Raw genomic sequence first — 72,089 nt, 5'->3', positions numbered from 1 at the left:
ACCGCTAGCCAGATCTAAGGCTGTGAAATATTTAGCTCTGCCGATTTTGTCGAGTACGTCATTGATGTTGGGCATAGGATATCTGTCTTTTATTGTCTTTTCGTTAAACTTCTCTTCGATTTCAAATTTTTCAGAGGAACGATTTGGACTAATACGGAAAGGTATTTCCCCAATTGGCGTCGTGAATGTTAGTTGGGAGATATCAATTATTGCCGAGAGTTCAGTAAGTATATGCACCCGAATCTACCATGAATTTTAAATTATGTTTGTATTGAAAGGAGAGTTCAATGAATGATAGTTGAAATTTACTCAAGAAGCCTGTTTGTGCTTTGAGGCTTTTGACTGAAAATTTCCTTCCTCGTCAACGTTATGTACCGCCTCGGTTTCGTCCGTCTTTGTTTCTATATTAAACATTCTTTGTCCGTTAGTCTGGAACCTATTATTATTCGGGTTCATTTTCGCTGCGGCATTCGATGTACTAGGTATGTCATCGCTTTCCATGATAGCTGGGAATCTTTAATTACGGTAATTACTATGGTGATTCGGTCGGTTATAAGTAGTCCTGTTATTTCGAGTGTTAAGATTATAGTCCGTGTTCTGGTGCTGGTCCCTATTTTGGTATTGGTTTGATCGAAAGCGATCGCTCTGCCTATTCGACTGTTTGTTTTGCACCCAATTTGTTGCATTTTCCTCATAGTATAAATTCCTCTATTTTATTGCCATGTCATAAGCTTCCTCTAATCCTGTAGGCCAAAAGCTCGAACTATGCAGCTCAAATTTCAAAAGTCCACCAAGGAAAGTTGTCAAGCAAATTGGCGATTGCCTAACTCTAATTGCAAGGGGCTCGTGTTCCTCTGTTTCGATTAGCCTGAACAAAGCTAATTTGATCTTAGTAATTTGGTCGTAAAATTTTTGTAAAGGTAACTGTTTTTGCTTTAAATTATACAGTCCCTACAGTCCCTAATTAGCGCGTCTCTAATGTCATCCCAAATAAGGTTTGCTACCGTCGCGATGACTGCCTCATTAGCTTTCGCTTCTATTTTCTGCCTAATAGCCGGAGTCTGATCCGTACCCCTGATCATCAGAATTATTTCCTCTACGTTGTTGATAAACTCGTTAAGTGTAAATGGGTCCCCTGAGAATGGAGGCAAAAAGGGAATTACGTCTGGGATCCTCATTGAATTAAATAATTCGACAGGGTTGACAATTTAATTTTTTTTTTAATTTTGAATTTCCTTGAAGCTGAACACCCTTTACAAAACGCGCCATGGTATCGCAAGGATTGTTTCGTCTTTATTGGACACAAAATTGCTTCATTTCCTGGAATACTTTCTTCACTCTTTATTATTATTTTTTTGACAAAAAAAAACTGCACATATATTGTTCTTGTTTTATTTGTTCTTTTACTGTTTTTAACTTTTTTATGCTTGCTTTCCATTTTGCGTTTGTCACGGCTGTATATTTTACTCAATTTAAAAAAAAACTTGGCATCTTTGTTATGTATATCTCACAAGAATACTTCACCTTAGTTTTGTGTGTGTACTTTTCTTACAACATAGTTATGAAGATACGATCCATCCTGGTTCGTTATGCGGCTGCGCCAGTTATAGTATCGAGTCCTGCGGATGCGGTCCAAAGGAGATTCCAGTTAGTCCTTGATTGTCCTCAGTGCTTGATACCTTGATTTTTCAAAGGTTTAGTTTTGTTGGGAGTTAGTGTGGTTGAAATGAAAAACAAAGCGTCTTATAGGTTCGAAGTAAATTTCTAGACTGACTTCATATATTGTTCAGCGGTGGCCGAGAAGCCGGTCTTATACACTAATACATGATAAAACAAAGAAATGTTTATGCAGCAATCCGTTCGAAGTGTTCGCTTGTGTCATATTTCCTGTGGCGAGGGGTCGGGACATCCTGTTGCGATGTCATCAAAATGCTAGCGGGTCTAAACAATGTATCGGATTACAACATACTTGCATGGGTTCAAATGTTTGCCCCGTCAGAGTACTCATTCTAGGGTAGCTCTGGGAGGTTTGGCTGGGGGTTCGTTGCCTACTAACTGGTCGGTAACTCACCCAGTTTCTCTGATCCCTTTGCCAGACAATCCAATCAAGTTTGGTGTTTTAAAGATTCTACCAGATGACTTAATTCCTTGCATACTAATCAAATCAAAAACAAGAGAGAACGCTATAGTCGAGTGACGCGACTATACGATACCCGTTAATCAGCTCACAATCACAATAATCAGCTCTCGAATTAGCTTCCGATTACAGTGTTAAAATCGGTATCCAGGGAAAACCACGTGGACACCACTTTGCAACGTTTTGCAACGTTTGCAACCTACGAGTAGTCTTAAGTTTTCAAACATGAAACTGGAGCACCATGTTCCCCAAAAAAAATTTTCCATTGCATATGGAAGACATATTTATTTATTGATGATATTGATTTAATTTTTAACAATTTTTTTTGAAAAAGCGTAATCAATATGAGTATTGCAATTTGTTGTTGACAAATTCAAATCTAATAAAGAATGAAAACCTTTTATTTGAACAGGAAAATCATAAATTCTTCTATAGCAGCCAAAGATGGAGTGAAGGCATAAATAAAAATCTCCTAAAACAAAACAATTGCTATTTAAAAAAGAATGCCGCTGAAATAAATCCTTAATCCTTATACAACACCTATGGCTCCGTTTACAAGGCCACCGGATGTGTCTACATTGACCGTCATCTATATTTTGCAGTGGTATTTAAAATTGGAGAGGTACACAAACCTTGTGATTCAGATGTTTTTAAAACCTTGGCTTGTTCCAGGCTGTCTGTCTGATCCAAGCTAATTTTTCCGGATTTAAGTGAATTTACAGCTTCCGAGTTAAAGCGTTATGTGGGAATCGAGTTCAGCTTCTCTCTATTGTATCGATCTGTGTCCTGAATATTAGAAAAAAGATGAAGGGCGTCATTTGGAACTTGACTTTTATCAAAATCACGGGATCTAAGTAAACTATATCTTCAGATAAGATCCAAAGATAAGATCCAAATATAGCACAGTGTGGATCATGCAACGAGGACTGGAAAATCGAACGATCGCATAATGGCCGCAATTGTTTACGACAACCGAATTACCACCAAATGGAGTTTCTATATTAGAAATAATTTGCTTTTGACGAGAATCCAAATGAGAAAGCATTGTTGCGCGGATCATAGAAATTTCGTCTATTATAAGTACTTTAATATCAATAAATCTTGAACGCAGGGTGTTTAACAAATCTGGACTTAAGCTCCTAACTGCGGACCCAGCCTGATTTACAGGGGGAGAGAACATGGAATGAAGAGTGTAACCTTCGATTTCGAAAGAAGCTTTGCCTGTGGGAGCACACAATAAAATCTTAACCGAAGTCGGGTCGCATCCTTCTCTACTATTATACTCTTTAGAAAGAGATTGAAATAAAGTCGATATAAGTCTACTCTTGCCGACACCTGCTCCGCCTCCTACAAAGTCGTAAGATATAGATTATTTTTGCATTATGCAAAACATGTGTTAAGTAAGTTTTTTGTCTAAAATTAAGGGAAATAATTGGCGAGAGCTTTATAACTCGGCTGTCCAGTTCTATATCTGAAATATTGTTGCTTAAGTTTAAGGCATTAATTTGAGAAGATATTTCTGGAAACGCTAGGGCCCTAAACTTCTCTTCAATTGCGGCCTCCTCATATACATTTCCTCATTTCCTCTCTATTAGTCTGCCTCTATGACCCATCTAAGCGCGTCTTCTAAACTGTCTATCGCATTATACTTTTCAAAATTGGCTTAACTAGCCTCTTCATTAAAATTATAAAACTGCTAGCTATTTATTTCCATTAGTTCTACCTGCTTATTTTTCCAAGGAGCATAGAGCATAACAAATGCTCTGAAATAGTTTGACGTATCTGTCTTGATGTTAAAAGGAATATACCTAATATACTTTTCTTAATACTTTCCCTAATAAAGCCACTACCATCGCGCAGTGCAAAATATTCTTCTCCTAAAATTTTATTTTCCTCTTCATTGTTACTGGTTTTCCTTTGACGAGTTTTCCTCGGCTTTTACAAAACTCATAATTTGAAGCAAAATCGGCTAATCGAACCATCGTGAACATCTGGTCTTTGTTCGAACCTATCCAGCAATTCTTTCAAAAATATATAATTTTGAATTCTGAGGCATATTTTAAAGATCGCTTGTAGGCTTTAACATACGATCTCGTTGTTCTGGAGGGAAGGTGTTAATGCAAACGCATTTATGGCTAGTTTCCATTCCCAAACAGCAATATACGGCTTCCTGAGCTGATATCTCAGTGCCTGACATAAACTTATGACCAAGATACTGTAGCTTTTGACGAATGCCCAAATTGGCTCCTTTAATTTCATTGGCTGCTTCCCGCATTATCTTCAAAATACTTTTTTGGGATTTTTTAATATTTTATAATTAATAATATAGCGACAAAAGGGGTCAAAAATTAACTTGCCCTTTGCATACAAAGAATGTGCATGTGCATTTCTGGCTAAGGAACCTTCCCTCCACCTACGCTAAGATTCTGTATTTGCTATCCTCTCCATCTTTGCATACTTCTAATTTTCCCTATTTACCCTATTTCTTAATAACCATTGAGACGCAGTGGGTCTACGCAAATGAGTAATTTTCTTACCCATTACTCCAAGATCAGAAGGGTATATTAGATTCATTGAAAAGTATGTAACGGGTAGAAGGAAGGGTTTCCGACCCTATAAAGTATATATATTCCTGATCAGTATCAATAGCGAAGACGATTGAGCCATTTCGGTCTGTCTGTCCGTCTTACCGCATGTTCGTCTGTCCGTCTGACCGTATGAACGCAGAGATCTCAGGAAATATAACAGATACAAAGTTGAGATTAAGCATGAAGATTCTTGAGTTCCATACGCAGCGCAAGTTTATTAGTTCTGCATCCTGCATCGCCCACTCTAACGCCCACAATTCACGAAAAACTTAAATCGCGTAAATCTCAAGAACTATTAGAGCTAGAAAAATGAAATTCAGTACGTATAATATTGGGATGCCAGCGCATATTATGGTGGTACTATTATCTGGCCACACCCACTTTTACGCCCACCATGTTCAAAAGACGGTTTTCGCATTTTCTGGAAAACTTGATATCTCGGTAACTATAAGTGATAGTAAGTTCGGATTAATCATGCAGGTTTTTATGATGCCCTTTGACCTTGTATAACTTTTTTCTTTCAAGATCTATCGATTTACCAAAGATTTTTCAAAGAGGAACATTATTTCACTATTTATTAAAAAATTTAGGTTATACAGCCTCACATGGTTAGTGACGTCACTATCAGTTACTCAACATGCTTCCTCCGACAATAGGTGGCGCTTTGGAAATTTGCACTAGCAAAATTAATATTTTAAAATTGTGTGAAACAGTAAGGGGGATCTTATAGTCGCGGCACTTCATTATAGGGTTTTCTCTTGTTTTAAAATAATATAGTAGTAACGCATAATATTTCAAATAAAAAGTGTTTGTTTTGAAACAAAATATGCTTGCCTTTTAGAAATATTGAATTGCGATTAAAATAAAAAATCATAAAAATCTACATGCTTAATCCGAACTTTCTATCACTTATAGTTACCGAGATATCAGCTTTTCTAGAAAATTCGAAAACCGTCTTTTGAGCCTTGTGGGCGTATGGGTGGGTGTAACAGGATGCTGTAATAAACCTGCGCTGCGTAGGGACCTCAAGAATATTAATGGTTAATCTCAACTTTGTATCTCTTATAGCTTCATGGTTCTTAGCGTTCATACGGACAGACGGACAGACACACGGACATGGCTCGTTCGTCTTCGCTATTCATCCTGATCAACAATATATATAATACGAGTATATAGGGTCGGAAACGATTCCTTCTTCCTGTTACATACTTTTCAACGAATCTAGTATACCCTTTTATTCTAGGAGTAGCGGGTATAAAAAAAATTACATATTTCTTTGAGAAAACAAATCGTGCACTGAAAATGCGCTAATAGTTTAAATGATTAGACAAATAAGTTAACTAACTCCCAGCTTAGGCTGAGCAGGCCAATTCTTATTCCCTTTATTAATATTAATCATTTATTAATATTAATCATTTTGTATTCATCATTTTTATTATTATTATTATTACACTTTATATACCTCTCATGTATGGTCCACCTTAAATTTGTTCCACCCTAATGGGCCCTAGAGCTGAGCCAGCTTATTGTACCGTTCTGAGCCGTGGCTTTGTCTCATTGGCCGACAGCGATCGTATGACTTCTGCAAAATGTGCATGGTTAGAGGTCGGCCAAGGGCATACGGCCATGTATGAGCTTCTGTTAGTTCTTAAGTTTAGTTCTATTTGGATGTTCAATAAATAAAGAGTACTAGCTCCTATTCATGAAACTCCAGCACTTAGCCGTTAAATCTCTTATTAATTATTATACTAAGTGAGTCACTAGGCCAGCGGTATCGAAGGCCAGTTATCCTTCCGCCGTAATCTTCCTATCTCAACAATACGACAACCCTTTGGGATCTACAGCGACAAGGGCCACCAGCGGCAGCAACTTTTCGCCGACTCCCCGCCACGGATATCCAACCAGCCGGCTCTACCCCTACCACGGAGGCACAGCCAGCCGGCCTGCCGTCTAAATAATTGACGCCCAACGGATTAATATTATTATTAATATTTAAACTCCACCCTGAAGTTATACAATATGTAAGTAGCTAAGCGCCAATAATAGCCAAGGTCTACACATACATAAACACACAAATACCAGTGCACACAATTTCCTATGCCCAGCAATAGGAATTTTTCACGAACAAATAAGATTTTTTTGAGTGAGTGACAAAAAAATAAAAACCAAATAACTCAAATAACGTACACTGGTGCCAAGGCAATCAATATTTATATGAATTAATTATGCAAAGAAATATTTTATTTCTTTATTAAAGTTGGTCTCTATACACATGCAGAGGTTGCCAGTCGTTTTTCTCCTTGTATTTTGCTATAATGTTGACCCCCTGTGCTTATATTCAATTTTGTACTAAAGTTATCCAGTGTGTCTGTGCTAATGATACACCCAGTCGAATTGACCAATACCGGTCGGCTCGCTCTCTTACCATGATGTATTTTAATTTCGTTTTTGGGACAAGTTAATCCAAAATTTTTGCGTTTTAGGTGACGATCCATTATTTTTCGCTAATTTTTTTCGGCTTTAATATCGCAAGAAAGTGGCCCATCGAAACCTTTTGTTTTGTGTCCCAATCGTTAAATACCTCGTATCTGCCCAGTATAACCACCGCTAACCAACCCAGCTCCCCTTAGCTGCCAATGAGTTGGGAGTATAGGGAAGTAAAACAGGAAATTAATAGCGACGATAGCGATGAAATAGGATTCTGCCCCGAAGTTAGGAACGTAGATCAACCAGAAATGAACGCGGATATGATCCAGGCTCTTGTCGCAAGTGCGGTCAGCACCGCTCTCGCCGCTCAGGAAGAACGTTTGAGAAGCGCCTTCCCCTTAGAATTAGAAGCGGTTAGAACACGGGTTAGCGCGCTGACAGTGCAAACGCCGCAGGTGGAGGTCTATAACAGAGTAGTACCGAACCCTGAAATAAAATGCGATGTCAGGTTAGACATAGTGAAATCTCTGCCGACTTTTAATGGAAGTCACGATGAGCACGTTTCGTGGAGGCAGGTTGCATCAGATGCATATGAAGTATACAAAAAATACGACGGCAGCGAAGCCCACTACGAGGCCGTTGTCTTCATTAAAAATAAAATTTGCGGTCCCGCTCGGTCAGATTGCACATATACGGACAATCGGCCCTAAGGGTGCTACAGCAAAATTTGGAAATGGTTCGGCAAGGAGATGCCGACCTTATGGCATGCTATGACGAGGTCGTGAGGAGACTCACGCTCGTCACCAACAAAATAGTCATGTCACATAACACGAACACAGCAACCATCCTAAATAAGGAGGTTAGAGATGACGCCCTTCATGCATTCATTGCAGGGCTTAACACTATGGGAGGCCCCATAGTAATAAAAATTACAAAAGGCTGATCTCGTCCCAACGTCAATCGGGCCAAAAACGGCAACGCGTCAATAATATAGCCCAACCCCAATAGGAGGAAACAGATTATGCGGCCACAGCCGAGGCTGAAGTTGCCACCATTGAGGAAGATAGTGGCACCGCCGAGCTTAACGACCTCATCCATTTCTTAGGGAGCGCTCCCGACCTAGGCAACAGCGTAATAAAATACGCAAACGTCACTGAAAAGCTCAAAGTTTTTGACTGTCAGAACGTCAATTTCACAAAAATCGACGACATAGTGGTGCCAAGTTCGGCTAAAGCCTAATTAAAAAAAAAAAATTCTGAAAAGAATTAAGGTGATTTCGCTGCTGGAAAATGGCATAATTATGCCGTCCAGATCCCCGCACAACAGCCCTGCCTGGGTGGTTGACAAAGAAGGGACTGACGATAATGGCATCAAGAATAAGCGATTAGTAGTTGATTTCAGAAAGCTGAACGAGCGAACAGTCGCCGATCGCTACCCCATGCCAAGTATACCCATGATTCTAGCGAGCTTGGGGAAAGCTAAATTCTTTACCACCCTAGACTTAAGGTTAGGATACCATCAAATATACGTGGCTGAAAAGACCTCGATCTCAGTTAATGGTGGGAAATATGAATTTCGCCGTTTACCCTTCGGCCTAAAGAACGCAGGGAGTATTTTCCAAAGAGCCATCGACGACGTGCTGCGAGAAGAAATCGGCAAAATATGCTACGTCTACTTTGACGACGTTATCATCTTTTCCGAAATTGAAACGGAACATGTCAAGCACATTGACACAGTGCTTAAGGGCTTACTCGATGCCAACATGAGGGTGGCACGGGAAAAGACAAAGTTCTTTAAAGAGAGCGTTGAAAATTGCCTCTATCGGTCAGCAAGAATATGTCGAAATAGTAGCTGTCAGTTTAATGAAACCCAGCGAAAGGGATTCGATCAACTTCGTTACATTTTTTATTTATGAGAACAACGGGAAAGTGTTTTACACACCCGGAAAACAAAACCTGGTAGCTGATGCGCTATCTAGGCAACCCCTGAATAACTTAGACGCTGTGAGGTTTCGCTCTCATACACCATAGAAACCACAGACAGACTTCTGAACTGATTCAGAAACCAGATCATTTTGGAAGAAGCAGGCCAACAGCTTCGGGGGATATGTTGCACATCGACATTTTCTCGACCGACAAAAGAATTCTTAACCTGCATTGACAAATTGTCCAAATTCGCTATCGTACAGCCCTTGGTTTCTAAGGCAATAATAGATGTACGAGCACCTATGCTCCAATTGGTAAATTTCTACCCTAATACCAAAACCATATACTGTGAGGCCTTCTTTAACTCCGAAACAATCACATCATTGCTGAAAAACCAATACAGCATCGATGTTGTCAATGCGCCACCGCTACACAGTAGCTCCAATAGCCAAGTGGAGAGATTCCACAGTACCCTGGCGGAACGCCAGCAGCGATGAGATGAAGCTGGCAATTAAAGCCAAAATTGACAAGGCACAACAGTCTAACCTAGACAGGGTTAATCCTTTAAGGCACAAAAGTCAGTGAAGTGTCACGAAGAAGTCACGAAGTCAGTGAAAGAGTACACCTACACAACAATAAAAGATTAAGGAACAAATTAACACCGCTTTATTCAGAAGAGCGTGAGAAGCAGATCTGGAAGCATCCGTCCTCATTAGGGGGAGGTTGGTCCATAAGGACAACATCAGATAGGCATTTAGTCCGCCACATTTGCCCTTATACTAAAACTTAGTATCTGATATAATTCCCTCAGGCTTGCCGTAATATCCATCATACTGCTGTCCACCGCAAGCGCGCGAAACACCGACTTCCCGCATGCAAAAAACACCCCAGTATTAGACGGGAATGTTTTAGTATGGGAACAGCATGGCCTGTTGATATCGAACATGCCCAGAACATTTTGGATGAGCTTAAGATACACCATAGAGTGGCCAGGAGCCTTGATCTTTTGGGCTCAGTCCTTAAGGTCGTAGCGGGTACACCCGACGCGGATGATCTTAGTAGAATTAACACCAATCATTAATACAGAAACACATTAATTTGCTCACAGACACAGTGAACAAGACCCTCAAGGAGAGAAGGGACAGGTCATTTGTTCGAAACACTCCTCGCCAGAAAAAGAATGCTAGTATCCGAAATCCAAAATCGTATGCTCACTATTGCACTCGGCACAATACTATAAACCCTACTATTTTCAACATTATGACCTAGGGGCTATTTTTGACGAACAGCTCACGGGGGTCCCCATAGTTAGCCTTATTGATGTATATGTCCATGTTTTTATCCATGTCTTAGTTCAGTATCCTAGAGTTAAGCTTATTTGTAAAAAGGTACTGCTCTTCCCTGTCGCACACTACCATACTATGCTACAAATAGAAGACAACATCGCGGCGGAATGTGATGACGGAAGCCTAGCAGTATCCGATTGCGCTCTACCAACTTGGACACATTTTGCAAAAAGGCGTCTCACGACACTTGCGCCAGGAAATTACATGCAGGCGGGGCGGCTACATGCCGGACGCGGCCCAGCCATCTGGAACCCCTTACAATTGTGGTCGACGGAGTAATAACCGTTGGACGGCGTCCAATTTAAGGGGGGAGTAGTTAACAACTAACTTCCAGCTTAGGCTGAGCAGGCCAATTCGTATTCCCTTTATTAATATTAATCATTTATTAATATTAATCATTTTTTATTTACCATTTTTATTATTATTATTATTACACTTTATATACCTCTCATGTATGGTCCACCTTAAATTTGTTCCACCCTAATGGGCCCTAGAGCTGAGCCAGCTTATTGTACCGTTCTGAGCCGTAGCTTTGTCTCATTGGCCGACAGCGGTCGTATAACTTCTGCAAAATGTGCATGGTTAGAGGTCGGCCAAGGGCATACGGCCATGTATGAGCTTTTGTTAGTTCTTAAGTTTAGTTCTATTTGGATGTTCAATAAATCAAGAGCACCAGCTCCTATTCATGAAACTCCAGCACTTAGCCGTTAAATCTCTTATTAATTATTATACTGAGTGAGTCACTAGGCCAGCGGTATCGAAGGACATTTATCCTTCCGCCGTAATTTTCCTATCTCAACATAGGAGCAATACGACCACCGTTTGGGATCTACAGCGACGAGGGCCACCAGCGGCAGCAACTTTCCGCCGACCCCTCGCCACGGTTATCCAACCAGCCGGCTCTACCCCTGCCACGGAGGCACAGCCAGACGGCCTGCCGCCTAAATAATTTATACATACATATATCTGTAAAAAGGTCACTGCTGTTAACAAGAACTCTTACACGCTGTTAAGACTTAGGAAGAGTTACGTACACAGTTCACTCCTTGAAGCTATAGCTATAATAGTTCCTTAGATTTGAACGAGTTCAGTAGGGACCTCTAGAATCTGCTGGCTTAATCTCAACTTTGTATCTTCTACGCGTTTTTCCGTGTATAACGGAGTTAGATTATTGCTTAGTATTTTATTGTTCTCTTTTTCCTACCTTAAATATTCTATTTGGTCTTGATGGGTTACATCTTTCAAGATTATCCTTTTGTGCTTTTACAATATAAGTTTTTATTGCTTGTTTAACCTCGTCGGAGGCGGAGTGAATAACGTCAATCCGTTTTTGGTTAATGACCGAATGCAATGTTTTATTTTATTCAACGGTCGGCCGCATAACTAGTTCCACTGTATCATTAATATGCTTATCCAATTTGATGCTCCTCGCTATTTCTTTGAGGGTGCTGTGTAGGCGTTCGATTTGCTCGTTTTTACTACTGGTGATCGTTTCAGAGCTGAAAGACGCTTCGTTATCACAGTATATTGTCCTTACATTTGGGAATAAGTTTATTAGTTGGAGGGTAGGGATTTTCACGTCTTCTATTGCCCTAGACACTATTGGTTGTACTATCGCAAATTTGGAGAACTTGTCGATGCAGGTTAAAAATAATATTTTATCAGTGGAAAAAATGACAATATGCAGCATTTATTGGGGTGTCTGTCATACTTCGCTGTAGTGCATATGTAGTAATTTGTTACTACCTCGGTCAATATTTTCGACATTTTCGGAAAATAATAGTCACGAAGGATTTGTTTGATATTTTCTAGAGCAGCTCTGTGTGCACGGTTGTATTGGCTTGGTTTAATTTTTTCAGGATGCAGTCTGTGTGCTTGACATGCTCTTTTTCATTTTCAGAAAAGATAATGACATCGTCCACATAGACGTAACATGATTTCTCTATTTGCTCTCTCAAGACGTCATCTATTGCCCTTTGAAAAATGCTACCAGCATTTTGTAATCCAAAATGAAAACGCCAGAATTCAAACTTTCCTCCGTTGACTAACTATGAGGTTTTTTCGCGATCTTGCTCCGCGAGAAAAATCTTGTGATAGCCGGATTTTAGGTCTAGGGTTGTAAATTATTTGGCTTTGCCAAGGTTTGCCAGTATTAACTCGATACTTCCTTATCAGGAATGGTTTTTTCGTTCAGTTTCCTGAAGTCCATTACCAAACGCTATTTCCTATCACCTGCCTCATCTTTTTCACCTTTTTTATCGACCAGAAAAGTCTGATTATTATATATTATATTCAATAATAATTGAGCCGTCGTCGTATGCAGACGTGTATTTTATTGTGCTCTGGGAAAAAAGTATTCAATACTATCCAAAAAAGTGCAGTGACTGGTTTCGTAGACCAACAACAACGCGAAAAGACGCTTTCAGCGATGAAATCGCTAATGTTTATATTGATTTATTAGATATATATATATATTTTAATTAATTAATATAAGAAATAACACTTAAGATTCTACCAAACTCAACCTCGATTGCAGTAAGCTTAAACGATGTTTGCACACAACGTCGACGTGATCAAGATGAGAGACGCCTCTCAGTACAAAGAAACAACGCTTACTTCTCTTTCAAAGCAACCGAAAGTAATGCAAGCTCTTCCCAAACACGGTCAATTACCCCAAACTTGACTGAATTCTTAAACGTAGTGTTCCCCCTCGCTACCATCGATTTCTCTGCAGCCAAAGAGCGCATCAACTAGCACCGCAATTTCTTTGACAACGTCAACCGTAACAACAACAACAACCGCAACTTTAACGACAGCACGTTTAACGACGTCATCAGCTAGCAGGGCAAACAATAATACTTCTGCCGCTGCGCTGCCTGAAAAAGAGAACAAAAACAAAGAAAATATATATGGCCGGCTGTGCAGACTGGTATGGATCGCTACATCCAAATCAAAAGGAAGCTAAGCCCCCTAAACTATCAACGCAAAATAATCCGGGGCAAGGCTAACATAGCTGCAATAGAAACGCCCACTAACTCAAACCGTTAATTTACATACGGGAAAAAAGTTCGAACGTTCTTGTCAACAAAATTATAGAGCTTATTGGCAAGGACAATTTTCACATAATACCACAAAAGTTCAAACGAAGTCTGAAGATAATTACAGAGTTTTATCGACATATCTCATCGACAAAAAAAAATAACTTTTGCACGTATCAGCTAAAGAGCAGCAAAGGCCTGCAAGTCGTACTGAAGGGCATAGAGTCCGAAGTATCGCTTGCAGAGATAAACGCGCTGTCGTTACAGTTGCGGTTGTTGTTGTTGTTACGGTTGACGTTGTCAAAGAAATTGCGGTGCTAGTTGCTGCGCTCTTTGGCTGCAGAGACATCGATGGTAGCGAGGGGGAGCACTACGTTTAAGAATTCAGTCAAGTTTGGGGTAATTGACCGTGTTTGGGAAGAGCTTGCATTACTTTCGGTTGCTTTGAAAGAGAAGTAAGCGTTGTTTCTTTGTTTCATCGCGGAAAGCGTCTTTTCGCGTTGTTGTTGGTTAACGAAACCAGTCACTGCACTTTTTTGGATATTATTGAATAATTTTTTTCCCGGAGCACAATAAAATACACGTCTGCATACGGCGACGGTCCGAGTGAGTGTGAATAGTGAATAGTGAATAAAACCTACAGAGTTTTTCTATTAATTTATAATTTGGGTTCGGCTTTCGTTCGGTTTTACACTGGTCAACATGAAAGCTGGATCGGATGCTCTTACTTCGGAGCAGTTGGTTAACTTGCAGGCAAATTGATTTCAGTCCGTGAAATCCCTGTTGCAAAATTTTAAGAAAGATTCGCAATCGAGGAAAACGAGGATTTACCTGAAGAAACAGCTGGAACAAGTTGAGGTGAGATCGTGAACCTGGAAGTATTTTCTGTGTCGGCCTATGCCACGAAGGATTTCCAGTCAGAGTTCGAGGAGCGGTACATGGATGCCTATTGCGCTTTCCCGGAGGATTTGGACAAACTTAGACCAGAGGCTTGTGCGCTTCCGCCGCCAGTGTCTGGGGGCGCCGATGCGGAAGTGTGGCTGAACATGCCCCAGATGTCGGTCGTGTGTCGATTGGCCAAGCTATTATGATTCCTCCCGAGCCTAATCCACAACAACGCCAATCTGAGTAGTATGCTTCTGCATACTATGCAAGCTTGCAATTTCTCAAGAAGTCGCTGCCGAGGGACCGCAATAAGGACATCCGTCAGATGCAGCTCACGGATGGGAACTATTCGGTGGCTTGCGGAATGATGATTAAGAGGTACAACAATCCTCGCCTCGTTTTCGCCCACCACATGAATGCCATCTACGCGTTGCCTAGGCTACAGAAGGACCACACAGAGTTAATACGGTCGATGTTAAGCATGGTAAATTTTTGTCTGGCTGCATTCCGCCGCGTTCAAGCCTTGGACGGAGAATCGCAGCACTGGCTGGCACACTACGTAGCATCGAGGCTACCCAAGGAGACCCACAGCGCTTGGGAGCACCATCAGGAAGGTTGTTCCACAGTTCCATCCTACACAGAGTTGGAGTCATTTTTAAACGATCGGCTGGTTATAATGGATGCGATTGGGAACCGAGGCTCGTCGTTCAACTCCGCTGCTGGCCCAGGACCTACAGACCCTACCAAACGAGTGCGAGGGCATAGTGCACAGGAGCACGCTAGGCGCAATAGCGGCGCCTGTTACCACTGCGGCGGCGATCATATCCTGCGTCGTTGCTCAACGTTTTTGGCCCTAGACTGCTACCAGAGGAAGGACATAGTAAGCAGGGCTAAATTATACATCAATTGTCTAAGTAAGGCACATGCCCTTTTGCGCTGCACGAGTAATAAAGGCTGTCAAGTTTGTGGGCAGCGTCATCACACATTGTTGCATTTGCCTGATTTGGCTCATAGCCAGTCGCCGAGCGGGGTGCCGCCGCATCATGTGGCGCCGACTCCTAGTGCACCTGCAGACAGGGATAGCGTATCTCAACAGCGCAGGCAGCCAACGACAGACCAGAACCCCGGCGCATCTTACGGATGCTATTCAGCAAAGTCATCGGATCCGTCTTAGAGAAATGTCCTTCTCGCCACTGCTCGTATCACCGTGGCTCGGAGCACGTGGTACATTCCTTGCATCTGAGGCGATCTGGCACCCGAACATCTATTTTTGAGATGGGTCTTGGGGCAGTCGTCTGTGCAAGTATGAAATCCGTAGTAATGTTAACCCAGACTTTTCAGTAGACGTTAATTTCGCGTATGTCCTCAATTCGGTTACTTCCTGTCTTCCTTGTCGGAGCTTCATGCCTCGGCGTTGGGACCATATACGAGGGCCCCCGCTGGCGGATCCGAACTTCTCACGATCGAAGCCAGTCGACCTCATTTGGGTGTGGACCTGTTGGCGCAAATCATGTTGCCGGACACCAGGATCGGGCTGCCCGGCGAGTCTATAGCTCAGAACGCTCACCTTGGGTGGATCATTTCTGGTTTGGCGGACGGAGTGCGGGAAGCGAACCAGGTACGGTGTCATCTGGTGCTCTTGGACACCGAGGTATTGCTCCAGCGTATCTGCGAGGTGGAGGCCGTTCCGGACCGTTCTTTAACATCGGAGGGTGACCTCTGGTGCGAGGCCTTTTTTCAGAAGACACATATTCGATCGGATGGCCGTTACGTGGTATGGTTGCCCTTCAAAACATACATTGATCCAACTTTGGTTCTGGGAAGATCGCATCAGATGGCGCTGAATAGGTTCTTGCAGTTGGAACGGCGTCTGTCGAGCAGTCAGGAGCGGTGGAGCAAATACGTCGAGATCGAGGTGTACTTTGCCCTCAAGCAAATAGCGCCGGCGGTGGGCAGTTCAAGCAGTTCGCTGATGCTTACTTCTACTGATAGGCTTTCTGCGTGCTGCCGCATCATGCGGTCTTTAAGAAGGAGCCGCAGTCGCTTAAACAAAGAATCGTTTTCGACGCCTCCGCAAGGACTAGCAACAGAAGATCTCTAAACGACATGTTGTGGACTGGGCCTGCCCTTCAGAACGACATGTCGCACGTCATACTGAAACGGCAGAAATATCGTTTCGTTTTTGCAGCGGATATCCAGAAGATGTATCGTTGTATAGATGTTCATCCGGAAGACACCCAATACCAGCGGATTTTATGGCGGACGTTTTCAGCGTTTTCGCCTTGTCAACGTTAACCTTTGGTACGGCGTCTGCACCATTTACGGCCATCAGAGCCATCCAGCAGTTGGCGAAGGACGAGCGCCGTTCGTTTCCCACGGCGGAAGAGGTGTTGATGAGCGAAATATATGTGGATGAAATCCTTTCCGGAGGTCACACGTTGGAGGAGGCAAGGGATAAGCGGACACAAGTCTCGGGGGCGATAAAATCCGCGTACATGGAGTTGCGGAAATTGTCTACCAACGAGTCCAGTCTCTTGCTCTCGATTCCTGCGGAGCATCAGTGCAGCCGGACTCCTTTAAACTGGGTCACTACGGATCCTATCAAGGCGTTAGGGATGTATTGGCTCCCGAATAAGGACTGTTTTAAATTTCAGGTCAATTTTGAGATTCCAGCTAGGTTCACCAAACGGATGATTTTATCGAGCATAGCTGGGCTGTTCAATCCACTGGGTCACCAGTAATCATCGTGGGTAAGCTGATCTTAAAGGAGGTAACCATTGCAAAGAAAGTGCATGCGGATGGATGGATGCGCCCTCGTAGAACGGTGGCGAACGTTTCGGGACGGGTTGCTGAGGATCGACGATATAAGTATAGACCGATGGATTCATTATTCCCCTGGATGTATAGTGTCAGCTCAGCTTCACGCGTTCTGCGACGGTTCATCGACAGGCCACGGTCTACCTAAGGCTCGAGTGCGTGGACGGAGCATGCTATAGCTCACTGTTGGCCTCGAAGACAACGGTGACTCCCACAAAGCCCTTAACTATACCTGAAGCTGAGTGGCGCAGTTTTGGCCGTCAAGTTGGTGAAATCGATTACTTCTGCTAAGTTGCTAAGCGACCTACCTATCGAATCGTTCTACTGGACGGATGCCACAATCCTTTTACACTAGCTGTACGGAGACGTTACTAGGTGGAAGACGTTCGTGGCCAACAGAGTCGCGTTCATTCTAGATCATTCTTCGCCCTCGCAATGTCACCGCTGAGAATTCAGCGGACTGGGCGACAAGGGGACTGTCTCCGGGTGAATTGAAGGGCTTTGGCTTATGGTGGCGAGGCCCTGAGTCGCTGACACGCAGTCGGAGTGACTGGTCTTCTATGGAGTTCGAGCAGGTCGACACCAACGATGCCGCACTAGAGGTAATGGCTGCCAAAGTACGAGTTCAGTCCCGCTTCCGTCGTTCCTTGGCAGATTTTCTTCTTTCAGCAGGGCTGTACAAGTCACGGCCTATTTGTTGCGGTTTAGGCACAATGCTGTCGGCAAGGGGGAGAGGCGCATCGGCCCCCTAACCATTAAAGAGCTTGACTTTGATTTAGGGGCTATAGTGCGCATCGTGCAGCTGGAATCGTTCCCAATGGATTTCGCTGCAGTAAGAGATAATAACCGGCTACCTGCGCGAAGTAAGCTGTTGAGCTTGTCGCCGATCTTGTCGGAAGGCATCCTGCGAGTGAGGGGGCGACTACGGCATTCTAACTTGCCATATGAGCGCCGGCATCCGATAATACTCACAAGTTCCCATAATTTCACTGAGCTGGTAATTCGGCACTCGCACGGAGGTGCGCAGCTGACTTAAGCGCATACACGCCAGCGGTTCTGGATAGTAACAGGAAGGCAGGGAGTTCGAAAATTTGTCCGGAAATGTGCCCAGTGTTTCCGGGCACAGCTGGCTCAGCTCATGGGAGACTTGCTCCTTAATCGAGTGAACCCCCTAGCCGTTTATTCATTGCAACGGGTGTTGCACGGGGGGGTTATCAATTGCCTTGCAACAAAGGCAGTGCATTTGGAAGCTGTGACAGGCCTCACCACGGAACATTTTTTGCTGGCGCTGGACAGATTCACCGGGAGGATAGGTATGGTTCAGCACCTCTACAGTGACAACGGAACCAACTTTGTGGGGCCGGACAATCTAATGAAGAAGTTCTACTGTAAGCTTCAAGAAGATTACGATTGGCTTATAGCCCCCAGCTCGCGTCATAACGGACAACGTGGCACTTCAATCCTCCTCAGTCGCCCAATTTCGGCGGGCTGTGGGAGGCTAACCTGAAGTCGGTGAAACATCACCTGAAGAGGGTCATTGCGGATCGACAGCTCACCTATGAGGAGTTGGCTACGGTGCTCATAAGCATAGAAGCATGTCTTAACTCGCGGCCGCTTTGTCCTCTTACAGCGGACGCAGACGACCTAGAGGTGGTCACGTCGGCTACTTTCTAGATTGGTGATTAGCTGCATGCCTCTCCTGAGCTTCGCCTACAATCTAAGTCTTTCGCAGAGCAATTCCTGATTTCTGGAAGGCTTGGAGTCGGGACTGGCTAGCACATCTACAGCAGAGGCCCAAGTGGTGGCACGAGGCTGAAGGACTCCAGCTTGACGACCTCATCATCATCAAGGACGACCGTTTTCCGCCGTCGCAATGGCTACTGGGGCGCGTCGTCGAGCTACACTTGGGGACGGATACGTTATTTCGGGTTGTCACGCTTAAAACCAAGCAAGGCCGGTTAAAGCGTTCGGTGTCGAAGCTCAGTCCACTGCCGATCCGATCATAAGCGCCCTCACATACACACCTCAATTATAATTAACTTGTTTCTTGCGCACACTTCTTGTTTACTTTCCCATACTAGATTCTACTCCACAACCAGGATGGACCGGACAAGCGAAGGTTTCTCATGCTACGTCTAGCATTGGTGGGTGGCATGTTAAGTTTGCTGCTTGTTCCAGTGTGCTGGAAGCTGGGAGAGCAATCAGCTGAACGCTCTCGCACTTTGGGAAGGTGCGTGGGAGCGAGAACGAAAGCGGGAAGAGGGCAAAGGTAGTCGTCTTCGGCAAGCAAGAGAACACGCACATCGCATCTAACGCGGGAGCTATTTGCATATGTCATATATTAATAAACGTGAATTTTGTGAATTTGTCTTTTAATGTTTTGCATTGCCTGTGAACCCCTCTTACAATGACCCTTTTCTAGTCAAATACAAGGGGACACAACTATACACATAATATTTAAGTAAATGTAATACATTTTTTTTAAATATTATATTACAAATTAAATGTTATTCGTTTTTAAAGGTATCTAGTTTCTAGCTTGCCCAGTGCGGAGCAAACGCAACTCCATCGACGACGTCCTCTCCGGAGACAGTGCTCTCCACCCTGCCGAGGCGCCATCGCAAGGGAGGTAAATTGTCCTCCTTTATGAGGACCATGCTGCCTAGCTGTATGCGTGGCCATGTCTGATTCTTCCACTTGAAAGCTGGCTAGAAGATTGGGCTCTCGACGACGGTGACGATAAAAATGACGACGACGATGATGACGATGAGGAGATGTTGGCGCCGCCGCCTATTCCAGTACTTCCGCTTTCACCTGGCACCGCCAGCACTGCCGACGAGGAGGAGAAAGAGGATGTACAGCCAGTTCCAGCAGAAATTAGGAAGTCCATGGATTTTGCAAGATGCGTTATGCTGTAATACAAATCGAGGAAATTTTAAACAAGTAGCTGTTGTGATCTGTGACTGTGTGCTCCAACCAAGACGAGTGCAAAGATTGAGGTAGGGATTCATCCCAGTCAAGCTTATCCTTGGTGATAGTTGGGGCTCATAATCTAAGTGGATCATAAAATGTAGCGATTGTTGGAAAGATCCTGCACTTGGTAGCGGTCTGGTCTGTCCACGGGCTTGAGAAGCTAAAAGGTAAACTATCCGATAGGGTATCCCAAGCTAATTTAGCCTCGAGTGCCTTAAAATGAATGTGGGAAGATTGCGGTTGAAATGGCTGCTCGCCTAGAGCATCCTCCTTCGAAATGGTTGTAGAATCTAAGGCACTTCTCTTTAATGTGTCAGAAATTGACTCAGACTCAGACTGAGTGCTGGGTTCTGGAATGTAGGAAACTGAAGTTGAGCGCGTAGAGGCTCCTACCTTTAGACACCCTGAGGCGATCCAGTCGAGTCTGGTTTTCTGCAGGGTGGGTAAATGGTTTCCAAATCGTGTGTGTCCAATGCAAAGCAACTCGAAGAATAAACTTGCTCCAATAAGCATGTCAATGCGCTGACTTTTGTAGAAGTGAGGGTCGGCGAGCCCGAGATTTTCTGGTATCTCCCACTCAGATGGGTTACAGAAACTAAAGATGAGGTACTCGGCGGCATTTCAGGACCAGCATGAGGAAGGGTTGCTATGTGATTCGATTTCATATGTAGAAGAGTATGATGCTCCTTGTGGCAGTTTCTACAGCTGCCAAATCTGCATTGCCGTAAGCTGTGTCCCTTCCGTATTCAATTTAAACATAGGAGAAATTTTTTTGCTTAGTTGTAGCGCTGAGTTGGAGTCAATCCTAGATGTTCTGGGCATTTAATTTCAAATAATGCACCCTTCACTGTCATAGTAAACACAATGGCAACGTCGAAGACGAAGCAATAAGTGCGGTGCGATGACTTTTACTAGCCACATTTTTCAACAGTAGATTGTAAACGCTGGTTTCCCCACCCCCAAAACCTATTACCTTACCTTATCTTATTATTACCGACAGACGGTTTCTTCCATCAGAATGGATTCTGATGGATGTTGTTTATTCTAATAAAGTGTCACTTCACTTGTAAACATCTTTTAGGAGCATGTTTGTTTATTTTATTGTTTCATTATTTCTGTGTTTTTGTTTTTGTGTCTTGTTTTTAGTTTTCAATATATGATTTAACTATTTATTATTTGCCTGAAAACTGTTATAAAGTAGGTTTTGTATTTTTTATTTCCTTCTCATTCTTTTTTTCTATATTGTAATATATGTTCATAATGTTTGCTGCCTTCTTTTCGTACTCAAATTTTTTATGACATCTACAAGTTGAATCCTTACTCTAGATACATGTTTCTAGGTGTATGCCATGAATAGAAATTAAAAAAAAAATGTGTTTATTTTATTGCTTCTTTATTTCAGTTTTTTTTTGTTTTTGTGTCTTGTTTCTAGTTTTCAATATATAATGAAATTATTATTTATTTGTCTGAAAGCAGTTATCTGAGGTCTTCTTTCCTGACTCATCAATCTGTTATAAGGTTATGTATATATAGCCTGAAGTAGTTTTTGTATCTTTATACCTGTTACTCGTAGATTAAGAGGGTATACTAGATTCGTTGAAACGTATGTAACAGCTAGAAGGAAGCGTTTCCGACCCTATAAAGTATATATATTCTTGATCAGGATCAAAAGCGAAGACGAATGAGCCATGTCCGTCTTTCTGTCCGTATGAACGCGAGATCTCAGGAACTATATGATATATAAAGTTGAGATTAACCATGAAGATTCTTGCGGTCTCTACGCAGCGCAAGTTTATTACAGCATCCTGCCACGCCCACTCTAACGCCCACAAATTGCGAAAAGCTAAAGTCGCTGAAATGATCTCATGATGAATCTTCTTATGAATGCCTTCGTTTGAACTTCCATAACTTATTTCTGTTTCTATCGATTTACCAAAGATTTTTTTAAATCGGAACATTATTTCGCTATTTATGAAGAAATTAGAGTTTTAAGGCCTCACATTGTTTCTGACGTCAATTACTCAACATGCTACCTCTGAATTGTGAATTTCCACTAGCAAAATTATTATTTTAAAATTGTGTAAAACAGTAACGGGTATCTTATAGTCGCGGCACTCGACTATAGCGTTTCCTCTTGTTTTATTTTGTTCTCATTCTTTTTTGTAAATTATTATTTATGTTCATAATGTTTGCTGCCTCCCTTTCGTGCTCAAATTTTTTATGACATCCACAAGTGTCGATTCCTTTTGTCTGGCTGTGTATCATTACGATGTACCCCCCACCACCCGCAATCAGAATGGATTCTGATGGAAGTTGTTTATCCTAATTAAGTGTCACTTCACACTCATGCATCTGATTTGTAAACATCTTTTAGGAGCATGTTACGGCATCCGTTGCGCACGCGCCGAAGCTTTCTTTTGGTACAGAAATCATAAACCCATGAATTAAACTTTTTTTCTATTCCTGACTGTGGGAATGTCTTAGGAGGATTGGGAACGTCTGGACACATGAGGAAAGTTTCAAGTTGTTTATTAAAATTTCAGAGCTTTTTGAGATTTCCTCAAGACAAAGGGATGGTATAAATGAGTAACGGGTATAAATGAGTAACGGGAGCTTTTTCAGATTTCCTCAAGACAAAGGGATGGTATAAATGAGTAACGGGTAGGATAAATCGGAGAATTAAATTAGTTCTTTCCAAATCATTCTCGGTGCAGTTTTGAAAACTTTTTGAAAAGAACTTTAAAAATAAACAAAAAAGTAAAAGAGTAGTGAATATGTATTAAATATATAAACTCAAATAAATATTTGTAAAATAAAAATTAAATAAAAAAGACTAAAGATGAATAACCAATTCGAGTTTTGTCATTCGTGCCAATTGTTTGTTATCAAGAAGAAGAATGCAATTCAACCCGACGATGGACGCATCAAGAAAATTTCGGAAGGATTTAAAGGAAGGATTCTCCATTACATGTATGTAAACGATGGATCGGACATCCATTTACCGGAAAACTTTATGAGTGAAGCAGGATCTTTTTTGCTCACACATCTCAGTACATTATTAGAGAGTTATATATCGGCAAAAGTAAATAAATACTCTTTAAGGATGCAACGGAAGAAATTGAGATTAAAAGTTTTCAGAGTAAAATGACTGTTATATAGCATACTATGGAAATATTTGGAAAATATAAGAATTCCAAGAAAAAGATAGAGGGTGGGCATTAGTCAAAATAATGCGCCTAGAAATGAATGTGAACCAATATACCTATACACTATATCCCGCTTCGAAAATTCTTAGCTTCAAAGAAAGCTTTTATTAACGTATTTAATAATAAATAAATATAATAATAATAAATGGGCCTTGATATCGGCTTTAATAAATGTAAAAACAATTCAAAGATGTAGTTCATATAATATTGATATATCCACTAACAAAATATATTCGAATAGTGGATTAATATTAGATTTCACCAATTTAAATTTCCGTTTGTAAATAAAATGTGTGAAAACATTTTTAAAGAATAATCATTACATGAGTATAAACATCTTTGGGTATAATGAAGAGACCAGGCAATTGACCATGTCATATAAACAGGCGTTTTTTGGAAAATGGAGGAAATGGACATTACATGTTCATTAAAAATATTTCAAGGTATGTATTACACTGTATTGAGGAGGGCATTAATTTATGCCACCTGTTTCTAAATATTTTGCAACTTAAAATTGCACGAAAAAATGCAGTGCCTTGAACGGTGAAAAAGAAAAGTTTTATTTTAGCAGCGTTGCGACTGCGTTTCTACAGCGGTAAAGAACGAATGTGTGGGTTCGAGCCGAGTGATCGTCGAATCGCGAGCGCTAATCTCGGCTTGTCTAATAGTTAAATGAGATAATTCAGCATACATTGATGCTGAACAAATTGCAAACCATAATTTTGGTATTAGCTAGATAACTCTTCCCGACACATCCTAATGTGCATTGTTGCAGGCCATTACCTTTCCGCAGACATTTCAAACACAGATGGATCTTTTTCGGAAGGAGGAAAAGCTTTGTGCATATTGAAAGATAATGATCCCTTTATTCCCAAAAAAATACAAAATCGGCTATTTGTTTAAGTACTTGCCATTTCCATATTCACCATCAGCCCTAATCGTTTTTCCAAAAACAGAGCCATAGAGGAACACGTTGGCAAAAGCCGGATAACAATCTCTTTTCCCAACGCTCTAGACTCCTCGAATTTATTTTTGTGTCACCCTGATAATAAAAATACATCAAGATTTTTTTAGAAGTAGCGAGTGTCCTAAATACTCATAGATGGGAATTCATATTGTCCTAAGCTTTCGAAGACTTGTAGTTGTTTCTTTAGATTAAAACAATCACGTCGGGGTCCTCAAATGTTTTGGGGAAGTCAACGAATTTGACACTCTTTAAATAATAGGTTTAATCGCGAAAAATATGATGTTTATTTTTAAAGACAGCTGATGACAGCTGAAGTGTCTCGCTTTGGCGAGAAATTAAATACTAATTGGTCAGAGTTTGGCCGATTGAGTCAAAAGGTGGTAACAATGCCTTTTCTCTTCCTCAAGAGTGTTAGGCTCTACCAAAGTGACTAAGGCACAACGATTTAATCTGTTTGCTAGATCTCGTTTTACCGAAGTCAGTCTTCACTCAATCGCGAGCCCATGCAGATATAGCTGCACTCACGGCACCTCCTGTACTAATTGCTACTTCTATTTCTCATTACTGAATTACTGAAATAAATTTAATACATGCTTGCGCATACCTAAAATTGGCGACGAGAATGGGATTGTAATCACCTGAGCGTAAGCTAATTAAATTCCTTAATTGTCGTAGATGGAAAGAGAGAGACGGAATTATCGGTGACGAGTATTTACCGTATGGCCAATAGCATTAGTCTTATTATTCTTGAAGCAAGCACATGGATAAGCGCCGAACTGTCGGTCAAGCTGAGAAAAGCGCCGGCGAAGATGTAAAACAAGAGATAAGTGATAGTCAATCAACTCCACGAGGGAGTCTCGCTAAAAGCGGCTGTACAGTTGAGCCAAATACTGCGGCCAGTAGTGATAAGCTAAAAGCGGACTTCCAAACTTGCGGAGTCGCTATGGCGGGAGTTGGAACTCTGGAACCTTTCGACTTGCTAACCCCTGGGAAATGGAAGGCGTACCGAGATCGCTTCGAGCTTTACCTTTTAGCAAATAGCGTCGTGGACGAGGACCGGAAGAAGGCGGCGTTTCTTACACTAGCCTTTTTGAGTTACTGTGTCGTTAACATCACCCAGGCAAGTCACTGATTTGCAATTAACAGGCGTGTATGATATATTAACCAGTCGCTTGGCGCCCCGCCAATCGGAGATTACTGCATTCTACCATTTGCACATGCGTGATCAGCAACCCGACGAGTCCGTCGGTAACTACATGGCCGCATTAAGAAGTTTGGCGGTAGGGTGCAATTTCGGACAAATGTTAGATCGCACGTTGCAGGACTGATTTGTGTGTGGCATGCGCAACGAAGGTCTCCAGCGAAGCCTCCTAGCCGACCCCGAGCCGTCACTAGTGAAACAGCCGCTGCGAGTGCGTTGTCGATTCGAGGCGACAATGTCCGGGTTGTGGGGGTCGGCACGTCCGCGAGAAGTATCCGTTCCGCAACGCCTCTTGTCATTCCTGTGGTCGAACTGGCCACATACGTCGGGTATGCCGCAGTAACAGTCAAGCTGGGTAAACAAAATCTTCATCTCCAATGCCCAGTGACATTCGTAACAACAGGCCATCGCACGGACACGTTCATCAAATAGTTCCCGTGGTCAGCCCCAAAAAAGCCGGGGCCGTGGTCATTAACGGTCGCTCATGCCAGTTCGAAGTTGATTCCGGGTCGCCCGTTACCATCATGAAAGAATCTTAATATCGGTACTTCTGATTAAAAGGTAATCCCGATCTCGTCAAGTGCCACCTAAAGCTAAGCGACTATCAACGTAACCCTATTCCGGTCAAGGGAATCACCGACACGTCATTCCGCTACAACAATCGTCGTATCAGTAATCTCCCATTGGTCGTCACGTCCGGCCCCGGGTCAAACCTTCTAGGATGCAACTGGTTTGAACACCTCGGAATCCGCATAGAAGGCATTCATGGTGTGCAGTGCGGCAATGGTATCACGGAAGTTCTAAGGAAATTCGACCATTTGTTTTCATCAAAACTTGGGCGGTATACGGGGCCGCCAGTGGCCCTTAAAGTGGACCAAGAAGTTCCGCCGGTTATACTACCACCGCGTCGAATTTCTTACGCACTCCTCAAGCCATATGAAAAAGAGTTGGACCGTCTCTGTGCCCAAGGAATACTTGAGCCTGTAGAGTACTCTGAGTGGGCCACTCCGACGGTTCCAATAGTCACGAAAGATGGTTCCATTCGTATTTGTGGAGATTATAAATCTACGCTCAACAGAGCGGTACAGCCGCATTGCCATCAAATTCCTTCAATCAACACGCTATCAGCATCGATAGAAGGAGGCTCAATTGCTACTCACAAAGGAGCATTTAAGGTAACAAGACTACAATTCGAAATTTCACGAATGTTCCAAAGCTGCATTGAAAGATAACTGCAGAACATACCGGGCGTCCGTATTTTGACAATATTATAATATTGAATAAATCAAAAGAAGAACTTGCGAGTAGATTAAACGAGGTTCTAGCCCGTATGGACCAGGCAGGATTACGTCTGCGCAAGGACAAAGGTCAGTTTGGGGTCTCTTCCATTGAATTTCTTGAATTCAAAGTTTACGCTCTCGGCATTAGGCCATCAGCTGACAAAGTTAGAGCCAACCATGAGGCGCCACCGCCAAAAGAGAAAAAACAGTTGCAAGCGTTTCTGGGATCAATTTTTATCACTCATTCTTGCCCCAGAAGGCCACCATTGCGGAGCCATTACATGGACTTCTAGACAAAAACGTACAATGAACAGGCGTCCGGTGCACCAAAAGGCATTCGCAGAACTAAAGAATTTGATCCCAATGGATGTGGTCCTAATTCTTTACACTCCGGGCCGCCCGCTGATCTTAACTTGCGATGCGTCACCATACGGGTTAGAAGCAGTACTTAGCCACGAAATGTAAGATGGAACAGAGAAACCGATTGCGTTTTACTATCGCACGTTGTCAAAGGCAGAGAGGAACTACTCGCAGATCGACAGAGAAGCGGTAGCGTTAGTCGTAGGTGTCAAAAATTGCATAACTATTTATATGGAAGGAAGTTCACGCTTATTACAGATCATCGACCACTGCTGGGAATCTTTTCGACAGAAAAGCCAATCCCTCAAATCATTTTCAACACGATGATGCGTGGATCAACTTTTTGAGAGCGTATAAATTCAAGTTAATTTATCAGCCTGGAACAAAAATAAGTAATGCAGATTTCCTAAGCCGCTGCCCAACGTCAGATATACCCCATGAGCCTCGAACAGAAGAAGTTTTCATGACCGAATGGGCAACTGTCACCGCGAACACCCTAGCTACCAACACGTCTAGGGATTGCAGCCTCAGAAAGGTGCTCAACTGGGTGTTAAGGGAATGGAGTAGTGCTGAAGTTCAGCGTCATGATGACCTGTACCCTTTCTTCGTTCGGCGAAACGAACTGACCACGGGACCGATTTCCTATTCGGTGTGTCTTGAGGACGACCGAACAGTCAGGCGACATCTGGATCAGCTGCGATTGTTGTTCTTCATAAATAGCGAAATAATGTTCCAATTTAAAGGTCAAACGAAGGCATTCATAATAATATTATAGACGCCACAGTTTCCGCGGTTTGTGAGCGTCAGAGTGGGCGTGGCCAAAAGAAAACTCGTGACAAGTTGCAATTGCATCTCTAAAATAAACATCTTATAGGTCCCGATATTTGCATTTTTTGTTTTTCTGGTTTTGTGGGCGTGAGGGTGGGCGTCGTTTGATCGGAAAAAAACAATTTGCATAAGGGGCATCATTAAAACCTACATTCTTAATCAGATATCAGATTTTCTAAAAAAAGAGAGCTTGGTGGGCATAAGAGTGGGTGGGTTCCACCATAAGGCATCTCAAGGTTGTAAATGCTTCAACTTTCTAGCTCTAATTCTCTGAGAGCTGTAATTCCCTGAGATTTCAGAGATTTTAGTTTTTCGATTAGTGGGCGTTAGAGTGGGCGTGGCAGGATGCTGAAATAAACTTGCGCTGTCTAGGGACCTCAAGAATCTTTATGCTTAATCTCAACTTTGTATCTGTTATAGTTCCTGAGATCTCTGCATTCATACGGACGGACGGACGGACAGACGGACATGGCTCAATCGACTTCGCTATTGATCCTGATCAAGAATATATATATGTATAAACTTTATAGGATCGGAAACGCTTCCTTCTACTATACTTTTTAACGAATCTAGTATACCCTTTTATGATGCAAAATGCAAACATCTCGGGAACAATAAGAGTTATTTAGTTATTTTAGAGATGCCACTGCAACTCGACACGAGTTTTTATCTGGCCACGTCCATTTTAACGTCCGCAAACCGCGGAAAACTGTAGCGTCCATAATATTATAGTGTATGTCTTCGATTGACCTTGTATAACATATTTTTGTCAATATCTATCTATTTACCAAAGATTTTTCAAATCGGAACATTTTTTCGCTTTTTATGAAGAATTGTAGGTTATCAGTTACTTAACATGCTTTCTGTGATAATAGGGAGCGCTTTGTGAATTTCCACTAGCAAAATGAATATTTTAAAATTTTAAATCGGTATCTTTACCTGCCAAATATGTTACAGTTTCTTACGAAGCTGACAACCAGTTTAAGCCTAACAACATTGAGATTGTTCGACACTGCTTACCACTGTTAAGGTTGGCAGTGTTTGAATGTTTCGATTTGAAAAAGTGCTAATGAGAATTAAAGAGTAGCAAACCACAAGTTTAAGAAAAAATAAATTTTAATATTATATTACGTTTGTGAATTCTAAACAGTGGTTGAATAAAGATTTCAGATATCTGTCTGCTAAAACCGAAAGCTTTGATATATAACCTTTTCAAGTAAGTTTAGTATGTATTATTATTTACAAACGTATCTGAAGTGTATGAATTTTGGGTGTGGATAACTTTCAATATAAACTTGCACTGTACTGCCATTTTTAACTGTCCGGCTCTTATAGTGGATAAATGGATAATGGATATGGACAAAGCAACTCGGACAGTGAACTTGATTTAAAATGCATTTCTTAGAACGGGTATACCTATACAAATTTTTATTTAAACATGCCCTTGCTTATTTTCAAGTTTTTGGCTTACAAAAAAATGTAAAGTAAAGAATTAATCAATTTTGCTTTTCAAATAGTATTCGAACAATAGGTTTAGCAACATGTTAACATAAACGAAATTTTTTAAAAGTTAACAATTTCATTTATAGCTGACAAGCATCGGTGCTTATCAGGCAAATAAAAGGGCTCAAAGACATTAGGAAATGGTGTATCCCATCCTGTCACACGCTTTACTGGTGCTTCAAGGTACAAAAAACATTTTTCCTGAATGTACGATGCTAGTTCAGAGCCAAATCCTTGTGTAAATGGAGCTTCGTGAGAAATTATAACCCGTCCAGTTTTTTTCGCAGACTAAAATAATTCTATTTTTTTAACAAATTGAAAAAATTACAATACAAGCTACTTACGGTGCATATGGTATTAGTATCCCATGGCAAAATAGATACCAAATCAATTACTTCACAATCGACATTAAAATGTAATTTTGCCTGTTCAGCTACCTATAACATCAAAAACTTTAGTACCAAAAATTTAGTGATAAGACATTAGCACGTACTTCTAATAGAACATGGACTTGAGTACCCCAACCAATTAGTGTGACATCTTTTCCATCTCGTAGTATGTCGGCTTTGCCGAGCTCCGAGGTATAATATTCCGTTGGTACTTCTTCTACAGCTGCTCGATACAAAGATTTAGGCTCAAATACGATGCAAGGGTTAGGATCACTTATACATGCAAGAAGAAGACCCTTTGCCTTTATTGGCCCACGAGGAACCTATTTTAAGAGAAATGGAATGGATCAGCAGTCTCTATAGTTAGTATCTATTTCTTTTAGTTACCACAACACGAAGGCCCGGGGTATGAGCAAAGTATGCTTCTGGACTTTGAGAATGGTAAAGTGCTCCGTGACCTACAGCTCCACAAGGAACTCTAAAAGTTAAAGATCCACAGTCGAAGAGCCCACCACTTCGGTAACGATACTTTGCTGCTTCATTTACTATTTGGTCAAAACTCGGAAAAATATAATCAGCAAATTGAATTTCAGCTATCGCGGTAGCTCCAGTATTAGCAACTCCAATCGCAAAGCTGTAAAATAAATAAAAACAATGTCTATTATTTAATTATTTTTTACAAAGTTCGAAATTTGCTTAATTTTTTTTTTTGCAATCTACACCTAAAAATGTAAAAGTATTGAAACTAAAATAAATTTATTTTGAATACTAAATGTCACATTTAAACAGGTTTTAGTTAAAATTAAAAGATAAATGAAACATGAAATGTATATACTTTTTTCCTATACTTTTTCAATATTTTCCCTAATAGACTGAGCTACGAAAAACCTCAATGATTATTATATTCTAATCGGCAAGAAATGGAAAAACTTGGCATTTGATATTTTTATTAACTTAAATTAGCCGCCAAGCACTAAAAGGTTATGATTTAAAGAAATTTTAAGTGTCTGTTAATTTTCTTTACAAAAATTTATAATTTTGATATGCCTTTGTATGCAAAACTGTAAGGCACTATCAGTTTCATATTCTTTAGGTTTGTCAGTCTGTCTGAGTCTGTCTTTCCACTGTTGGTCTCCAAGTTTCTCAGTATGCCACTCTGTCAATCTATCTTACCACGAAGGATGAAAGCCCTTACCATTGCATTTAATTCCTATACCAAGTTAGCTGAACGACAGCTTGACCAAATTTCATTATCCAGCCACCCGGGTGTTTTCATTTTTGTCAACCACGTGGGCAAACACGCTCCCACAATATCCTACAACTTTAATATAACAGCTGGAGCTAGACCCTGCTATTACGTCGCCACCACCTGGACCCGATTTGCACTTTTCATCACTCTACCGCTGCAGAGGCATCCAACAAAGTGACCGGTTGTTGTGGGCAGCAACTTGCCACAACGACCGATCCAAAACCAACACATCCGTGAGCAGCACGTGCCAAGGCATAACCTCCTGCAAGACTTGTGCAGGCGGAGAATATTGTGGCCAAGCATGCCGCCACAATATTCCATAACTTTATCTTATATAACCAAATACAAGACGAAGTAGGTTGTATTTCATTTCTTGCTTATATTCCACAAAATATATTTAAAGTATTTCCGCACAAATTCCCAAAGTGATCCATACATATATACGTGTGTTTAATTTAATTGGTTAATTAAGGGTGGATAGCTATTATTACATTTGAAGTTTGATATTTCTTCTTTCTTTTTATGTTGGAGCTATTTACATTGTTTAAATTAAATTTCCTATATTTCGGTTCATTTTTGTGTCCTAGAGACTTATTGTTTTTTATGTATCCCTCATTTCTAGTTTCTTTAAAATTTAAAGATGTAATGTAATTTTCCTTATATTTTAGAATGTTGTTACGTACAAGTTTTTTGTCACAATTTCCATATTCAATATTCATTGGCGAATTTTGTATTGTTGAGTGATAGCTGTTATTATAATATTCTATAGCTTTACTAACTTTATCTTTGATTGATAGATCTTTTTTTTCGAGGTATATTATTCTTATTTTTTCTGTTAAAGTATTGTGGAATCTTTTAACGTCTGCATTGTCAGTGTGACTGTTCGGTTTCACAAAATGAACTTCTATGTTCTCATTTCATAAATAATCTTTTATATTTACACTATTAAATTCATTATCAGTTATTAATTTTTCAAAGTTTCCTCTTTGGGATGTGTACAAGCGCGTTTTTTCGATTATAGTTTGATTATAGCGATCCTCAAGGTATTATGCAGTAGCCAATTTTGAAAATTGGTCAATAAAAGTTAGAAAATTACATTTTGAATTTGTATAGATATCCATATGAACAATTTTTTATATCGTTTTTGTGTTTCTGTATATTTTAATTTTTCTTTTACTGGGTTCCTATCATATTTACATTGATTTCAAATATCACAATTGTTAATATACTTTTGGATGTAATGTTGAAGTTTTGGAAAGTAAATAATCTTTTTTAAGCTTTGGTAATTTTCATTTATACTTGGATGACCAGTATCATATTTATGGAATCGTTCAATTTCTTTATACACACCTTTTTTTGTTTTCAATGTCATTTGCGTGAAATTAGCATTTTACAAATTTTACATTTTTATTACCTTTAAAAATTTGGATAATTTTGTTTTGAAACTTATTGTATTGATGATCGTTATATTCACTGAATATTCCTACTTTGCCTTTTATGACATGATGCTTCAAAATTTCTTCCATTCTATTTTCGAGATCATTTAAATTTAAATAAATTTTCTTATTTTTATTTTTATATTCGAATTCCATGGGTTTTTTATCTGTTAGAATGATTTGTATTTTAAATCTATTAACAACTGTTTCTAAATTACCTAAAGTAGTTGTGTCTACAAAGTCTTCAGCTTGTGTATGTTGTGTACCAATGGCATCAACATTGTTTTCTAAAGAGCTACAGGATTCAGCTACGGCACAAATTTCGTCGTTACTTATTCGACTTAAAAAAACAGCTACCTGGTTATCTTTTCCTTTAATGAATGATACGTTTATATTAAATTCGGTGAGCTTAACAAGCCATCTATAAAGTATTTCATTAAGTTCTTTTCTGTTATATTAGGTTGTCAAAAAAGACTTGAAAAAGACTGAAAGCGCATAGTTCTTGTTTTATTCGTAGCATCACGTCATACTAATAAAACACCAATAAAATTTTTGCAGTTTATGGACCCGATACAGTTTTCATTTCCACCGCACAACGATGGTATCAACGTTTTCGTTCTGGTGTAGAGGTGGTCGAAGATGCGCCACGCTCCGAGTTTTTTGCCAATAGGGAAGCGAGCTTCTATGAGAGGGGCATTATTAAGTTGGCATCTCGTTGGGAACGCGTCATCGAACAAAACGGCAAATATTTGACTTGAATCGCATTATTGTAACCAATTTTATACCGCAAGGTTAAGTTAGGCTTTACTCCTTCGGGGGTTAAAACATAACCCAAAAACTGAGTTTCTTTTGAAAAGAATTTGCATTAGTTGGTTTGAATCTTAAGATTTGCTTCAGTGTTTTTTAAAAATTTTGTGAAGGTGGCCAACATGTTCTGAAAAACTAGTAGAAAAAATAAGAACGTCGTCAAGATAGACCACATAAATTCTATTTATTTCTTTTAAGACTGTTTTTATAAGGCGTTGAAATGTGGCAGGAGCGTTTTTGAGCCCGAATGGCAACCGATTAAACTAGTAATGCCCGTGAGGAGTAGAAAGCGCTGTATTTTCCCTATCTTGTTCCTGAACAAGAATTTGGTAAAAGCCTTTCTCGAGACTATAGTAGAAAAATATTGAGCTCTTCCTAACTTACAACATATCATATACTGTGTTTTCATTCAATTTGCGATAATCAATACATATACCCCACTTTTTTTTCCACTGTTATCAGCTTTTTTTGGTACAAGCCATAAGCCGCAAGCTTATTTCACCCTGCCACGCCCGCTCTAACGCCAACAAATCACGGAAAAACGAAATCGCTAAAGGTATAAAACTTTCAATGAAACAACGATAGATTATTCGATTCACAGAACTTTTCAAAAGATAATCTTGTGGCATTACATTTAAAATATAATTTTTGGCATATGACCGCCACGGCTGCCTCGGATGTAGTCCAATCTGAAAGTCCAATTTTCCATTAGAACGTCTGGCCAGTTAACACTACTGGGGGTAACAAACAGTCGGTAGAAATCTTGGGTGATTCTTGGATCACCCTAGTCTTTCTAGATGCTGACTCAGCATACCCGCCTTTGGGGGCCGTGCCTGGGTCCCATTGGTTCCCGGTATGGTGAGTTATGCTCATTTTGCGATAGTCAGCTTTTTCCACTGTCATGCGGTCGGCCTGCCGACTAAGCTCCGTTTTTCGTACAGCAAAGTTCCTCAGTTCTGTTTTATAATTATTTGAATAAAGAGCACTTAGCTCCATAAACTTTATTCCGGCTATTGCCGTCATATAATCTGCATTTGCCCACTGATCTTAAGGCCAGGGGCATAGGGGCAGTCACGCTCTTGACATAAACTTCATTTTACACATCATCAACCACCTTACTGGTGGCACACCATCAAAAGCCACCTGGGAGCAGTAGCCCGGCCGCCAATTCCCATCTATCTTGACACACACTACTACTCAGCAAGCACCCTACCCTTACCACCTCATCGGCCTGACCTGGAGCAGCATTAGCATCGAGCAACCAACAATAAGATATTGGCCATAATTGTTTTTGAAGAAGTACGGACCTATGATTTCACCAGCCCATAAAGCACACCAAACAGTCCGTTTTTCTGGATGTAACGGTGTTTTGACATACACTTGAGGGTTAGCTTCAGTCCAAATGCGGCAGTTTTGTTTGGAGAAATAGCCATTCAACCAGAGTGCGCTTCGTCGATAAAACGGACGTAGTTTGCGATACGCATTCCGCACAGAACTATTACTTTCGAAATAAAATTGCACTATTTGAAAGCGTTGTTTAGGCGTGATTCTATTCATGATGAATTGCCAAACCAAACTGAGAATCACTTGACAGCTGCGCAGCGCAAGTTTATTTCAGCATCCTGCTACGCCCACTCTAACGCTCACAAATCATGAAAAACTAAAATCTCTAAAATCTCAGGAACTGTTGGAGCTAGATGCCGAATAGATGCATATGGTGATACTACTATCCGGCCATACCCACTGTTACGCCCACCAAGCTCGAAAGACGGTTTTCGCATTTTATAGAAAAGCTGATATCTCGGTAACTATAGCTGATAGAAAGTTCGGATTAAGCATGTAGGTTTTTATAATGCCCTCAATGCGAAAGCCCCGCTCACTCTATCGCCCACAAAACCCGGGAAATCGACAATGCAAAAATCTCGGGAACTATAAGAGCTAGCAAGTTGTTCTTAAAAATACGTAATTAAAAGATTGCGCCTAGATTTTGTTCGGCCACGGCCACTCTAACGCCCACAAATCACGGAAAACTGTGGCGTCTATAATATTATGGTGTATGTCTTAGTTGGACCTTGTATAATATATTTTTGTCAATATCAATCGATTTACCAAAGATTTCAAAACGGAACATTATTTCGCTATTTCGGAAGAAATTTAAATTATAAGGCCTCACATAGGCAGTGACGTCACTATCAGTTACTCAACATGCTTTCTCTGACAATAGGTGCCGCTTTGTGAATTTTTACTAGCAAAATGAATATTTTAAAATTGTGTAAAACAGTAACGGGTATCTTATATGCTTTTTTCCCATCTTTCCACGCCGACTCTAACGCCCACAAAACAGGGAAAACCAAAAATGCAAAAATCTCGGAAACTAAAAGAGCCAGAAAGTTAGGCTTAAGTTAAGTCCGGCTTTCACGCCCACAAGCCGCGGAAAACTTTAGCGTCTATAATATTATAATGTACTAGCGCGTTCGACTCGCTTCGGTTGACACGCTTGCCTTTCAATGAGGACTGCGCGCTCCGCTTCTTAAGCTTGACATAGTCTTCTAAGGCTTATATACCCTGCGCGGGAAAAAAAAATTAATTTTAGTTTATTCTATTCAACATTTATTAAAGTGTGTTGGTGGGATATATTATATAATGTTTCTTGTAAGATATAACACCAAAAATAGCAGAATACAGAAATCAGAAATACGTTTTTCAATGAAATGTATAATCATAAAAATAACGCCATAAAAAAACCAAATAAAATGGATAAATGCGGGTTCTGGATAATTGCGGTATCTAGATAAATGCGGCTTCCGGCTCACTTTTATGTGTGTGAGGCTTCTGATATCCGTTTGTAAATTTGGCTTCAACAGTTGTTATTAATGAAGAAATCCGTTTATAGTATCAGATGTTGTGGGTGTTACGTGTGTGTTACTGCTCCCTAAACTCTCCCTCCACTACTCCCTTCACTTCCGCTTAAACTCGAGCTAGACTCCTACCTCCACTCCTCCCTCCACTTCCACTCATCCTAGTCACCCTCGTCAATCGGCCCTAGGCTTTAAGAGATAATTATACCCTGAATTTTTTAAAGAAGATTAATATAGTAAATATCGATGTTGCAAAAAAAAATTATCTATTGGGTGTAGTTATTTGTGAATTTTATGTAATATGGCGCAATGCTAATCTAAATGAAACAATCATCGAGTTATACAACCATATAAAATATGAAATAAGTGAATTTTAAGAACGAGACAGCTTATGGTCATTAATAGAAATAATGCATTTGGAAGTGAATATAAATATAAGTTAACACAATCACGCAACTACAAGTTAACGTAATCAAGAAAACAGTTATTGTGCAGTAATAAGAATATTCCTGTACTTAGTTCTCGGACATAGATCAAGCTTTAGAGATAAGATCAATGCTGTATAGTCATTAGTCGATTTTGGATATCATAAGCGCCGGTCATCGCCGCGCAAGGCAGCAATAAAAGTCTACTCACGCAGACCGCGTTGATAATTATATAATCTATCGACCACGCTAGACAGTGGATCGAATAAATAAACTTTAATCCTAAACAACAAATACAAACCCTCCTAACTGGCGCTCAAACGGATATTCGAACCTACGATAATTAACTAATTATAAATAAATTAAAAGCCAACAACAACTGGAGTATCCCGAGAGAATAACAACTGGAGTATCCAGAGGCAGCAACAACTGGAGCAGCCAGAAACAACAGCGCCAGCAGCAGCGACTTCTAACCTCAACAATAACTTATTTTTTCACTTTTTATATTAATACATAAGACCCAATTTATCATATATGTAACCTTTCCTTAAGCACTATTAATTAATTGTAAGTATAACGCTTATTGAACGAATCGAAAATTCTTTTATTCCTCGTTATATAATTTGTGCAAAGAGTATTGAAGACAAAAACAGATGAGTAACAGTGAAAATATTTTAGAAGACCTCGTGTCCAATTTGAATAAGTCAGGCAAATCAGGCAAGGCGAACAGATAGTGCAGAAGGAAATAACTTGTAAGAAAATAATTGGTGGTCAAGAAAAAATATATCTTGCGAAATGGCGCTGAGTGAAGCGATCGTAGAGAGTGCTGTTGCCGGCGCGCCCGCTGTTAAAAAAAAATACGAGGGCAGCTCAACGTTTTACCAAGCTCTTGGCATTATGCGAAACAAAGTAAAAGGCTCAGCAAACACGGTGTTGGCTTTATTTAATACTCCCTTGAATTTCAAAGCAATGATCAGCCGTCTTTATTTCACATATGCTGACATCTGCATATCGAACAAGAGTTATCAACATTACGACAGGGTAACTTGACTACCACCGAATTTTACGACGAAGTCGGGAAAAAACTTACCTTGCTTACCAACAAGACAATAATGACATTCGATGGTGCCTTGGCGATGTCACTGAATGAAAAGTACAGGATGGACGCACTACGTGTGCTTATAACTGGGGCAATATTCTTTTTGCGAAAGGTCCGAAAGACCTACCAACAGCTCTTGCCCTAGAGCAAGAGGTCGATTCCAACCACGAACGCTATCAATTTGCCCTTAATTTTTCAGAAGTTTAGGAGACAGAGTTCAAATCACAGACCAAAGACACAATGATAGGGATAGGAACTCAATTATGCCCATACAAAATAAAAACCCGTATTTTAGCAAATGCCAGGTTTCTATTTACGATAACCAGGAAAGGCACAATCCAGTCCCTTTGGTGAATCCTGATTTATCTAATCGCTCTAGACTAACGGGTCAAAATCAACTTAGGAGAGCCCCATTCCCGACTCAGGGACATTTTTGGGCTTCTCAACAGCAAAATATTTGGCCATCTTAACAAAAAAATACATGGCAAACACCTTGCAACCCCAACCACAGAACACAAGTCAGGCTCAGGCGCATGTATTATGCACACGCTTCAAAAGATCATATAGTAGCAGTGCATGGTTTACAGGGCCAAAACAGCAAAGGATTCACCGCTTAGCTCATAGGAAAGTTCAAGGTGAAGAAGAAACAGAGGTTTAGGATTTTGAGGATGAATTAGCATACGATCATGTTAATAGAATAGCTATAGAATTCTGCTACCATACATAGAGCAAGAGCTAGCAGGGAGAACCATAAAACTTTTGATCGACACCGGAGCTTCAAAAAACTACATACATCCTCTCCCCGAGTTAAAGTGCATAATACCAGTGCAAAAAGAATTCACAGTGAAATTGCTACATGGTTGCAACTCCGTAAAATACAAATACTTTATTAAGCTTTTTAATACGGATGTTCCGTTCTTCATTCTCCCAAACCTTTCCAGCTTTGACGCCATAATAGGACCTGACCTATTGACAAAGGCAAATGCAATACTAGATTTTAAGAAGAAAACTGTGAGAATCAATAATAAAGTCGAACCAATTCGGTTTTGGAAATGGAACAGCGTAAATTTCACAAATGTAAATGATATCGTTGTACCAAGCCTTATATCCAATAAATTCCACACATTGCTTAGAGACCGATTGGGTGTCTTTGCGGAACCAGAGGAAGCAGTCCCGTATAATACCAATATCGTTGCCACAATACGTACCGTAGACGATCAGCGCATATACTCAAAACTTTATCCGTACCCCATGGGCGTAGCGGATTTTGTAAATAAGGAGACCAATGGCTTGGACGAAATTATCAGGCCCTCACCTTATAACAACCCAGTTTGGATGGTTGACAAAAAAGGTACAGATGAAAAGGGAAATTTAAAGAAAAGGTTGGTGATAGATTTTCGGAAGCTTAATTTAAAAACCGTAGACGACAAGTACCCAAGTACCCTATAACAAACGTGACATCTATCTTGTCTAATTTGGGAAAGGCTAGGTTTTTTACAACCCTTGACCTTAAGTCGAGGTTTCACCAAATCTTGCTTGCGGAAAGGGATAGAGTAAAAACAGCATTTTCGGTCGGAAACGGAAAATATGAGTTTTCCAGACTGCCATTTGGCCTAAAAAATGCATTAAGTATATTCCAACGTGCCATGATGTCCTTAGAGACCACATAGGAAAGTCCTGTTTTGTCTATGTTGACGATGTCATAATATTTTCCAAAGGAAAGGAGGACCACGTAAATGACATTGCTTGTGTACTGGATAGACTGTTTGAGGCCAACATGAGGGTCTCTAGAGAAAAATCCTTTTTCTTTAAAGAAACGGTGGAATACCTCAGATTTATGGTATCCAGCGGGGGTATTACAACCCGTCCTAATAAAGTAAATGCTATCCAGAACTAACAACAGCCCACAAATTTGTTTAGTGTTCGATCTTTTTTGGGTTTGGCAAGTTATTACCACTGCTTTATAAGGGATTTCGCCTCCATTGCTAGACCTGACATTCTGAAGGCAGATAATAAAAAACAATGTTCTGCTTTTAATAAACTAAAAATTGTCCTTGCCCGGAGGCAAGTAATGTAATGTTACTGTATCCCGATTACAAGAAACCTTTCGACTTAACTACGGACGCTTCAGCTCTTGGCCTGGGTTCTGTCTTGTCTCAGGATGGCAAGCCCATTACAATGATTACGAGGACTTTACAGGATAGAGAACTTAATTTCGCAACCAATGAGCGAGAGCTTTTGGCCATCGTTTGGGCCCTAACGACCCATCCACGTATGAGTTGCACCTAGCGGCCATACAGTCCGTTTTTACGTTATTATCAGATGTAGATCAGTTAGTGGTTCTGGGTGATTTTAACATACCACAAATTAACTGGTCAAAAAATGAAAATAGTTTAGCTTTAACGCCTTCCTCACATAATGATTTTATTGCAGGTATGTTAGACATGACCCTGGAACAAATTAACCATGTTAAAAACTCTTTAGGTCGGTTACTCGATCTATGCTTTATCTCAGATTCGGACTCCGTATATATATCTAGGGTTCCACCACTTACACGCCCTGAAGATCTTTATCATCCCACTCTGGAGCTGGCGATCGACGTTGGACCACTCCAAACGACTGAGCCTACTAGGGCTGTCAAAAAGGTTCGATGTTTTAGCATGTCAGACTTTCTTAAACTTAATATTCTTATCTCTGATTTTGACTGGTCCGATCTCTACGCATGCAATGATATGACTTCAGCTTTAAACATATTCTACCATGCATTAAACCTAATTTTTGATATATGTGTTCCGATGAGGTACCAGTCCAGAACGGATAACCCTCCTTGGTATACCAAGGGCTTAAGCACCTTAAAAAATATAAAGTTCAGGCTTCAGAAGAAATACTTAAAAACTAGAACTCCGCTTAGTTACTCTCAATACTTAATTGCTCGGTCAAATTTTACCGTGCTTAACGCTCAGTGTTATAAAAATTATTTAGCTCGTTGTAGGACCCAATTTACACAGGATCCGAAACAGTTTTATAATTTCGTTAAGACTAAGCGTAGACCTAAAACGTTTCCTTCAGCACTAACGTTTGAAAACTCAATGGCGAGAACTGATCAGGCAATAGCCGATATGTTCGCCAAGTTTTTTCAAACCACATATTCACCTTCGACAACCGCTAGGAAGCCTTATGTCTACGGTGTTCCACAATCGAACCTCGTCACGCGACCTTTTCTATCTAAGAGTGGTATTCTTAAGGATCTTCAGAGTATTAAGCCGACATACTCTCCGGGCCCCGACGGCGTTCCCGGCTGTGTGCTTAGGTACTGCGCGTCTTCCATTTGCAATCCTCTTCTCAAACTGTTTAACCTCTCGCTTGAAACGACTACGTTTCCCCCTATTTGGAAGGAATCTTTCATCATTCCTTTACACAAGAAAGGGAAAACCTCGGATGCTGGTAATTATAGAGGTATCTCTAAATTATCAGCAATTCCTAAACTCTTTGAGAAAATTATTGTGCCCCATTTGCAACACCAGTGTGGATCAATAAAATCTCCATATCAACATGGTTTTATGGCTCGACGGTCTACAACTACGAACTTGCTTGAATTTACCTCTTATGTCATTACTGGGTTCCGAAAAAGTCTTCAGACAGGTGTCATCTACACTGACTTTAGTAAAGCATTTGACTCTGTAAATCACTCACTTTTAGTTCATAAACTTGACTTAATCGGATTCCCATGCGATCTTCTTAAGTGGGTTGAAAGTTATCTGACTGGTAGAACGCAACGTGTTTTATTTAAAGATGTCTTGTCTGGTCCGATTTATGCTTCATCCGGTGTCCCTCAGGGAAGCCATTTAAGTCCGCTATTTTTCACATTATTCATAAATGACCTTCCAATCGCTTTAACAAATTCTTTTATTTTAATGTACGCAGATGATGTGAAACTTTGTATTCAATATAATGATGCGTGCTACCAGAGAAAACTACAATCTGACCTTAAAAACTTTCAATTTTGGTGCTCTGCAAACTTACTAAATCTTAACGGCTCTAAGTGTAAAGTAATGACCTTCAGTCGCTCTAAGCCGTTAGTATCCACTTATACACTTTGTGGTGTAACCCTAGATAGTATTAAGCTAGTAGACGACTTAGGTGTCCTATTGGATGCCAAACTTACATTTTCCCACCACATTTTTTCCATGGTTAACAAAGCCAGAGGTGTGTTAGGTTTTATAAAAAGATGGTCGAAAGAATTTAATGACCCATACGTAACCAAAACTTTTTTTGTCTCTCTCGTTCGTCCGATCTTAGAGTATGGATCTTGCGTCTGGAACCCCCAGTACGCGGTCCACCAAGACCGTATAGAATCAATTCAAAAAAGCTTTCTCTTATTTGCTCTTCGTGGCCAAAATTGGGATGCAAACTTACATCTTCCCTCCTATAAAAGCAGACTATTACTAATAAACTTACCTACCCTTGCTAACCGTAGGACAATGCTTGGCGTTGTTTTTGTTAACAATCTTATTAGTGGGGACATTGATAGTCAAGCCCTAATAGGTCGCTTAAACATCAATGTGCCCGCTGAGACATTGCAGCTCGAACTTTGCCCTTCATGAACCATTTAGGGTATTATTTTCGAGTTACAATACCCTCTACAACATTATATCCAATACTTCACCTACTAACATAAAAATCGTCTTACTAAACCACTTAGCTCATATTTATTTAATTTATTAATTTAATATTCCACTCGGTACTATCCCCGAGTTCCGAGCCGTACGATAGACGGCAGCGCCCCTCGGTCGGTTGGGCGGGAGGTGGGTTGCACGTTAAGCAACGGGAGTCGCGAAAAAAAAAAAAAATATCTTAGGAATTATCGCTATGGTGTCCAAAACCTAAACATTTATACGAATCACCAACCGCTAACGTTCGCCGTGTCAGACAGGAATCCAAACGCTAAGATCAAAAGGTGGAGGGCGTTTATAGACGAACACACGCAGGCCATTCACGTTTTGGAAAACGACCCCCAGTCAGACAGAGCAACAATACATAGCGAAATTTCACTGACATATACCATCATAACTATCGACAAGCCGGTTAATTGTTTTTTTTAACCAGATAGTGATAGAAGAGGGCCCATCATATTCAACTCGCACTTTTATTATTTTTGGTAGATATAGAACCTGCAATTATGCAATTAATGAACTTCTATCCCCATACAATGGCAATATTTTGAGACAATGAACCGTCTATAAACTCCGAGTCAATCAGGTCACTTTTATCAAACCGATTTAATGTTGAGATAGTGAACGCACCACCACTCTTTAGTACTTCCTACGGCCAGTGGAAAACAGGGCACTCAGTCACCGACAAACGGCCGATCGACAACATTCATTCAATTTCCCACCAAATTCGCAAACGAAATCATAGAAAAGAGAAACAGTTAAGAAGAGAAAATGAAACGAATGAAACCTTTGAGGTGGGGGAAACCGTAATGGTAAAACTAAACAGTCGCCTGGGAAATAAACTTACCCCACGGTATAGGGAAGAAAAAATCGAAGCATACCTCGGGACAACGGTCCTTATAAAAGGGAGGGTCGTTCATAAAGATAATTTACGTTAAGAGCATTGAATGTTATAAATTTCATTATTTTTCTTCACTGACCAACGCCAAGCTAGTAAGCTACACGAAAGTAGACTGGACATAGGCAACAGAATTGACTTAAGTTTATTATTTAAACAAATTCTACTAATCACCTCAAAATGAATAAAACCAAATACACTTGTATCATTTTCCGAGTCATCCTATTTTGCACAAGTTAAAGGTAATGATTTCAAAAGCTTTAAATCCACGCAATCAGAGATACGATAGAAAAGAAACCATCTTCTTACTATAAAAAGGCGCAAACAAACAACATGCAAAGCACTCTCTGCCAGGATTTGAACACTTATTAAACCTCAAATGTTGTCAATACCCTTTCCAAATACTTTCGAATTAAATAACAAAACAAATATGTTCAAACAGTAAGCGTTTTACGAATATAAGATTCACCATTAAACACATTGTTAGGTATAATTTCTGTTCTAAGTATAATTGTTATTAATATATAAAAACATTAAGAAATTCAAAGTATCATAGGAAAAATATCTGATATCCTAAATTCTACCTTTTGCTAAAAACTTGCCCATGAATACTGCAACGCTGCACTAAGTTATTACTGTCAATCAAACTGAATCCTAAACATTTTCACATCAACCAGTTAAGCCGACAGTGGTCCCATGATTGTAAGCAAAACAAAAACTGTGTTAAAATCAATACGACTATCTATTGTCACCAACGACCGAAGCGCACGGATCATCCAATTGAACTATCATTCCAGTGCCCAAACTCAGTACCAAGTACGAGATTTATCGGCAGAGTAACTACTTAAGTACACGACCAGATGAGCAGTTTCAAATGGATCCGCCATGAAGTCGGCATTGCATGTTTTAAGAAGTCTGAGGACAGTCTTCGTCTTAGAAAGGGAGGAGTTAACACAATCACGAAACTACAAGTTAACGTAATCAAGAAAACAGTTCTTTTGCAGTAATAGGGCGAGCTTTAGCAATAAGAATATTCCTGTAATTAGTTTTCGAACGTAGATCGAGCTTTTGAGATAAGATCAATGCTGTATACTCATTAGTCGATTTTTGAATATCATAAGCGCCGGTCATCGCCGCGCAAATCATCAATAAAAGTCTACTTACGCAGACCGCGTTGATAATTATATAATCTATCGACCACGCTAGACAGCGGATCGAATAAATAAACTTTAATCCTAAACAACAAATACAAACCCTCCTAACTTATATATCAACCCATAAGAGGTTGTTCAGATGAACACTAATAAAATATAAGAATTTATGAGCTCAATGCACGTAATGTTTCGAGTGTCACAATGTAAATCGATTAAGAGCCGTAAGTTATGATCTGCTGCTGAAAACCAAAAAGGGTGCAGTGTTAGCACTTGTAATCTGTGAGTGCAGGCCACTTGAGCCTTCCCAAAATATCACGCTGCACCCAGTGCCGACGCAGGGGTCAAAAGATAACCCTCTCGCGCAGGCAAGCAGGCGCGGTCTCTGCGTAGACCATATACGAGGTGTGTTCAAAAAGTAAGGTGACTCTTCAAATTTCGCGAATTTCAAATTTTTCGATTATCGAAACCTTTTAGAAGTTATACGAGGTGTGTTCAAAAAGTAAGGTGACTTTTCAAATTTCAAATTTTTCAAATTTTTCGATTATCTTCAGTTTTGGGAACAAGAAAAAGTCACATGGGGCCAAATCCGGTGAATATGGTGGCTGAGGCATTATTGTGGTGTTGTTTTTGGCCAAAAAATCCAAATCCTTTGATCCATATTTTTCGATAGCAAAAAATCGCCGAGCTCGCAAAACAACTTGTAACTTTACGCCTCTCACAACCAAACAAAAGAGGATGTTCCATTGAAACTTGGTACAGATGTTAGGGAAGAGTGTACCAATATAACAAAACAAAAAAATCGATAATCGAAAAATTTGAAATTCGCGAAATTTGAAGAGTCACCTTACTTTTTGAACACACCTCGTATAATATAAGATTAGAATAAGATTTTCATTGTAGTTTCCTAAGCAGGGACTTAGAAAAATAAAGAAAAGTTTCATTTCAGAACTCAATGAAAGAGGTTGTTTTTATATTATTTCCGAACACCCCGTTCATTTTGGTCCTTCGACAACTCTGCAGTTTTCCCCCACCAGTGGTAAGAGACTAAGAGAAAAGGCCAGCTCCTTAAAAATCTGTACAAAATTCAGTTTTTAAAGGTTGCTAAAAATAATTGACTCTTGTTTTCCCCCACCAGTGGTAAGAGACAGAGTATAATATATATTTAAAAGCAACGAGACACAAAAACAATTGATTTAATTTAACAATTATTAACATATAATTTTTTGTAAAAAAAAACAAAATTGTGATCGAGAAATCGAAAAAATTTGAAAATAAAAAATTTGTGAAAAACCCAAATGGTGGTCAAAAAATAAAAGTTAAAAAAAATACAAATATATTTTAAAATAAAACTGCCATCGAGCAAATAATAATATTTACAATAACTGTTTTGCGTGTTTTGTTTTGGTCCACTCTTCGTGCGGAAATTTCGGACCCTGTCTCGCGCTGCGTCGGCAGCAGTACAACAACAAAAACATAACTGTAGTGCGACTAGTCTGCACTATTGCCCGTTTGGGCATCACCCCTCACACTGCGTGCAACGGCACAGAAGGTGAACTAACAATGGATGGAAATCATTTTACTAACTCGCTGCTTAGCAATAATAATTGTATTTGGAAAAATGCATCACGTTTCTGGAAAAAAAACCTCAGAGATCAGAGCAGAAATCAGCTGTGAGCAACGCTCACCGTGCTCTGAAACTCAGAATATCACTGCCGTAACAACAACGCTAACATTTACTAGTGCTACTAGCAATCCAATATTTTTCACGGCAACTGCGACAACTGGTGCAATCAGCAGTGTATGCTCTTCCAGGATTAATTCTACTTTATTCAGTGCACCTGCTGCAGTTGACTCATCAATTCTTGGTGGATATACTACAAAGACACCTACTCAACTTTCCGATGTTGCTTTCAAGTTGAAGGTTGGACAAAAGCAAATTAGCAAGAGGAAGAAACCACTATTATCCATTATCAACTCAAAAAAGGTGTTTAAAAATGTATATTTATATAAATACGTATTTAAGAAAAGCCACTGCCTCTTGTAACGAGCTTTCATCCGGCCCCGCCCACAAACCGCGGAAAACTGTGGCGTCTATTAAATTATTACAAATGCCTTCCTACGACCTTGTATAACTTATTTCTGTTAATATCTATCGATTTACCAAAGATTTTTTAAATCGGAACATTATTTCACTATTTATAAAGAAATTTAAGGTTTAAGGCCATGGCCCATCTCATGGGTAGTGTCGTCCCTATCAGTTACTCAACATGCTTTCTCCGACAGTAGATGGCGCTTTGGGAATTTCCACTAGCAAAATGAATATTTTAAAATTGTGTAAAACAATAACGGGTATCTTTCAGTCGCGGCACTCGACTATATCGTTTCCTCGCGTTTTTCCCTATATTTTTTCATAATCTCTCAGCATACGACTGTCTATTATTTGTGAAAGAATTAATAAAAATTGATGGTGAAATTTCTATAATACCATTAAACAAAGAGTTTCATATATCAATATAAAAGAAAATTGTAGTTAAAAAACGGAATTATTGGAACTGAGATGTTTATATTCATTTATGTCGTCTAATTTAAACAGTACTGCTAGTTATTTAAAAGAAGAAAATTTATGTAGGATAAGGGCATTTTTCAAATTGTAAAACGCAAGGGTATATTTCCATATACAGTGGATCTCAGCTTATTTCGTGCAGCTACCAAAAAAATGTTGACTCGGTATTCCTGCTAAACTCAAAAAAATTTAAACGCAGTTTTTTAACAGGGAATACTAACATGCTTATTAAACTAAAACCATTTTCATAATCACAAAAACAAAAAACTTTTGTAATAAAAATAAAAAATTCAGCCTTTTTCATGCCACAGCTTATTTCATGCAGCAGATTCTACTTAACTAATTATTTGTAATTTAACAGCTAATTTTTTGTATGTCATATTTTCTGGATCATGACAGCTTTGAGACGATTTCTCATGGAAGAAACTATCTTTTTAGTGGATTACTCTGTGATTTTTGGCCATTTTTCCATAGGAACAGTATTCCGATCATTTTTGGTCGAAATCTTCCTCTTCCTTACAGATATGTCCAATATTTCCCATAAATTTTCAATCACTATTAAATCTAGATACTGTACTGGCGTTATATCGACATAAGGGCAGCTCCTGATGAGCCAGGACTTCACTTTTCCTGCTCAATGCTGCGAATCGTTGACCTGGTAAATTACAAAACGATCGTGTATACCCAGTTTTCAGCAGTATTCAACTAGAAGATCTTCAGAGACTCAAAAGGATCCGCCTCCACACTATGAGCTGGATGTTTCAGTTAGCTTCGTCGACCATCACTTGGCGGTACATCTTTTTAATGTCCGCTGCAAGGGCAAACTTATGCATTCTGTACCAAAGCAGAATATAGCTCCTCATGAATAGTGGGGCCTACCATCAAGATGTCATTCAACGCAACCTGCGTCGATGTGAGGCTTGATGCAACGAATACCACTCTCAACTTGGTTGAGGTGCTTTGAGGCCGCAGCACGCATTGTTGCGGAATGAAATAGTGTGGGCCATCTGGAATTTTATCATCAGAAGAGGACATGTGGCCCATTGATACATATTCCTACATGAAATCCAGGTACATTTTCTTTAAAGGAAAATCTTTTGACAAGCGACAAAAATCTACGTTCATGCGACAAACCAAGAGCATTCGGGTTCAATTTGAACAGCAGACGAACCGAAAATCTCTCAGACGACAGTCTTTGAGTATTTTTCTCAAAGTGTTGTTCACAAAGTTGCTGCTCAGGAATATGGACTTTAGCCTTAGGCGGTAAGTCCTCCACAGACAAAAATTTCTCCAAGGTGGTGTCGATTGACTCCAACGCTTCTTCCTGCCATCTGAGATGTACCGAATATTCTGCCTTTACTTTGTTTTCCGAGCCACATCTCCCTGACACTATCCAGCGAAAACCATTTTTTTTGTAAGATTGGAATTTCAGGACCTTGCTTTATCTGGCAAACTGACAGAATTTCAAAGAATGAATCTGCGCAGATAGGCCTGCCAATTTTTTGGGGCTTGAAGGAGAATGGGTCTGACAATAGAATATTATCGGGTACCCTCCACCCGCTGGTGTTCACCGCTTGATCCGGATGATAACCAGAAATATTTTTTTCGCTATTCGCGACTTTACTTTTGTGTATATTTTTTTTTTTGCTTGAGCACTAGTTTCACCAATTCCCGCCAAGCTCATACCCACGGCCTCTCTTTTAATTTGTAGTCTCTGAGCGAGCTCATCGGTCACAAAATTTACTTGTAAACCAAAGTCAAGAAACGCTCGAGCCATCACAAATTCGACATTTTTCGTTGACACGCTCACGATAGCTGTGTCAAGAATAACTCTACCCGATACAGTCGCATGCAAAACGTGCGAAGTGGATGGAGACTCTTGTGTGAGCGCGGGCTGAGGAAGAGGCGGCAACGCGAGGTTTGTATTAGCAGAGTATCTGTGTTCAACTTGCACTTTTTAACAGTGTGACCCTTGCGAAGGTAGTTAATGCATAAGGGCACTTTCTTAGCAAAATCGAACCTCTGCTGAACGTTAAGAAATGCCATTTCCTATTTGATGCTCTGCGGAGGTGCAAAACCCACATAAGGCAGGATCGTCCCTGGCAGCGACCAACGAAAAATTTTAATTTCACTCTTCTTGGGGAATGTATTGTTAGGCTGAACATTTTTGGGCTTGGAAGCCTCTTCGGCGACCAGGTGCTGGTATCGTCTATCCAAAGCCGTCTCACATTCGTTCCAAAGAGGAAGCGAAGTATAGTCCAACTGTTCTTCCCACTTTCTCTTCGTTCCTGCATCGACATTGCTCATTATTAAGTGGATGAGGATGGCATTCGTTAACCGTTTGTCATGCCCAATAGACAGCAGAGAATCATATAGAGCTCTGACTGTGTCGATCAGGTTTCTCAATGCTGTAGCTGTTGGCTGGGACAGATTGAAAAGCGTCGATATATTGTCGAAGAAAATCAGACAATCATTATCGTACACCCGCTTCACGCTAGTCAGGGCTTTGGGGTAATTGACCGAAGTGACTTGAAACGCCCTGACTGTGCCTAAAGCGTCGCCAGCCAGACACGATATCAAATGATTGAATTTTTCAATATCGTGCAGAGTGTCATCTTTGTCGACAAATGTTTTGAAAACGCTTATAAAATTGTTAAATTCGGAGTGCTTTCCGCCGAATGTTGGAGCGCTCGACAAACAGCATTGGGAAGTGCGCTCCACTGGCGGAGCAGCATCATCGGTGCTCATAAGCCTGCCTTTGCTTATTAGCGAAATCAGTAATGATTTTGCCATAACGGCAGTTTCTAATCTAATCGATATTCCAATTCAACTGGATTTAGAGATAGTCGACCCTCTTGTAAATACTGCTGTGTTCGAGATATACACTTCAATATTCCATGTCGTTTATTTTTAAGCTTCGATGTCTTTGCTCGCCATTTAATTGTTTATTGAAACTTTTCAAGAATCGAAGAGCGTTATAAAAAATTTATTTTAATCCAAAAAAAAATATTCGAGTGGTATATTCCGAACGTAAGCAGGGGACTTGTCGGAACTAACACGCCGCACGCACAAAATTTAAAGGGTAGCACAAGCTCAGCCAGAATACCAAAAACGCTGCGAAATACAACAACAACGCTTGCACTTGTGCAGCGACCGAAACGAAAATGCAAAGAGAGGTCGAAAGGGATGGCAGCGATATCAGTGCGAGAGTGTGCATGGTGTATATTCGGCCGGTGGCTCTCTCCTTTATATGTGACGACACTTAGCGAAAAATGATGCACTGGCCGATAAATAAAAAAACAACGAATATATAAGAAAATGCGCGCAAAAATGTACTGCGATTTTCTTCGAGCAAAAGGTAAAAAACGAAATAAATAACTTTTTCCTGTCTTCAAATTGAACCCTCAACTACGATAAGTTGGGTAATTAAGACACAAGTTGGGTCCACGACGAAATTAAATTTAACACCCAAAGGGATTCACTTTTATCTGATAATATTTATTGGCAGGTTTAATAAATAATAAATAATTTGTTAGTATATGCAAACTTTATTTGTGTTAAATTATTGGCTAGAATGCTCACTATCTATCGATTTTACACGAATGCAAAAAGTTGACAGATGGGCCGAAATGATTTAGAAAAACGTCACAGATTAGCTTTCAACTTTAAACATTCTATACCTGTATGTCCGATTCGGCCCGCTCAGCAAATTCCCTCTTTGGCTCCATGTATATCGTTTTTCCTAGTGGGCTTCTGGCTGCGTAATTTAGACCGACGCGTGGGTTTATATCGGACACTTGTTTATTGTTTTTTAAAATAAACACCGAAAACAAACGACTGCAATCACGTAAGGGCCACCATGGGTTTTTAAATAAGAGATTTTATTTAATTTTAAAAATTATGCAGGGTTTGATTGTTTTATTATTCGACGAAAGGGCACAGTACGTGCGAACGAAAGGGAGTTCTCGTTTCAACTATTTTATTCAACTTAAAATACCTTATGTTATAGACAGAGATGAAGACAATCCGAGAGATGGAGAGCGGCGACCGAATTCGCCTGAGCAAAAAGCTTTATTAGGTCTGCTCCTCTTTACACTGGAAGAACGAACAAAATCGTTAAAAAAATTTTTTTCAAGTTGGCATAGCAATATTTTAATTGTATTAAAAATATGGCTGTGATTTCTAAAAAATAATATATTTATAGCGTTCAACAAAAAACAAAACAAAAAGAAACACACACACAAAATATTCTTTCTTCTCTTTGGTCTTGAGAATATTTAATAATATTTATATAAATATATAAAACTTTCAACGATGATGTATATGTTGCAGCGGTGACGAAGAGTGGAAATCGTTATCATTTCAGCCCACAGTTTGTAGTAACTTATAAAACATAATACATTCTTAACATACTACACACTGCCTGGAGGGAAGAGCCCATGGTGAGTTTAGGGCTAGTAGAGGGCGACTTTAAGATGAGTGGAAGTGAAAAGAGGAGCGGAGATAACAGTCTAGGAAGTGGAGGGAGGAGTCTGGCTTGAGTTTAAGTGGACGTGGAGGGAGGAGGGGAGGGAAAGTTTAAGCAGCAGTAACACACACGTCACACTTTCAACAACTGATAATATAACCGGATTTCCTCAAAATTCACAACTGTTTAAACCACATCTACAAAAGTATATCAGAAGCCTAACACACATAAAAGTGAGCCAGAAACAGCATTTATCCAGATGTCGCATTATACCGCTACCATTAGACCGGCCGCTGGCCAAGAATAGCCTCTTCATCTAGCGGACATCGACTGAGGAATCACGAGCAAAACAAACTGACACTAGCCCCATTGTATAACTCGCCGATCATCACCAAAAGCGCCTTTAAACCGGAGCACCTGCTTTTAGCCAAGAAGAGACCATTCAACTGCCTGACATCGGCCGAGGAACAACTGGACGGCAGCGAGGGACCCCCGCTATTCCTCTTAAATAATGTGCAGTATCTGCTTGTATGTCTTCTGGCAGTTCGTGCATTGTATGTGACCATTCCGCTTTTGCGATCCGTCGGTTCAGAAGGTTGTAAATAGGAGGTTAAAATAGCTTGAGCTTGAAAAGTGGTTGCTGTTTTTTGCCCTTGTTTAATAAATAATACATTTTATTACCACTGACCAATAATATGGTCGGACGTTTTCTTCTACCTAGATTTTCTAACTACAAACCATAGACACCAATTTTCTCTACAAGTAACAGGTATAATAACAGAATGGGACAAACAAAATTAAATAAATTTATGATCATTTTTGATCAAGAAGCCAAAAATGTATTAAAATGCAATTATTGATGAGCAAAATTATTTAAAGTATATCTATTAATTTCAATGTATAATATAGATTTTACCACCAAATCAATTTACACTCTGTACTCTGTTTTTATTAAGTGAGAGTAGCTCTTTCTGGCGCTGCTCATCACTGTCTATAAGTTTTTTTTAAATTTATATTTAGCATTTATCTGTGCGCCACTTTGGTAAAATGTTTCTTTCATCAGAATATAATGGGAATGTTTTGTTGTCGAATCTGTTATTAGTTTCGAGATTTACTTCGTCGCATACTTTTAACACCCTTAAATCCCTATCTGGATTGGAACTGTAATAGTAACGTGGGTGTATTAAATCTTAAGTCAAGGGGTCTTTGCCCTGTGAGTGAACGGATGGTTCCAAGTTCTTGTTTCTTTGGGTGCGTATCGTACTTTCGTCATTTTTTGAAAGTAATAATCATGAAGGTTTTATTTTTTTGAAGTCAATAATGAGCCAGTTGTTTTATGCCATTTCTATCCAGCCCTTTCTTTCCCAACCCGACTGAGAAGGCCTGATAATGCAATCATTTAATCATTAACTTATTTTGTTCGCGAAATCTCTACCCCATTTGGAAAAGGGTAAGGTATTGCATAAACCGGGTTATGGTCTTTGGTGCGATTGCATTGAATACAGTATTAAAATATAGCTCTCATTAGAGGTCTTAAACGCCTCAATCCCTTTCTATGTCATTCGCTTGTAGTCATCCCTAACTGCTCAAGGATTTCGATTTTGTTGCCGTACGTAATATTACTGTTCAGCAGCAGTGTAGCACCCGCCTGCGCTAGCAGATTCCTGACGGTGTCTAATATAAAGAACATGGAAACTTTTCTGAAAATTCTCATGGAGCATTGAACTCACGGTGAATGGATGGGCAGGCAACATGTGTTACATTTTTATGCTCATTTAGGAGCTTGACTGCACCGATCCTGTGTCAATCAACATTTTTAGTTTTCGAATATCCTGCTGGCGCTCGACAAACGCAGCCACAATTGTGTATTTTTACTCTTTCTGACCCGACGCCCATTGGGAAATATTCATTCGTTGAAATCGCTAGAAAATTGGGATTGGGCAAGTATAATCTTAAGCGCACCCAATTCTGCCACCAAGCTCGAAAAAAGGTTTGCGCTTTTTGAAGAAACCCTGAGGTTTCGGGAGCTATAAGTGAAAGAAAAATCGAATTAAGCAGAAGGTTTCAATAATGCTACCAAGGTGAATTATTTTTTTTTAATCTATCGCCCACAAAGCTAAAAAGTTAAAAAAATGGATGTGTTTGTTTGACCTCGTGAAACATTTTTGACAATTTTTTTTTATTTAAGTCTTCAAACCGGAACATTATATCACAATTTATTAAGAGATGTATGTTATAAAGCTTAGCATGGACAGTGACGTCACAGTTAGTAAGTAAGCGTGCTTTTTTCTAAAAAGGGCTGTAAGCCCTTAAGGTTAAGTTTCTGATAAACTGTAAGCAAAAGATTATTTTGTTGGGTGCCATTGGAATAAACGGTCCAGTGCGGGACAAAGATGATACTCGTCATGGCCCTTTTGGATCCGCTAGTGTGGGCTGCTGCCTTCGGCTACTACAATCCACCAGCCTAGGGACTTTTTAATGCTCTTCAGAGATTTTCAGTGCAACTAGGGCTCAGTGGAGGGGTAGCTGCTAACCGCTGGTTCTTCAATCTACTTGCAGAATTAAGATGACTATGATATGAGGAAGGACTGTTGTCCCAACACCGTTGGCCTAGAGGACTCAGTCAGTGATAATCGTATAGGAAGTTAATGGCGGGTTATCTCAGCTGTTTGCTCTTACTTTATTGGGGATACAAACGGAACTAAACTTAAAGTAAACTAACTAGGCATAGCCGACATAGTCTGCTTTGAGCAACCATGCAAACGTACAAGAATCAAGAGATCGCTGCTGGCCATTGCTGTGGGGCAGTTGCCCACGACGGGTGTAGTGCACAACTCTTATATTACGGAGCTTCATAATCTCGGGGGTTTCTTGCTAACTTGTACATTCGACGTATATATGTACATACATTTATAAAATGTGTAATTGGGTTCAAAAACTATGTGCGTAGGTACATATGTATGAATATTAATGGGGAAAATTAAAGGAATGAAAAGCTCTGAGGTTGTTTTAATGGATAATTATAATTTGTAATTACCCAGCAATTCCTTGCTCACATAAAGGAGAATTAAAAACACGCTGACATCCGTACTTGTCTTGTAAATTAACTGAACACCTGTGGAATCAAAGTATATAGGGTATCATTTATTTTTAAATTGTTTCACTAACCGAAAAACTCCACCGAATCCCACATCCTCGCCAAACAGCAATGACGATTGGTCATTATTAAGTGCTAAATCCAATGCGTTATTTATGGCGCTAAACATATTCATTTTTTTCCCAGTTCCCAAAGTGGGATAATAGGTAAAATGTGATCGAAAAAATGACGATGAGTTAAATTCAGAGCGGACTTTACTCACTAGCCTACGCGCTACTTGGGCCATATTCATATTTATTTGATATGTAAATTTATTTTTACAAATTGTATGGTCGGCTGTTAATGATATAATATTTAGATTGACTTAAAAAAAAAATACGTATACTCTTAATACCATTCATACATCTTTAGGAACGGCCGAATATTGATCAAGGTATTTCATATTATACTTGATTCCCATGGGCTTATATATATATTTCATATAGCATAAAAAAAGTAATGGAGGTGAAGAAATTTCGATGTTTGTGGACATTAATGTTTTCGATGTTTTTGGCGAAAAACACCGATGTTCTATCGATTTTCCACCACCAAAAATAAACAAAAACATTTCAAAATCATTGTTCACTGTCGCAGGTCGATTATCGTTAGTTTAATATTTAGTATTGGAATTTTGGTATTGTGTCCTCATGAAGAGTTCGGGCATTAGATAGATAAATATGGCGCGCTCGTGGTGAGTTTGTCGTCAAAAGCCATGGAGTGTGAGTGGTTATACTGCGGTAAGCGATCTATGTACTTGTATTCCCCAGTATGCGTTTTGAGTGGAATATACACTAGTGGCTTGTGTATTGAAGGCGGGTTGGCGTATCGCCGCCGTGTGTTGTAGGCAACTCCCACCCGAGTGACGACATATACATAGTCCAAAGAAGATAATATTTCTTTAGGATATTGTACCATCCCTACTATACCATCCTTGCTTTACTATCCCTAACTCTTCTATCTCTTGTTCTCCATTATATTAGCGCAACGAGTTTCGGCCTTGCACACACTCCAAGTTCTAGTTCGCAACTGTCCGCGTCTAAATCTCTATCTGCTGTGCCTACTACCAAACCACGCTCGGCGACAGTGACACAACGCTGTCGCCCCGCTATAACGGTACTTCTTAAGACGACAACAATTTGGCGTCAGCGAGCAACGCCGTCGCTTCGCACACACACACACATACATTCACAACCACGCAGTTTTAATGCGCCGACACGGCCATCCTGACCCTAACACGACCTCGTGTACAAAATAACAACCTTAGAATTTTCTTTCTTTCTTTTAATTATTAGACTGAACATTAAATAGTTTCATAACAAAATCCAATTTTCTTATCTTAATTCATAACAAATTATCATATTAACAGTTTCACAAAATAGAAGGCTTGTTTTTCGATCGTAATTTTCTTAAATCCTCATGTTCATATTTATAATTTCTTTTATTAGTTAAAGACTTTAAAATGTACCTGTCACCTTCTAGAACTTTTACTATTTCAAAAGGCCCCCTAAATTTTGGACTTAACTTGGTCTGGTGTCTTTCTTCGCTTTTAAGTAACACAAAATCTCCAACTTTGTGCTTTGTTACTTTTGCCTTATTTCTATCAAATTGTTCTTTATCATAAGCTGCACTGGCTAATACATTCTTTGCAGCTTGCGCTCTTACGTTTGGCATATCAATAACATTTTCTATGCTACCTTTCCCAATAACATTTCTAAAGAACTTGCTTTCGTAGTGCGGTTGGTTGTACGATTGATTGCCAACTGTATTATAACTTTTATTTATTTGTTATTTAGGCCAGTAAATAAACAATATTTATTGAAAACTCAACCGCGTGTTAATTCACCCTCTTCAACAGCTTTTTAGGTTATGATTAGTTATGTGTTTATAATTCGATACTATCGTACTATCGATATGATATTTCAAGGGCCCTCTGACTTGGCGGGTAATTTTGAATTAGAAACATTTATCTTCAACACTTTCCCTTGTGAGAATTCCAAATTCTAAACTTATGACTTATGACTATATAAAGTAAAAATAAATGGTGTTTTTCCTCCTTCAGAAGAGTCCAATCCTGTTGCAAAGAATCCGGAGACGAGTATTGAGGATCGGCTTCGTCATCATATCAGCGAGTTGTTCCTCAGTCGGGATTTGTTTGATAAAGAAATGCTTGTTAGCTATGTGCTTGGTCCTGCGATGGAATTCGGGGCTCGGTCCAATCTGTCGATTTCCTGGAACAATCTCTTTAGCCAAATTATTTCTTTTGCAGCTTCATTTGCTGCTACGATCTCAGCCTCAGTAGTAGAAATGGCCACCATAGCCTGCCTTTGACTTTTCCATGATATGGCTCCTGAAGCAAACATGATGATGATCCCTGATGTAGATCTTCCGGTCTTAGTACAGCCACCAAAGTCAGCATCGCTGTAGCATTCGAGGATTCCCTTCTTCTGTTTCCGATAGACTAGTCCAACGTTGATTGTACCGGAAATGTAACGAAAAACCCTCTTCACTTGAACAATGTTTTCTTTTGCAGGATTTTCAAGCGTTCTTGAAAGAAATCCGATGCTGAAAGCCAAGTCTGGCCTAGTTCCAAGCATGAGGTACATGAGAGCTCCGATGGCTTGGCGATAAGGGAACGCAGTCGTCTCTGATTCTTTCCCTGCTGTCGTAATTTCCAAATTCTTGAGAAGTGGGGTTGAAACAGCTTTGCAATCCGTGAATCTGAATCGCTCCAAAATCCTTGTGGGATACCCTTGTTGACTAATTTTTAGTCCATTTTCTTGTTTCTTGATTTCAAGTCCCAAGAAGCACTCAGCCTTGCTTGAGACAATTTTGAACTCTGATTTTAGCTCGTCCAAAAATTCTTCCAAATCTTGCGTATCTGTTGCTTCGGAGAGTCCGTCATCTACGTAAACAACGAGTAGAATCTTTTTGCCATTTCTTTCCCTGATGTAGAGACATGGATCTGCCGCGCTGACTTTGAAATTGTGTTTCCGCAGGAAACCTCCGAAGCGTTCTTGCCAACATCTCGGCCCTTGCTTAAGCCCGTAGAGACTCTTCTTCAATCTGCAAACAAGCCCCTGACCTTGCTCGTATCCCTCAGGTTGTTGCATGTAAATCTCCTTGTCGTCCAATTCACCGTATAGAAAAGCTGTCCAGACGTCAAACTGGACCAAAAACATATTATTTTTGGCTGCAACGCTCAACACTGAGCGGATTGTTTCCATTCTTGCGACAGAGCTAAAAGTTTGGTCGTAATCAATCCCTCGTCTCTGGGCGAATCCTTTGATGACCAAGCGAGCTTTGTATTTGTCGATACTTCCGTCGGGGTGGGTTTTGACTCGATAGACCCACTTGCACGGAAGTGCTTTCGATCCTCTGGGGAGTCTTGTCAAGTCCCAAGTATCATTCTGATGTAAGGAATCAATTTCCCTGTCCATTGCCTTTTTCCACTCGACGTTGCTGTTGATGGCTTAATGGAAGGAATCTGGACTCTCCAGCACAAAAGTCTCGGCTGCTGATACGTAGTGCGTGATACGTGCTTCTCTGGTAAGTAAATACGATATTTCTCATCGCCGTCGTAACCACCAGGTACCCCTTTTCAGCTTTTTCGTCCATCTTCTTCCTTTTTTGGCATGGAATGTGAACATAGCACGTCGATCCTACGATTCGAAGGTGTTTGATTCTTGGTTTCTTGCCCAGCCAAAGTTGGTAAGGGCTCAAACCCTTCAATGAAGATTTGCCCGTCCTATTGAGAACGTAGACTGCTGTGCTGACCAACTCGGCCCAAATTGCTTCTGGAAATTTTATTTCTGTATTAGAATACTTGAAAGTTCTCGCCATTCTCGACTATCGTTCGATTCTCTCTCTCGACACCACCGTTTTGTTCTGGAGTATAGGGAGCGGTGAGTCGAAAAGTTATACCAGCATCCTGAAGAGTTCCTCTTACTCCTGCACAGTCGAATTCTCCTCCATTGTCGCTCAGGAATTCCCGAATTGTGTGCCCTTGTTGCTTGGCGTGAGAAACCATGTGTCGCAGCACGTCCTTGACCTCTGACTTCTGTTTGACGATGTACTCGTATCGAAACCTGGTGAAATGATCCTTAAAAGCTACCAGGTACCTCTTCAAGGATGCAAGGCTCGCAAAAGCTACTCTCAATCTTGATTTGAATGTCCATTTCTCTTTTGAGCATGTCCTTGATGTGATTCTTGTCCTGATGTCCCCACCTCTCGTGGTAGAGTTGGAGAATTGAAGTTCCTGAAGTTGCGACGTTGACATCGACGTTTCGTTCTGGAAGTAGGGGCTCGATCGCTGCTCTGTAGAGTGTTCCTCCAACTTCTCTGGCTCCAACAAGGACAATCTTGTCGTTTATTTTGAGGGTGCACTCGGTTGCTGACGACTCAAAACGACTACTTGGATTATTGTCTTGGGCAGCCAAAACTGAAAACAGGTTCTTCATTATATTGGGAACAAACCATACGTTTTTCAAAGAAAGAAAAAGAATTTTTCCATTGACAATCGTTTTGACTTTGTTTGTGCACTGGCCCAAAGCTGACAAGATTTCATTTCCAGCTGCTCTGATCCAACTCGGATTCTCAAACTTCTCAAAATGCTCGAAATACTTCGCAGTTTTCACAACGTGTTTTGTTGCACCGTTGTCTATCCACCAGCCGACCTCTGAGTTTGCCTCTGCTGCAAACACGCTATTGTGAACTGAGACGAGAGTTAACGTTGGTTCTGCACAATTTCCTTGTTCAGCATTCTGGTAGCTCGGCTTCGGACGTCCATCCTTCTTCCATTTTATGCAGTTCCTGATCCAGTGTCCCTTTTTCTTGCAATAGCGGCAGGTATCTAATCTCCGACTAGATGCTTCTGAATCCTGACGATGCTCCTTTTTTGGTATGGTAGAAAAAGCCTACTGGATTTCCTTTTCGTCATTTTCTTTTCTTCTAAAATTTCTCTCAAACATGACAATTTGATTAGTTAACTCGTTGAAAGTCTTTTTCTTCTTCTTTTGTCAAGAGCATCCAACTTTGCCGGAACGTTTCAAAGGTTTTTGGCAAAATATGTAGCGTTTTACGAACAAGTATTAAATCTGCCAGCTCAGTTTCATTAGCCTTCAAAGCTTGATGTAAAACGTTCCATAGACTACGCAATTTGGCTATGTGGGTCGATACATCGTTACCTGGATTCCAAGAGAAAGCGAACAACTCGTTGCATATCCTGAATACCTGGTCCTTCGCTGTTGCTTCAAACTGATTTTTCAGAGCTTCCCACGTATCGTGTGCTGTATCCTTGTCCATGATCTTCTGGTACACCGAGTCCGTGACCGCAGTGGTAATCATGGATTTTGCATAGCTGTTGGCCTTACGAAAAAAGTCGCTCTTCTCCTTGTGCTTCTTTGCATCTTCTGTTAAGGCACCTTCTGGCAATGGATCCGGTTTGACGATCTTTCCGTCCAACGCGTCGAGAGCACCGTCGTGATAATATATCAGGTCCTTAATTTTTCTTTTCCAAATCGGCCAATCGGTCGCACCTGAGATCTTCGTAACCTGCTTCGCCAAATCCATCGTAATCGAGCAAAATGTCCCCTTTTTTCTTTTACTTTAAACTGAACAAAACGTTCCTGGGCCCATAACCTATTATAACTTTTATTTATTTGATATTTAGGCCAGTAAATAAACAATATTTATTGAAAACTCAACCGCGTGTTTATTCACCTTCTTCAACAGCTTTTTAGGCTATGATTAGTTATGTGTTTATGATTCGATACTATCGTACTATCGATATGATATTTCAAGGGCCCTCTGACTTGGCGGGTAATTTTGAATTAGAAACATTTATCTTCAACAGGTGCCCAAACACATCCTGCCAATACTGTGTTCCAGTATCAACAGCCGTTAACATATTCTTCAACGTGCTCATGGTTCGTTCCACTTGACCATTAGCTCGACTTGCACCAGTGGCTATTAAATGCAAGTTTTTTTTTTGATCTGGACAAAATTGACTGAACTCTCACTGTCTAATTTAAGACTATGACTAAGATAGACATATTTGGTAAACGCATCTATCTGGACAATAACATACTCCTTCTGGTCACTCTTGCCACTTAATTTTCCTGTGATATCGATGTGGATAGTGTGCCAAGGAATAGTGACTTTTGGTATTGGATGCGACTCAGCCTGTATTTTTCCTGAAGTGGATTTTGACATTTTGCAAGTGATGCAGTTGTCGACAAATTTTTTTTACGTATTTTGACATATTGTCAAACCAGTAAAAATCGTAAGATTTATCCAATGTCTTTTCGAAACCTAAATGCATTATGGACTCACGAACTTGATTTATGACGGACCATCTGAAAGCTCGTGGCTCGTGGATGAAGAACTTCTGCCCTTAATTCGGAATATCTTTGGGCAGAGAAAAGTTTTTAAAATGTTTAACAATTTCGATTATGTCCAAATCTCAACGTTGTTCAGAAATAAGCCAGTTGCTTGAAATTTCAGCTAAATTTACTCTTTTCTCTTCGGCTATTTTTGCGGTTGTAGTAGACTTTTGTGAAAGAGGATTTCTCGATAAAAAGTCAACGTGTGCCATTCTTTTCCCTTCTCTATACTGAATATCGAATGTGAATGACTGCAAATAAGCCCACCAACGCTGTGCTCTGGGGGTTAAAACTTGTTTATTTCTCGACGCCTTAGGCGAGTTGCAGTCAGTATAAACTACAAAGACCCTGATTTAGTATCTCACGGCCAATTACAATATCGTTTTGCACAACATCATCGCCTATTACATGAAACAAAATTTCAATACAATAATCGTCAATTTTTACATTGCTTAATATTTGTACAGTTCTACATATTCCATTACTGCCGATACCTTTTAGCTTAACAATATTATTGAATCTCTTACCAGAAAATTATTTGATACTTAGCTTTTCTTTTATCAACGAGCATTCCGATCCCGAATCGAAGGTGATTTCAAAAATTTGGCCTCTATGGTTCAGGCATCCCTTTGGTACTGCAACGCTGTACTGTTCCACTCGCCTTTCCCGGTTGAATGCCTTGTTCTAATCAGCTTCCTTCTTTGTACATTGGGTAGATATGTGACCCAATTCTCCGCACTTGTAGCAAGTTACATTTGATTTTTCACGGTGGTACAATGTCGTTTTTCACATCATCATCGCCTATTACATGAAAGAAAATTTCAATACAACAATCGTAAATTTTTACATTGCTTAATATTTGTAAATTACAACATATTCCATTACTGCCGATACCTTTTAGCATAACAATATTATTGAATCTCTTACCAGAAAATTATTTGATACTTAGCTTTTCTTTTATCAACGAGCATTCCGATCCCGAATCGAAGGTGATTTCAAAAATTTGGCCTCTATGGTTCAGGCATCCCTTTGGTACTGCAACGCTGTACTGTTCCACTCGCCTTTCCCGGTTGAATGCCTTGTTCTAATCAGCTTCCTTCTTTGTACATTGGGTAAATATGTGACCCAATTCTTCGCACTTGTAGCAAGTTACATTTGATTTTTCACGGTGATGAACATCATGCTTGCCATGTCGGGTTTTATCAGTCGCGAATTGATTCTGTTGTTTTCTGAATCTGCATTCAGACATTATGACCCACTTTTCCACAGAAATGGCACTCTATCGGTGATTGTTTTTGCCGTTTAGAATAAGTTTCCGACTGATGCTCCAAAGCGCCGCTTATCCATTCATTTGTTGTGAAACTTAAACGCTGCAATCGGTGATCGAAGCTTGCCAGCAGCGCAAGGGTCACAGACACAGCAATCTCTTCGTTATCCATTGGGCGCCATTTCGTCGTTAATTCGGTAACCGTGCGACTTGCATGAACGGCCAGACTCTCGCCATCAGCCGGTCGATTTGATAGCATATTAAGAAACATAGCGGCTGGTGTTTCTATAGTTGCGAAGCACTTCCTTCTTAAAGCTGAATTCAAAGCCATAACCAACGCACTGCTTCTCAATGTGTTTTCCTGTAAAATTATTTCAACAGTTGTGCACCACGATGATGCGTTGGTGCCTGGTTTGTCTGGGTTGAATTTGGGTAGTTGCACAGTTTTGTTCTGCCCTGCATCAGGTACAGTTGTTTTTATGGCTCTCACTAGTTCAATTAAGTTTTTATTTTGCAATTCCATCAGGGTACGCCATGGTCCATCTAGTGTTGAAGACTGATGGCCAGATCCCACTTCTGATGTCGAATCACGATCGTAGTTGTAGTTCTCTATTATATTAGCTCCAAGTTCTAGTACGCAACTGCCCGCGTCTAAATCTCTATCTACTGTGCCTACTACCGAACCACGCCCGGCGACAGTGTCACAACGCTGTCGCCCCGCTATAACGGTACTTTTTAAGACGACAAGAATTTGGCGGCAGCGACGCAACGCCGTCGCTTCGCCACAGCGACACTTCGCAAAGCTACAACATGCAGGCAACGGTTGCCTGGCTACCACACACTCGCAGCGCAAGAAGTTGCTGCGATATTACTATTCCAGCGAAACACCTGAAAATGCGAATTCGCACAAGCTCACACATACATTCACAACCACGCAGTTTCAATGCGCCGGCATATATAATATACATATTATTTACATGTTTGCTTTTGTTAAATAAGGGGCTTATTGACAACGGTCGATAATAGCCTCGAGCGACGCACACTTATAAATTTTCCAGCCTTACTGACCACTCTTTCAGACTCAATCAAGGATGCGGGAAGTACGCAGAAGTATTTTTTAACTAACTTTTTAAAACCGTCGTCATTAAATTAAATCTTCCTTGATGTGCCTTAGAGACGGAAAAACATCGATGTTTCGAAAACATCGATGTCATCGATGTTGGCATTGATATTTCTCCATCTCAAATAATTCAGGTATGTCTGTATGTATGTACTATCGCTGTCTAGCTGTCAAGGACGCGGAGAATGCGGCTGCTTCACGGGGGTGAGAATGTCGCGAAACGGATAAGGCCTATCAATGGTTAGTCAAGCTTAAATTTAACGCCGACAGAGGTCGGTATTTTTGTGTGAGAATTTGATAATCGGGTTATTCGGTCACGTTAAAACGAAGAAATTGCGAGCTTAAATTAGGCGCGCCAAGTCACATCGATTTTTTTAGATTAAGTTATCTGAAGTCAATATTTTAGAATAAAACACTTCATATCGTCGACATTGTCATTGAGTGTTCGGAAGGCATTCCTCTTGATCGGCCAGGCGGCGTTATTTGTTTTTATTCGAACTCTGCGACAAGATGCCCACGAAGCCCTTGGCCCGGCGGAGCCCCAGACTGGACGTCTCGGGTGTTTTTGCCACTCAGATCACCACGACCACTGCAACTGACTGCCCGGCCAAATATACTAATGTGGCTGGCGGTGGGTAGCGATCACAGACTCCGAAGGAAAGTGGAATGTTTCCTGACGGCTGAAGGAAAGCGGCAAGTAACCTGTAGTCTGAGGCGACGGGGCTGTGTGAGGACCTACAACAAGTCAACGCAAAGGATCCTGATTGGACTGGATCATGCGCATCCAGATAAACCCCTCAGAACCAGAAGCTATGGATCTGGACGGCCATATGCAGTATCCACCTCACTTGTTTGGGTGTTGTATAGACCGTTGGAAGGAAAGGCGCGCTCACCGCTTCAGGGATCGTACCTTCTAGCCGTACCACATGATAATCTTCTGGAGAATATGGTCAGCGATTATTTAGAGATTGAGAATTGAGAGTGAAGCCGGCACAGTCAGTCGCAGTTGGAGGAGTGAAGCTGGCGCTGTCAGTCCCAGATGGCGGCGTCGCACGAGCCCTGAGTATCCTGGATATATAATATGAGATATGAGACCGGGCTGCTATGGAGAGACGGCGAAGTGAGACTGCCAGAGAGCAACAGTATGGCACTTAAGAGACTCGTCAACATCGAATGAAAAATGAGACGCGATGTCATGTCTACGTTCGACCCGATTGGATTCTTGAGCTGCTATGTGGCGACCGCCAAATTATTGATGAGAGAGATTTGGCGTAGAGGAGTCAGCTAGGACGAGACATTACCAGACGAGTTAGCCACAGCCTTTAAGAACTGGCGGCAAGGAATGAGCAAAATCGAGAAGTTCCGACCGTTCTGCACTGGATAAGCAGCAACCACCGGAGATACAAGCAGGGTCGGAAACCGGTTGGCAGAGATTTTAGAATTCACGAAGGCGTCCCAATGAAGATGGATTCCGTCTGCCGAAGACGTGGCAGATCATGCGTCGAGGCCGCTGAAGGCCGTGCAAGACTTACCGTGGTGGGTAAGCGGTCCCCCATTTCTACGAGGACCAGAGATGAGCTGGTCGCGATCGACTGAGGACTGGATTACCCCGACACCAGATGAAGAGGAGATGAAATATAAGTTTGCCTTCGTCATGGCGAACTTTATATTCTTACAGAGCTTTTCGAGGTACAACTGGGAGCACCGCATGGGTGCTTAGATTTATTCGATCGAGAGGACCACGGACTGACTTCGATGGAGTGTGCTAAGGCAATCGTAGCGAGAATCGTTCGCTGAGGACAGCCAAGGAAATGCCGCCAAGGGCAGCCAACTGTACGGGTTGTCCCCGTACTTCGACGAGGACGGAGTAATGCGAGCCAGCGGAAGCATCGACGACGCGATGTGCGTGCCATACAGCGCGCGTCGGCCGATCATAATGTCTCACAAGGAGGCACTGGCGGAGATGATTGTGCGGCACCACCATGAAAGGATGTGCCACCAAAACATAGAGGCAACTATTGGAGCGATCCGGCAGAAGTTCTGGATAAAGAACTTACGGAGGCTGCTACGGAAGGTGAGGAGCAAATGCAACGCTTGCATGCTACGGAGGGCGCGACAGCGAAGTGTTTGAGCCTGTACAGATCCAAGGCGAGGTGTCGTCCAAAGGAGTCGAGTGGATCTTTAATTTCTCAGCGAACCCAGCTGAGCATGGCGCCGAACGGATTAGAGCTAACGATAGTTAAGGTTGAATTTAGTATTCAGTATTATTTGTGTGAGGATTTCTAGGGTCATAATATTCGGTCACACAAAATCGGGCTTACGAGCCTAAAATTGGCGGCCTGGCCTAAACCGATTTGCGCCATCACAGAGAGAGAAATACTAATTGTATTTCAGGTTAGGCTAACTAATGTACATATTTCAGAATAAAAGACTATCTCCAACACACACTCTTGTTATCTTTGATATCGCTAACCAAGCTGCGATATCGACTAGTGTTCCGAAGGCATTTCCCAAACTTAAGAATACAACCGTGGGCACTAACAATATTTACAATCTCCAACAGGATCAACAACCCAAAAGATAAAAAGTACAGCGACCATAATTTTGTCCGAGAAACCATTAAACGAATTTAGTAAGCAATAAATCTTTAAAATTGGTAATGAAATCAGAGTTGAAAATTGCATCTTATTCAGAAATAAATTGAGACATGACAGACAATATCGGAGCAAACATTCACTTCCTAAATGTTAGCTCAGATAATAAAACAACATTTAAAACTAAATCAGTTACATGCAATCAAGACCGATGACAAAGTATTCTAACTTATATATATTGTTTATGAAAAGTATTTTAAGAATAACAATAACTTTATGCCAATTAGGTGTAAATTTATGTTAACAGAAGTGACTACCAAAACAGAACAAGACGGCTCTTGGCTATTACATCCTCGTAGCACAAAAAAAATATTTTTTGCTCTGCTCTGCTCTTGCTCTCAATTTTCGGCTACGGCTAATTGGCTAATTGTCAATAGTATTTGACTCGGGATCCCGCTATAACATAATAAGCCCAAAAAAGTGGTCATATCTTCAGTTGGATAAAGGAACTGTATTCAACGTGCGGCCAAATTCAACGAATCAGTTCAAAGGATAAGCTTCACGAAAGTTGCTGCAAGTAATTTGCGTTTTCGGAGCTCCTATATCAATTAATCAAAATCCTATGGTGTTTGCTTAATTTTTCGTAATAAAAAACGGAACGCAATCAGTACTGGGAAGGGACGCAGCACTCAAATTAAATGTTTTATGTCTCGGGCTCGAAGTCAAACTAATAAAAAAATTACCCCGTTAACAAAGTGGAAAGCATTACCAGTGAAGTCATCCATAAATCCAGACATTAAACCAACTCAACAACCAAATTGCACTGAAGGATAAAGTAACATTAAAATTTAAAGAAGCTCTTGCCCTTGATATCATTGAACAAGTCCTTGGATACCACCAATAAATATGGATAGACGTCAGCCTGGAAAATAAAGCAGTTTTGAGAAAAAATAACCCACTACCAGTATTCGTAACTTTTATGACCATATTGAAGGGCGAAATATATTTTACATGACTAGTACGGAAGAGCGCTTTTTAGGTACAAAACACTTATGTTTTGTGTTAAGTCTGCTCCTGAAATCTTTCAAAGAAGACTTCAGAAACTCTTAGCATCATACATTCAATTGGAAGTCGCAGTTTATCCGACATAGAGAAATGATACTCTCAGACCGAAAAAGGAAGTCTCGCCTTAATATGCGCGGTTGGAAGGTTATATTTATACCCGTAACTCGTAGAGTAAAAGGGTATACTAGATTCGTTGAAAAGAATGTAACAGGTAGAATGAAAAGTTTCCGACCCCATAAAGTATAATAAATATATTCTAGATCATAATCAGTAGCGAAGTCGATTGACCCATGTCCGTATGAACACTGAAATCTTAGGAGCTATAAGAGATACAAAGTTGAGATTAAGCATGAAGATTCTTGAGGTCCATACGCAGCGCAAGTTTATATCAGCATCCTGCCACGACTAATCAGGAAAAACTAAAGCTGGTGAAATCTCAGGAACTATTAGAGCTAGAAAGTTGAAATTTAGTATGTATAATATTTAGATGCCAGCGCATCTTATGGTGATACCATTATCCGGCCACACCCACTCTTACGCCCACCAAGCTCAAAAGACGGTTTCCGCAGTTTTTAGAAAAGCTGATATCTCGGTAACTATAAGTGTTAGAAAGTTCGAATTAATTTTTTCATTTTTTTTTAGTCACGCCCACAAAATCCGGAAAACCAAAAATGCAAAAATTTCGGGAACAATAAGATCTAGAAAGATGTGCTTAAGAAAACATATTTAAGAGATGCCACTGCAACTTGCCCTTAGTTTTGATCCGACCTCACATGGCCAGTGACGTCACTGTCAGTTAATCAACATGCTTTCTTCGACAATAGGTGGCGCTTTGTGAGTTTCTACTAGCAAATTAAATATTTTAAAATTGTGTACTCGACTTTACTGTTTCTTCTTGTTTTTTTAGCATGATTAGAATTCGAGCTGATGACTGGTAACAAGCCGTTAGAAACTATTTTTAAGCCAACTTTAAAACTACCGCGAATTGAACGTTGCTTTTGCTCTTCGTTTTTCATCAATTCAATTCAATTTTTCTTTCTTTCTTTTCATTTCTTTTTTTTTTTCTTCTTTTATATTATCTATTCTTCTTCATTATTCACTCTTATAGTCGCACAATCAAATACCCCACATGCCATGATCAAAACAAACAATATGTTGTGCACTTGTGCTTGCATTATATTTTATGGACTCAGTACTCTGCCATTTTCGTTGGCCAGCAGTACAACTTTGTCACCCTTCTTCCCTTTTTCATTTTCACTCTTTTCTTGAATACTCTCAATATTTTCATTTTCACTCTCTTCTGTAGCGGTTACGTTACTTTCATCTAAATTATTATAATCATCGTACATCGTAATTTTCTTAAATCCTCATGTTCATATTTATAATTTCTTTTATTAGTTAAAGACTTTAAAATGTACCTGTCACCTTCTAGAACTTTTACTATTTCAAAAGGCCCCCTAAATTTTGGACTTAACTTGGTCTGGTGTCTTTCTTCGCTTTTAAGTAACACAAAATCTCCAACTTTGTGCTTTGTTACTTTTGCCTTATTTCTATCAAATTGTTCTTTATCATAAGCTGCACTGGCTAATACATTCTTTGCAGCTTGCGCTCTTACGTTTGGCATATCAATAACATTTTCTATGCTACCTTTCCCAATAACATTTCTAAAGAACTTGCTTTCGTAGTGCGGTTGGTTGTACGATTGATTGCCAACTGTATTATAACTTTTATTTATTTGTTATTTAGGCCAGTAAATAAACAATATTTATTGAAAACTCAACCGCGTGTTTATTCACCCTCTTCAACAGCTTTTTAGGTTATGATTAGTTATGTGTTTATAATTCGATACTATCGTACTATCGATATGATATTTCAAGGGCCCTCTGACTTGGCGGGTAATTTTGAATTAGAAACATTTATCTTCAACACTTTCCCTTGTGAGAATTTAAAATTCTAAACTTATGACTTATGACTATATAAAGTAAAAATAAATGGTGTTTTTCCTCCTTCAGAAGAGTCCAATCCTGTTGCAAAGAATCCGGAGACGAGTATTGAGGATCGGCTTCGTCATCATATCAGCGAGTTGTTCCTCAGTCGGGATTTGTTTGATCCCAAATTCTCCCTCAGCAATTCTTTCCCTGATAAAGAAATGCTTGTTGGCTATGTGCTTGGTCCTGCAATGGAATTCGGGGCTCGGTCCAATCTGTCGATTTCCTGGAACAATCTCTTTAGCCAAATTATTTCTTTTGCAGCTTCATTTGCTGCTACGATCTCAGCCTCAGTAGTAGAAATGGCCACCATAGCCTGCCTTTGACTTTTCCATGATATGGCTCCTGAAGCAAACATGATGATGATCCCTGATGTAGATCTTCCGGTCTTAGTACAGCCACCAAAGTCAGCATCGCTGTAGCATTCGAGGATTCCCTTCTTCTGTTTCCGATAGACTATCCCAACGTTGATTGTACCGGAAATGTAACGAAAAACCCTCTTCACTTGAACAATGTTTTCTTTTGCAGGATTTTCAAGCGTTCTTGAAAGAAATCCGATGCTGAAAGCCAAGTCTGGCCTAGTTCCAAGCATGAGGTACATGAGAGCTCCGATGGCTTGGCGATAAGGGAACGCAGTCGTCTCTGATTCTTTCCCTGCTGTCGTAATTTCCAAATTCTTGAGAAGTGGGGTTGAAACAGCTTTGCAATCCGTGAATCTGAATCGCTCCAAAATCCTTGTGGCATACCCTTGTTGACTAATTTTTAGTCCATTTTCTTGTTCCTTGATTTCAAGTCCCAAGAAGCACTCAGCCTTGCTTGAGACAATTTTGAACTCTGATTTTAGCTCGTCCAAAAATTCTTCCAAATCTTGCGTATCTGTTGCTTCGGAGAGTCCGTCATCTACGTAAACAACGAGTAGAATCTTTTTGCCATTTCTTTCCCTGATGTAGAGACATGGATCTGCCGCGCTAACTTTGAAATTGTGTTTCCGCAGGAAACCTCCGAAGCGTTCTTGCCAACATCTCGGCCCTTGCTTAAGCCCGTAGAGACTCTTCTTCAATCTGCAAGCAAGCCCCTGACCTTGCTCGTATCCCTCAGGTTGTTGCATGTAAATCTCCTTGTCGTCCAATTCACCGTATAGAAAAGCTGTCCAGACGTCAAACTGGACCAAAAACATATTATTTTTGGCTGCAACGCTCAACACTGAGCGGATTGTTTCCATTCTTGCGACAGAGCTAAAAGTTTGGTCGTAATCAATCCCTCGTCTCTGGGCGAATCCTTTGATGACCAAGCGAGCTTTGTATTTGTCGATACTTCCGTCGGGGTGGGTTTTGACTCGATAGACCCACTTGCACGGAAGTGCTTTCGATCCTCTGGGGAGTCTTGTCAAGTCCCAAGTTTCATTCTGATGTAAGGAATCAATTTCCCTGTCCATTGCCTTTTTCCACTCGACGTTGCTGTTGATGGCTTAATGGAAGGAATCTGGACTCTCCAGCACAAAAGTCTCGGCTGCTGATACGTAGTCATCCAGATGCTCCGGTCTCTTCAACTTCGAACGATCCCTCAACCGCATTGATTGCGTTTTTCTCTTGTTGTTTTCTTCTTCGTCAAAGCTTGTTTCTACTCCGGTTTCGTAACTGCTTTCGCTTCCTGTTTCGGCTGTGTCTTCTTTCAAGTCTTGCTCCTGAAGTGTGTCTTCGTCCTCGCTCTTGTGCAAGTCCGCGTCTTCTTCTTCCTTGTCTTCATCCTCGCTATGGTTCAAGCTCACGTCTTCTTCTTCCTTAATTTCTACGACGTCCTTGGATTCAAAATCTTGAAAAGGTAGGTCGACGCCTGGTTCACAATTGCTGAATTTCTCTTGAAATTTTACGTCCCTCGACACGACTACTTTGTGCTTCTCTGGTAAGTAAATACGATATTTCTCATCGCCGTCGTAACCCACCAGGTACCCCTTTTCAGCTTTTTCGTCCATCTTCTTCCTTTTTTGGCATGGAATGTGAACATAGCACGTCGATCCTACGATTCGAAGGTGTTTGATTCTTGGTTTCTTGCCCAGCCAAAGTTGGTAAGGGCTCAAACCCTTCAATGAAGATTTGCCCGTCCTATTGAGAACGTAGACTGCTGTGCTGACCAACTCGGCCCAAATTGCTTCTGGAAATTTTATTTCTGTATTAGAATACTTGAAAGTTCTCGCCATTCTCGACTATCGTTCGATTCTCTCTCTCGACACCACCGTTTTGTTCTGGAGTATAGGGAGCGGTGAGTCGAAAAGTTATACCAGCATCCTGAAGAGTTCCTCTTACTCCTGCACAGTCGAATTCTCCTCCATTGTCGCTCAGGAATTCCCGAATTGTGTGCCCTTGTTGCTTGGCGTGAGAAACCATGTGTCGCAGCACGTCCTTGACCTCTGACTTCTGTTTGACGATGTACTCGTATCGAAACCTGGTGAAATGATCCTTAAAAACTACCAGGTACCTCTTCAAGGATGCAAGGCTCGCAAAAGCTACTCTCAATCTTGATTTGAATGTCCATTTCTCTTTTGAGCATGTCCTTGATGTGATTCTTGTCCTGATGTCCCCACCTCTCGTGGTAGAGTTGGAGAATTGAAGTTCCTGAAGTTGCGACGTTGACATCGACGTTTCGTTCTGGAAGTAGGGGCTCGATCGCTGCTCTGTAGAGTGTTCCTCCAACTTCTCTGGCTCCAACAAGGACAATCTTGTCGTTTATTTTGAGGGTGCACTCGGTTGCTGACGACTCAAAACGACTACTTGGATTATTGTCTTGGGCAGCCAAAACTGAAAACAGGTTCTTCATTATATTGGGAACAAACCATACGTTTTTCAAAGAAAGAAAAAGAATTTTTCCATTGACAATCGTTTTGACTTTGTTTGTGCACTGGCCCAAAGCTGACAAGATTTCATTTCCAGCTGCTCTGATCCAACTCGGATTCTCAAACTTCTCAAAATGCTCGAAATACTTCGCAGTTTTCACAACGTGTTTTGTTGCACCGTTGTCTATCCACCAGCCGACCTCTGAGTT

At 40.5% G+C, this 72,089-nt stretch overlaps 1 protein-coding gene across 2 annotated transcripts; it reads right to left on the bottom strand.

The window, feature by feature from the left end:
• Window positions 1–29,076: 29,076 nt before the first annotated feature.
• Window positions 29,077–54,974, bottom strand: LOC108118164 (2-oxoisovalerate dehydrogenase subunit beta, mitochondrial). 2 transcript variants are annotated; one of them, XM_017230725.2, is made up of 6 exons: window positions 54,669–54,973; window positions 54,538–54,615; window positions 30,258–30,504; window positions 29,975–30,193; window positions 29,826–29,918; window positions 29,077–29,769 (listed from the first exon to the last, which is right to left on the bottom strand). In XM_017230725.2, exons 1-6 carry the CDS (start codon window positions 54,887–54,889, stop codon window positions 29,542–29,544), a joined length of 1,086 nt encoding a protein of 361 aa, XP_017086214.1. In that variant the 5' UTR covers window positions 54,890–54,973; the 3' UTR covers window positions 29,077–29,541. The 2 variants fall into 2 exon arrangements, with proteins under 2 accessions (XP_017086214.1, XP_017086222.1); XM_017230733.2 differs by lacking the exon at window positions 54,538–54,615 and having other exon boundaries at window positions 54,669–54,974.
• Between the last annotated feature and the right edge of the window lie 17,115 nt (window positions 54,975–72,089).

This window comes from Drosophila eugracilis, unplaced genomic scaffold (assembly GCF_018153835.1).
Source record: "Drosophila eugracilis isolate 14026-0451.02 unplaced genomic scaffold, ASM1815383v1 contig_2149, whole genome shotgun sequence".
Classification (NCBI taxonomy): Eukaryota; Metazoa; Arthropoda; class Insecta; order Diptera; family Drosophilidae; genus Drosophila; species Drosophila eugracilis.
The sequence above is the reverse complement of the archived record's forward strand: the minus strand, read 5'-3'. Positions and strand labels throughout refer to the sequence as shown.

Bases quoted from the DNA above. Each gene is read 5' to 3' on its own strand.
- LOC108118164 (XM_017230725.2), bottom strand. From the start codon at position 54,889: ATGAATATGGCCCAAGTAGCGCGTAGGCTAGTGAGTAAAGTCCGCTCT. The intron at 30,505-54,537 runs GTAATTACAAAT...TTTATTTTACAG, and splicing joins TGTGAGCAAGGAATTGCTGG to CTTTGCGATTGGAGTTGCTA. The intron at 30,194-30,257 runs GTAACTAAAAGA...CTCTTAAAATAG, and splicing joins CCCCGGGCCTTCGTGTTGTG to GTTCCTCGTGGGCCAATAAA.